Here is a 72,089-nt window from a genome sequence, read left to right as displayed (position 1 = left end):
GTGCAGAAATTATTTGGTTATGCAAGCCTGGCTGGTCCCCTTTAAGGCTGGTTGGATGTACAGCCAAATTCTCTGAAACGCCTTTGGAGACGGCTTATGGTAGAGAAATGAACATTCAATACACGAGCAACAGCTCTGGTTGACATTCCTGCTGTCAGCATGCCAATTGCACGCTCCCTCAAATCTTGCAACATCTGTGGCATTGTGCTGTGTGATAAAACTGCACATTTCAGAGTGGCCTTTTATTGTGGGCAGTTTAAGGCACACCCGTGCACTAATCATGGTGTCTAATCAGCATGTTGATATGGCACACCTGTGAAGTGGACTGGATTATCTCAGCAAAGGAAAAGTGCTCACGATCACAGATTTAGACAGATTTGTCAACAATATTTGAGAGAAATGGTGATATTGTGTATGTGGAAAAAGGTTGAGATCTTTGAGTTCATCTCATTAAAAATGGGAGCAAAACCAAAAGTGTTGCGTTTAAATTTTTGTTGAGTAGTTAATTACAAATGTTATTAGTAATGACCTGCTTTTGGCGGCCCCTGGCTGTCAAGGGACCATGGAACTGTCCTGACATTTCCCCTTTATACGGCACCTCTGGCCAATAACACTTACGATAAATAGATTGAAAAATGCATAATTAATCCATGCGGTCGCCATCAGTCCCGGATGAACAATATCGGAATCAGCAGCATAAAACCCTGATGGGAGCACCCTATCTGAAACCATAAAATACTTCCACGTGGATAGCCCCTTACTGTCATATATCAACTTATGTTTGTAGTATCTGGCACTATGAGACTCAATTAGATTCAAGATTCAAGAGTTTTATTGTCATATGCATAGTAAAACAGCAGTTATACTATGCAATGAAATTCTTATTCTGTTCATTCTCCCAAGAAAAGAAAGAAAACACAAGAAAATGAATAAGAACATAAGAAACATAAATACCAATAAATTAAGCAACAACAACAGACTAGACATTAATAAAGATAAATAATACAAATAAATAATACAAATAAATAAATAAATAAAAGTGCTATGAGTGTGTGCGTGTGTTGCGTGCGCCGTGTGAGTGCTTCGTTGAGAAGTCTGATGGCCTGTGGGTAAAAGCTGTTTGCCAGTCTTGTGGTCCTGGACTTCAAACTCCTGTAGCGTCTGCCTGACGGTAGGAGTGTGAATAATGAGTGTTGTGGATGTGTGCTGTCCTTGATGAGGTTGTGTGTTCTTCGTAGGACTCTAGATTTATAAATGTTTTGCAGTGAGGGGAGGGCTGCCCCAACAATGTTCTGTGAGGTCTTGATCACCGGCTGGAGTGCCTTCCTATCACGTGTTGTACAGTTACCGTACCAAACAGTGATGGAGGCTGTAAGGACACTTTCGATAGTGCTTCTGTTGAAGCAACTCAGGATTTTGGTGGGTATGCCAAATTTCCTCAGTCTTCTCAGGAAGTACAGTCTCCTTTGGGACTTCTTCATAATTTGTTGGGTGTTGTGAGACCAGGTGAGGTCCTCGCTGAAGTGTGTGCCAAGGAACTTGAAGGTTTTCACCCTCTCCACCTCAGTCTCATCAATAAACAGGGGTCTATGCGGCTCCTTTTCCCTTGTTCTTGGGTCGATGATCATCTCTTTAGTCTTATCTGTATTGAGAAGGAGATTGTTATCACGATACCAAGATATGAGGTCCGCCACCTCTCTTCTGTATGATGTTTCAACACCACCAGTGATCAGTCCAATGACTGTAGTGTCATCCGCAAATTTAATGATGCTGGTGTTGTTCTGGGAGGCCACGCAATCGTAGGTGAAGAGCATGTAGAGGAGCGGACTCAGCACACACCCCTGTGGGGTCCCAGTGCTCACAATTCTTGAACTGGATGTGCGATTGTGGACTCTGACTGACTGGGGCCTGCATGTTAGAAAGTTAAACACCCAGTTACAGAGGGAGGGTGACAGGCCAAGTGTGAGGAGCTTATTTGTGAGTTTGTGGGGGCTGACTGTATTAAAAGCATAGCTATAGTCTATAAATAGCATTCTGACATATGTGTCCTGGCCCTGTAGGTGAGAAAGGGCTGTGTGGATGGCAGTGTTGACTGCATCATCCGTGGGCCGGTTCTGGCGATATGCAAACTGTAGAGGGTCCACAGTTGCTGGGATGCTCTTTTTGATGTGGGTCATGACTATTCTTTCAAAGCACTTCATAACAATAGGAGTGAGTGCTATAGGGCGATAGTCATTCAAACAGGTCACGTTGCTCTTCTTGGGTACGGGCACTATGGTGGTGGACTTAAAGCAGGTCGGTACAGATGCTTGTGCAAGCGACGGGTTAAATATGTCAGCAAGCACATCAGCCAGCTCTGATGAGCAAACCCAAAGTGCACGTCCTGAGATGTTGTCTGGGCCTGTTGCTTTTCGTGGGTTTGTGTTGTTTATACATGTACTGTATAATTCCACACGTGTTCAAGGAACATATGAGGCACTGATGGCCAACGCTCCTCCAGCAGCCTGACTGGTTGGCGCCATGATTCCACAGACGTCGCGGCCTTTGGTCAACATCACAACATGTGTCTCGACCGGGTAAGGAAAGAACCCAACCTGGAGACAACAGGTTGACATGATGGTTTGTAAACCCTAGAAGTCTAACTGAACCAAGTCTGACTAATTGTCATCGTAAAAGTTTGCAAGATTAGAACGAGTCCCATACACAGGATTAAACCACTTGTCATTCAGTTTTATTACAAATTGACACAACACAAACACATTTTAATTGTCACTGATGTACCACTACTACTACTACTACTACTACTACTACTACTACGAATAAGTACAGATGTGGTCGTCAGGTTTAGCACTACAACCATTCCTCAGACGGAGGAAGCTGCTTAAGACAGTTTCACTGTTGAAGCTAATCCTGCTAAAGCCACTTCCTTGCGTCAGTTCAGCAAACGTATTAGTCTCCTTATGCACTGCGTGTACCTATGTAGGCTATATATATGTACACTTCCTGTATTCCATGTACATGTTATGCTCTGCTATCACATATCACATAAGAGCTGCAACTAACCATTATCCTTAGTCAACTAATCTGAAGCTTGTTGTTTCGATCGATGTGAAGCAAAGGCAAAATTAGCTAGCGGTAGCAAAAAACACCCGTCAAAGCTGATGTGCGCGGATATCTTGTTTTACCTAAAACACAAAGATAACAGCTAGGCTTTCAAGGATGACGAAGGAAATCCAATGATACTCACATGTATTTACATTTTCAAATAAAAAAACAATTTGTGAAAAACCAAAACACTTGTTTTTTGGATAATGGACAAACTGTTGCAGCTCTACACATACAGGTATTTATTAGTTACTATCAACTTTAGCCTCGTTTACAGAATTGGCGCCATCCCTCAGGTCAACAAACATGGCGGTGTGTGAGAGAGAGGATGCTTACAGTGATTACACGTAAGATTTGAGTGACGTGTCAATAGTTTCCAAGGAGGAAGAAATATTTGGAGAAACAGAACTTTGAGAACATGGACTTAAGCCTGAAGAATGTAAATGACTCTGGAGTTCCTTATCCTTCAATGATTCTTTTAAATTGGCTTCTTAATGAGTGTAAAGGGGTCTTTATAGCTCCCCACTGTGGACATATGGCTGTGAAAAGATGTTTATATCACATGTATAATGCTTTGCAGTCTTGTCGCTATCATGGATTAGTGTTTAGAAGACATTATGTAAACAAGACATGACTTACTCTGTTCTATAGCAATTTTGACGTAGTGGTCATTCTTCCTTGTTTTGATGATTTTTTCCTGCGTACAGGCGGAATAGCAACCTTTTTCAAAATGCGTACTTTCAAGCCAAATGCTTCTCGTCAAGGTGTTCCTACAAAGCAGCCATGATCACTGCAAAGAACAGAACTGGAGGTGGGCGTCCATCTGTCTCCGGTTCTCTGCACTTGCTTCGTCCATTGTTGTCTTAAAGCTTCCCCTCTTGGAAAAGAAAAGAAACTTAGAGTATGACTGGGATGCCATGAACATCCAGAGGCAACACGGCAGTTTGGCATGACCTGGAGAAGCGTTTGTTTACTCCGCTTTAGCTGAGAGGCGCCCCCCCCCCCATGACGTCACTTCTGGAAATGAGGCCGAACAGCGAGAGCTAGCTCGTCATGGGTGGCGCCGTCAATTATAAATGTCATTTTTGCTAGTTTACCTTTGGCTTTGAAAAACGGAACAATATGGAACACAATTCCAAACACTACATAACATATTTAGCAACGCTGATCAATCATGTCAGGACCCGATGCATGGGGTGTGAAAGTTGTACTGTATGTTCACATGCTGTTACGTGTGAAAAGTTTTCTTATCGGATCCACTTTTCCCACAAACTGAGCATCTAAAAGGTTTTTTCCCCAGCATGCGTGCTCATGTGGGATTCCATGTTCGACTTTCGAGCAAACTCTCGACCACAAACTGAGCAACAAAACGATCTTTGCCGCGTGTGTGTTTTCGTGTGTTTCCCCATATTAGTTTTGTCAGAGAATCTTTTGCCACACACTGAACAACTGTAGGGTTTCTCTCCTGTGTGCGTTCTCATGTGTGACAGCATTGACTCCTTTCGAGAGAATCGTTCGCCACAAACTGAGCAACTAAAAGGTTTTTCTCCAGTGTGTGTTCTCATGTGGAAAATCACTTGCACCTTTTGAGAGAATCTTTTATCGCAAACTGAGCAACTAAAGGGTTTTTCTCCCGTGTGCGTTCGCATGTGTCGCGTCAAATGGCTCTTTTGTGTAAAGTTTTTCGAACAAAGTGAGCATGTAAAATGTTCTCCTGTGTGTGTTCTCATATGTCCAGTCAAGGTGCTCCTTTTACCATAGCTTTTATCACAAACGGAGCAGCTCAGCTGTTTTTTACCCGTCTTCTTTTCCGGGAAAATCCTCCTATCGCCTTCGCAGTCTGTATTGCTGCTCAGAGGTTCTCGGGTGCGGCCCCTGTCTTCATCCTCAGGAGAGTGTGACGTTGTGTCGTCGTTCTCAGGTAGCGGAGCTAAGAGGTTGTCTGCTTGTGGTTTGTCTTCAATCTTCACAGAGACGACAGTCAGTGGCAACGTGGTGAGATCGGCCTCCTCCAACCCGAGAGGACGCTCTCCCTCCTGAGTGATCCAGAGTTCCTCCTCTTCCTCTTTCATGCGGGGGAGCAGGGAATCCCCCTGTGGCTGAGGGGGACGTTCTTGACGACCAATCATCCGCTGGTGGTCTGCGGGAAACAAACACACTTCAGCTCAGACGTGTCGTTTTCTTATTTTCCCCACAATTTCTTGATGCATCGTAGGTCTAGCTACATGCACAACATTTTTTGAAAGTTTCACTAATTATGCAAAAACAGTAATCAGTGGAAGGGGCCCTATTTCCAACTTTTCAGACGTAAATTGAATGAAAACTATGAACAGCGTGACTATTCTGCCGAGCGAAAGCCTAAAAAGAGTAACGCAGTGCACTTGAGCTCGCCATCACGCACAGGAAAGGTGACAGACAACCGGTTGTGCATTGTTCTGTGTGTGCTGGATGAGCAAACATGTATTTTTCATGACAATGTCATGCATTAAGAGCGTTTACATCTGAAAGATTTCATGGATACTGTGTGCTAAATGAGAGCTGGTCTTCTTACATGCTGCTGTGGCTGATTTGTGCATTTTATGAGCTATCAGACAATTTGCTCCTTGACTGGATGCACTATATGTGCAGTTAATGCAGTATAAGCAATGGCAGCAGATATGTTTGCATATAATAAGTGTCAATTCAAATGTAGCCGTGATATGACATGTACATCATTTGGTTAGCAGTCACGTGATTTTCACTAAATAAACAGCTGCCACTACAACTACAATGACATCAAAACATCAATAAAACGTCACACAAACTTCAGAATAAGTGTAGAGTAATCCCTTGTTGATGGCGCTCACTTGGTTCCAGACCGCCGTGGTAAGTGAATTTCCGTAAAGTTGGATTCCTTCTTTATAAATGAAATATTTTCACAGTTATGGCATAGAAAACCTGTTTGCCACCTTCTAAATATGCTATTTTAACACGATTAGAGCCCTCTAGACAGTAAATAACACCCCTATAGTCACCTTTACACTCCTATTACCCAATATAGTAGACATAATAGGAGAAAATAAGACATAGAAAGTCTGTTTATCACCTTCTAAATACGTTTTTTTTTTAACATGATTACAGCCTTCTAGACATGGAATAACACCCCAACAGTCACCTTGACACTCCTATTACCCAATATAGTAGACATAATCATTTAAGACAGTTCACCCTGTAGGAGTAAACGTGTATCACCGCCTTATCGTGGTGGAGGGGTTTGAGTGATCCTAGGAGCTATGATGTGTGGGGCTATATGCCCCTAGTAGGGTCTACCAAGGCAAACAGAGTGATTCAGAAGACCCTAAAACAAACACAACAGGGACCTCACGAAGAAGTCACACGGGATCTCCCCCTCGTGGACCCACCACCTGCGGGGGCAAGCATAAGGGTCCGGTGCAAAGTATTTTGGTGAGGGCTTCCGGGCACGCCCAGCTGGGAGAAGGCCCAGGGGCAGACCTAGGACACGTCGGAGGGATTCTGTCTCACAGCTGGCCTGGGAACGCCTCGGTGTCCTCTGGGTGGGACTGGAAGAGGTGGCCGGGGACCGGGAAGTCTAGACTTCCCTAATGAGACTACTGTCCCTGCGACCCGGACCTGGATAAGCGGAGGAAAATGGATGGATGGAGCTTGTAGGGGAACAGAATGGGTGGTGGACAGGAAGTGACGTTGGGGGTCCAGAGTTGAGTTTTAGCTTGTTGTGGGCTACGTCTACAACAGTATGTTATGATTATGATTCATCCATTCATCTTCTATGCCGTTTATCCTCAGTAGGGTCGCGGGGGTGTGCTGGAGCCTATCCCAGCTGACTTTGGGTAGACGCTGGACTGGTGGCCCTCCAATGGCAGGGCACATACAGTATAGACAAACAAGCGTTCACGCTCACATCCATACTGTACCCGTGGGCAATGTAGAGTCTCCAGTTAACCTAACATGCATGTTTTTGGAATGTGGGAGGCAGCCGGAGTACCCACTCAGCGAGAAAACCCACGCACCCACGGGGAGAACATGCAAACCCCAACATGCTAACCACTAGGCCACCGTACGGCCCTTATTATTACGATGTTATTATTGTGTATAATTATTGTATTATTATTGTTGTGCTCTGATAATAAACGCTGCGTGCGTGCGACACCGTGTTGCTTTTTACCGCCAGCTCACGCAACACGCTGTGCAACTTTTGAGTGAAATCAGGATGGAGGCTCCCGGCTCACCTTTACCGTCAATACGCACGTTCAACAGCAGCAGGACACGTCAGGCCTTCAAAGTAAGACGCCGCATCCTGTCTAATTGTACCAACAAAACAAGGGTGTCAAAAAATACATTCCAATTGGCTGACACTCCATTAGAAAAGTTAGCCAAGCTACTTAACTGGTGGGCTAACCTGTCCAACGATGTGTTGCCCCAAAGCAGCGTGCATGGCTGCACTGACACACAATGTCAACTTTTTCCCGCGTTATTTCGCCGTGCTTTTGTCAATATTCAGACAAAAGCCGAACACTTAACGCAGCTGTGTAAGAACCTCCCTTTGACTTGACCAAATTACACTGACCATGATACCATTCATAAAAGCAATAAGACGCTGTCTATAGACGCCGTTCATCGGCCGCCATCTTGGACGATACACTCACGGTGCTGTGTGATGTCTCACCGGCTCCTTGTATTGGCGACACAAAGTACTTTAAATAGTGAAGCAGAGAGTCAGTGAGCGTACCTTCGACGCGTAACATAATATGCGTCTTGTACACAGCTTCCAGTTGTTGTCGACGCAGCTCGTTCTCCTCTCTCGTTCGAGAAAGTTCCTCCTCGTACGACGCGAGCGTTCTTTCAAACAGCGCCAATATTTCGTCGGCCGCCGCCATCAGACGCTCCTTCACCATCTCTCTCAACATTTTGATGGGGTCTTGTAGCGAGCAAACGACTCGAAAACGTCGCGCTTCGAGCTCTCGTCCGTGCGGCGGTGGTGCTCAAGTACAGCGATGTGTCGTTCACGAACGAATCGGCTCCGAGGGCCTGCTCGCGTCGCTGGAAGCCGATAGTTTTGTTCCCCCTCGTCTTTCTGTTAAATATCATTGCGAATATCATTGGTCAAGATGTATGGCGGCGTCTCTGGGTCCACACTGAGCAGGGGGAGGGGCGAGGTTAAACACGCTGCGGCGCTCTTAGAGCCGATTCGTTGGTGAGAAATTTGCATGAAGAGTTTTGACCTGTTTTGACTTGTCGATTGAGATGGCTCCTTGTTTTGGTGTTTTATTTTAATATACATTGTAATTTTTTTGTAGCTGCTATATTGATGTTTAAATAATAAACATTTGATATAATGTATTTTTTACATTAGTAATTAATTTTCTACATTTGATAATACATTCAAATCTGAGGAGCCACTTGGGAGCCGAAAGAGCCAGGTCTTTTTAGTGAGCCGAGCCAAAAGAACAGGCTCTCTAAAAAGAGCCGAAATTTCCATCACCACAAACGTCCGACTTGCTACTCTTCTTCTACGGAGGTTTTCTGGAAACACAGGCGTCCGTGATGTCCGTGACGTCACACCGCTGCCACCTTGCGGCCGCGTTGGAGACTGCGCAGGATGAAAGAAGACGAGCAAAATCGTCTTGACTGCAAAGAAGGTGCCCAACACAAACATGGAACACAATAATAAAATAAAATACATTATAAAGAAACTATTATTAAAAACGAAACAAAGAATGACAAAAAATGGGCTATTGTATACTTAAAAAAATAATAGAAAACCTAGTTTTTGCATGTTTAATGTGAGTGGCGAGTTGTCCCACTTTACACTGTACACCAGCGTGGTGCCCGCGGGCACCAGGTAGCCCCCCAAGACCACATGAGTTGCCCGCAAGCCTGCCACGGTCACATTGACACAAGCCCCCAAATAGCTGTTCTTGGCTATGCCTGCTGCTGACTAGCAGCTCCTAAACCAAATTTTAGCTCCCAGTTCAAAGCAAAAAAATCAGCCTTCTCCCTCTCGACAAAAAAATCAGCCGAGCGACGGCCGAGGTACCACTGTATAAATGACAATAAACACCTGCCGTTCTCCAGTACCTTCTGGCAGGTGACAAGTCGGACATGCATTGTATTGTATTGTATTGTATGTACTTTATTTATCCCACAGCGGGGAAATTTACTTGTTACAGCAGCAAGACAAGTAAAGAGAACAGTGTAAAGAAAGCATAGTGTCTACAACATGGTTCAGGTGGTGCAGGTGTTGTAGAGCCTGACAGCGGTCGGTATGAAGGACCTGCGGAACCTCTCCTTCTTACACCGTGGGTGTAACAGTCTGGTGCTGAAGGAGCTGCTCAGGGAAACAACAGTGTCATGTAGCGGGTGAGAGGTGTTGTTCATGATGGATGTCAGCTTAGCCAACATCCTTCTCTCCCCCACTTCCTCCACAGAGTCCAGAGGACCGTCCAGGACAGAGCTAGCTCGCCTGATCAGTCTATTGATCCTGCTCCTGTCCCTGTCCGTGCTGCCCCCTCTCCAGCAGCCCACAGCATAGAAGATGGCTGAGGCCACCACAGAGTCATAAAAGGTCCGTAAAAGAGTCCTGCACACACCAAAGGACCTCAGTCTCCTCAGCAGATGAAGGCGACTCTGGCCCTTCTTGTAGAGGGCGTGGGTGTTGACGGACCAGTCCAGCTTGTTGTTAAGGTGAACACCCAGGAATTTGTAGCTGTCTACCAACTCTATGTCCGCTCCCTGGATGTTCACCGGTGTGAAGTGAGATGTTTTCCTCTGGAAGTTAATGATCATCTCCTTTGTCTTGCTGGTGTTGAGCTGCAGCTGGTTAAGCTCACTCCAGCTGACAAAGTCCCTGATGACCGTCCTGTATTCCAGATCATTCCCCTCTGAAACACAACCAACGATGGCTGTGTCGTCGGAGAACTTCTGGATGTGACACTGTGTGGAGTTGTGTGTGAAGTCCGAGGTGTAGAGGGTGAAGAGGAAAGGGGAGAGCACCGTACCCTGAGGGGCACCTGTGCTGCAGAGTACCATGTCAGACACACAGTGACGGAGCCTCACATACTGTGGTCTGTTGGTGAGGTAGTCTATAACCCATGCAGTCAGGTGTTGGTCTACTCCCACACTCTCCATCTTCACTCTGAGTAGTGCCGGCTGGATGGTGTTGAAGGCACTGGAGAAGTCAAAAAACATGACCCTCACAGCGCTCCCGCTGTCCTCCAGGTGTAGCAGTGATCTGTGCAGCAGGTAGATCACTGCGTCGTCCACTCCGATCCGAGGCCGGTAAGCAAACTGCAGGGGGTCCAGCTGAGTGCCCACCAGGGGTCGCAGGTGCTGCAGGATAATCCTCTCCATGGTCTTCATCAGGTGAGAGGTCAAGGCAACAGGCCTAAAGTGGTTAGGCTCCTTGGGACGTGGTGTCTTTGGGACCGGGACCGGGATCGGGAATGCGCACACCAATCGCACGTCAAAAAAACAAGGATCCGCAGGAGGTCAAATCGAGGCAACTGGACTCTTGACTGGTCCGAGCGGGGGCGGACTTCCCATTAGACCAAGACAAGCATTGCCTAGGGCCCCCGTGCGAAGCAATCAAACTTGTTGGCGTGGAATTACCTCAGTGTATCGGACAAGACACAAAAGGCGAGTGGAAAAAAGCAGAACAAAAATGGCGTTCATCAACTCTCACAGAACGCAGTAGCTCTAGATGCAGCTATGTGACGCCTTTCAGCACAAAGATGAGTATTAAAGCGGTCAACTACATTAAATGTTGCTTAATGACAGTCACTCATTCACCAGCAGGATTTGAAGTATACTTTATTGATTTCAAAGGCAATTACAACATCCAGTAGCACATATTGGAATAACGTGTGAAATGCTGTATCACGGCACGGCGCCCCAGCAGCCACCGCAGCGCAGCAACCACAAGCCCCCGTGGCGGCACGCGGGCCATCTGCAGTACCGGCACCGCCCCCCGGAGACTGCCGAATCCCCCCCCAAGGGCACAGTGGCGCCCGCGGCACGTGTTAGTCCAGGGGAAGCACCGCAAGTCGCACCCCCCGGCGCAAGCGCCGGCATCAACAGACCCCAACGCGCCACCCCAGGGTAACGCAGGCGAACCAGACAAAGGCATCCCATAAGCCAGGCCACCCCGGGAGAGCCACCACGCCGCGACGGCCATCGGACAGGTCCACAGCCACACCCCGACCCTGGCAGGCAGGCACTGCGGAACAGGCACGAGGCAACCCAATCCAGCCCGTCCCACCCGTTTATGTGATAAGGTGTGATTGTGTCTATTATGCAATTAAAAAAAAAAAATAATAAAATAAAATAAAAGAGGACAGCTATGAAGAGCTGTTCTCTGTGTCCCTGAGGGGTGTATCTGTATGCATGTATATGATAGGGGTGTATGTGGATGATAGCTAATGATGCAATTAAAATCGGGGGACAGCTGCCGCTCAGTGGGCCTCTCACCTGACCAGCCCCACCAAACCCTAAGTGTCTACTGTGCTATTAAAATTGGGGGGCAACAGGTCAGTGGCATGGCAGGGGCAAAGGAGCCCCTGCAAGGCAACTCCCCCCCAACCACGTAGGCCACCCCCCAAAGTCGTATATGTATGTGAGGTGGTGCAGTGGAACAGGAAGGACGGGGGCCCCACATGCCCACACCCCAACGCCGCCCAAACCGCCAAACACCACGGACCAGCCACACACCCCAAGGCAGACCCGACCGCCACCAGAACAGCGGGAACCGTGCCCACGCGGCCCCCGCATACCACAACGGCCGCCAAGGGAGCAACACTACGGTGACCACAAGAGAACCGGACCCCACATAGAGCGGCGCATGGCCACACCCACGAAGCACGCGAGCCAGAGGGGCCAAGAAGGGACAGAGAAGCAAGCACCGCACGACCGGGCCCATGAGAGGAGCGACCCCCCCACCCGGCCCCCAAGCAAACGCCCCAGCCCGCCCCACCCCCCACCACGCCGCAGACCGGCCACCACCCCACCCCCCGCCCATCCACCAACATGCCAAGGGAGAAACCCCGGAGGGAGGAAGACAACCACCAGCCAGGAAGCAGAGACTAGCCAGACACCAGCAAGTAGCTGGGACCGGCCGGCCCCCACACCCTACATCGGACGCCTCCACGCGGCAGCCGAGTCGGAGGGCCCAGGGCAGATCCCGCCCCACCCCCAGAGGCAAAAGAGGCCGAGGGAGAGCCAGTCCTCACACACTCATCGTAGTCATCTATTCTATGGTCTGAGCAGTGTGTACAGATGTTAGAGTCAGTTAAGCCCATTCTAAACATTCTATGTCCTGTGTAGTGTACTCTATGAAGGATTTTAAACTGAATCAGCTGTAGGTTGGGATTATTGATTAACCGAGAAGCATTGAGACATACCTGCTTCCAGAATTCAGGGTCACAGCTTGTAGATAAATCTGAGCTCCATTTGGAGATTGGAACGCCGATTGTGTTGTCGTTTTTTGAAAGTAGAACATATAATTTAGATAATGTTTTAGGGGCAGATATTTTTAAAAATTGGTCAATAGTGGTATTGCTTTCCTATGATATAATCCTGAAACTTGCTTTAATTAGAGATTTAATTTGTATGTATTCAAGAAATTTGTTATGATTTATTCCATACTGTGTAACAAGGTCGTTAAATGAGATAAAGTTGTTTCCTAGAATTATATTTTTCATACAACTTATTCCTTTTTCGTGCCATGTTGGGAAATGTAATGGTTTCTTTTTAAGCAAGATGTCAGGATTATTCCAGACGGGAGTGTATTGGCAAGGAGTGAGCGAGAATTTTGTTATTTTTAGAAATTCCCACCAAGCTGTCAGAGTAGTGCTTATATTTATACTTTTAAAACAATTATTTTTCCGGAGGATTTGGCTAATGAAGGGCAGATTACAAATTGGTATTTCATGGCTAAGTGATTGTTCGATGTCTAGCCATAAATAATCCAATGGGTTAGGTTTGATCCATTTTAAGATATACTGTAACCTGTTTGCAAGGAAGTAGTTGGGGAAGTTTGGGAGTTCTAAGTCCCCATATTCTTTAGATTTTTGTAATATTTTGAGACTTATTCATGCTGGCTTATTTTTACAAAGAAATTTATTTATATATGAATCTAATGACTTGAACCAAATTATAGATGGTTTGGTGGGGATCATGGAAAACAGACAAGTAACCTTTGGTAAGATCATCATTTTCACGGTGGATACTCTGCCTGTAAGTGAGATGGGGAAGGTTCTCCAACGCGCAAGATCATCCTCTATTGACTTCAATAGTGGAGTATAATTCAAGCGGATCAGGTCTGACAGGTTGGAGGAAATGTTAATACCCAAATACTTAATGTTCCCTGAACACAGTGGTATAGAGGGGGTGCTCTGGAAACCAAAGTTAATGGGCAGTACTGTGGATTTAGGCCAGTTAATGGAGTAATCTGAGAAGGTGCTATAACTGTTAATGAGTGAGATAGATTCGTGAAGTGAAGCATGTGAATTATCTAGGAAGAGTAATACATCATCAGCATAAAGGCTTATCTTATGATGAACATTTGTGGTGTGGATCCCTTTAATATTTATATGTTGTTGAATTGCAGCTGCAAGAGGTTCGATAAAGATAGCAAATAGTGAAGGAGAGAGGGGACACCCTTGCCTAGTACCTCTTTGTAAAGTAAATTCTGGAGAGATGTGATTGTTGGTCCGAACAGAGGCCTTTGGGGTGTTATCTAGTATTTTAATCCATGTTCTAAATGAATCTCCAAAGCCCAATTTTTGTAGTGTTGCAAAGAGAAATTTCCAGTTTACTCTGTCAAATTTGCATATTATTTTAAGATCTGCATTAATCAGTGAAATTGGACAATAATTGGAAGGTAGTGTTGGGTCCTTATCCGGTTTCACGAGAACCACGCTGAAAACCCACAGCATTTCCGTGTGTGGAATTTAAATTATGGAACGGATTGAGTAAGGAACTCAAACAATGTACAGAGATGAGCAAATTTTTTTTTTAATAGGAAAAAAAAAAGGTTTTTTTTTATACATATTTATTTTATGTATATATATATGTATATATACTGTATAGTATATATAAATATGTGTGTGTATACATATATATATATATATATATATACAAACATTTTTTTGTCTTGCTGTTATTTATTATGTATTATTATTCTGATTATCACAGAAAACATGACATGGAATGCAGGAAGTGAACAACAGGTGCTGTACTACATGTAGAATGGATGGGGGGTAGGATTAAATAAGCTTTGCTTCTTCCTACTCCTTTTGGGCATGTGGAACTGTGAAAGAATGATTCATGAGATGTATTCCATTGCAACCTTCATGTTCAAATAAACTAAACCAAACCTAACCAAACCAATCTTTGACCCCAAACGAAACAACTGAAAGGTTTTCCATTGTGTGTGTTCTCATGTGTAATTCCAAATCTGTCTTTGCAGCAAATGTTTTACCACAAACTGAGCAACTAACATATTTTTCTCCCGTGTGTGTGTTCTCATGTGTGTTGTCACACTTGACTTGTGACAGTAACTTTGAACACAAACCGGACAACCAAAAGGTTTTTCTCCTGTGTGTGTCCGCATGTGTTGCACCAATTTATACCTGTAAGGAAAGCTTTTAGCACAAACTGAGCAGGTAACAGGTTTTTTACCTGTCTTCTTTTTAGAGCATTCAAAGTGTTTGTTGTCAGCGTGAGTCCTCATATCACCTTCCAAGTCTGTATCGCTGCTCAAAGATCTTCATCCTCAGAAGAGCATGACATTGTGTCACTATAGTGAAGCTAGGAGGTTGTCTTTTTGTTTCTGCTCTTCATCTTGAATCTTCACAGGGACACCACTTTGTGGCAACTTAGGGAGATCATGCTCCTTCGCCCCGAGAAGATGTTCTCCCTCCTGAGTGGTCCAAAGTTTATCGTGTTCCTCTTTAAAGTGCGAGGGCTGTGGATCCCCTTTCTTCAAAGTGGAGTTCCCCTCTTGTGACTGAGGGTGGCAGTCTTCTTCACAACCCATCAGCTGCTGGACATCTGAAGGACACAACCAACGTAAGGACTCAGGTGGTTTGTCTTCATGGTCTTCAGTCTTCACAGAGACACGAGTCAGTGGCAACTTGGTGAGACCATCCTCCTCTCGCCCTAAAAGATGCTCTCTCTCCTGAGTGATGCAGAGTTCATCCTCTTCCTCTTTTACATGGGGGGAGTGGAGCTCCATCCATGCAGCTGAGTGGGATGTACTTCTTGACAACCAATCAGCTGCCGGACGTCTGCAGGACACAAACCACGCAAACACCCTTTAGCTCAGACATGACCCTTGAGTTGTTTTGCCTGGAACTCGTAAGACACTTTCTTCTATGTATTGTATGTGTGTGTAGTGTTTCATGGACATTAATGGGGTCTCTCGACCGAAAGATGGATCGCTGTTTATATGACTTCGCAGAGACTGGGAGATAAAAAAATGTATCAAATTTGTTTATGTACATTCAGACACTATAAAACTAACCTAATGTTTTCAGTGCCAAAAACCTGGTGGACATAAAACAGTCACAAGTGTGATGGTGAATAAATAAATAAATGTCTATATTTGTCGTTAAACTATGGAAAAGAATGTGCCATTTGCATTTTCATCGCTAAGTAGCTTCACCAGAAGGTAGAAGGGTGTCATGAGTTGGTGTGCTGCTCTGCTGCCATCTAATGTTTTTTTGTCGCAGCGCACCTGCCCAATAGGGGAGGATCTCAGACACATCTATGTTGGACTATTTAAGCTCTGCTTCTATGTTCAGTCATTGCCGGATTGTCTCGTGTTTTTGCCTTGTATACCTTTCCATGTTTCTGGCCTCGCCTAAGTTTTGTAAGTACAGTAGTACCTCGCATAACGTAAACCTCCTTTTACGTAAATTCCACTGAACGTAAAGAATTTATGTAAAGTTTTTGCATCGTATTACGGAAGAAATTCCATATACACTAAGTCCCCTAGTAACGAACATCCGACGTGCGAACATTTGGAGATACGAACACAAGCCGACTGGTCTATAGTTTCATGTGTTTTGCCTTATAAGTCCATATTTATACTGCTACATGCTTGACCGGCAAACCCATATTTATGCTGATGTATGTGCCAAGGAACCATCAAGTTCCTTGGCACATACATCAGCGAGGACCTCACCTGGTCTCACAACACCCAACAAATCATCAAGAAGTCCCAAAGGAGACTGTAATTCCTGAGGAGACTGAAGAAATTTGGCATGTCCCCCAAAATCCTGAGTTGCTTCTACAGATGCACTATGGAAAGTGTCCTTACCGCCTCCATCACTGTTTGGTACGGTAACTGTACAACACGTGATAGGAAGGCACTCCAGCGGGTGATCAAGACCTCACAGAACATTGTTGGGGCAGCCCTCCCCTCACTGCAAGACATTTATAAAACTAGAGTCCTACGAAGAACACACAACCTCATCAAGGACAGCACACATCCACAACACTCATTATTCACACTCCTACCGTCAGGCAGACGCTACAGGAGTTTGAAGTCCAGGACCACAAGGCTGGCGAACAGCTTTTACCCACAGGCCATCAGGCTTCTCAACGAAGCACTCACACATGCCACAGGCAACACACGCACACACTCATAGCACTTTATTTATTTATTTATTTGTATTGTCTCTTCTGTTGTTGTTGCTTAATTTATTGGTATTTATGTTTCTTCTGTTCTTATTCATTTTCTTGTGTTTTTTTCTTTCTTTCTTTTTTGGGAGAATGAACAGAAAAAGAATTTCATTGCATAGCAGAACCACCTGTTTTACTGTGCATATGACAATAAAACTCTTGAATCTTGAATACTGTACATGCTTGACCAGCAGAGGGCACTGTGGCACTGCTAATGGGACCAACAGATACAGGAAGACGAGGAAGAGGAGAGTTTTATGAAACAACCCGGACAGAGCGTGTGATTAAAGTTTATGAAGAGTTAATAGGTCTGCTTAATTCTACACCACCCACAGAACACTACCTCTTTTAGAAGAGTCTAACGCCGACGACCATTTGTCCTTTTTTTTCCAATAACTCCTCCTCCTCCTCCACAACAACGTATGCTCGACCACTCCTCTTCAAAGGTAAATAACATTTATCATTACGTATTATTATATCATTTTTATTATTGTTTTTTTCATTAATTATCCTCGTTTAATATTACTACTGCATCCAAACTCATATTCTACTCATAAACTCATACCACCTGAACCATGTTGTAGACACTATGCTTTCTTTACACTGTTCTCTTTACTTGTCTTGCTTGCTTGCTGCTGTAACAAGTAAATTTCCCCGCTGTGGGATAAATAAAGTACATACATACATACATACATACAGGTATTTACATACATACACATATACTGTATATGTATACACGTACATGTAGCACCTATATCATTGGTAATATTACCTTTTCCCCGACTTAAGAACAATTTGACTTAAGAACGGTCGTCTGGAACCAATTGCGTTCGTTAGTTGGGGACTTAGTGTAAAACGTCAAGTTGGTGCAAGTTTTTTTTTTTCAATCAACTTTATTAATGCCTCAAGTTCAGACTAACACTTGGTGAAGTCTTCTGACGTTTCACACTCTCATTGGCTGATTTACGGGGCACCGACTCCGCTCTCATCTCATTGGCTGATTATCGGGGCACCGCCTACGCTCTCATCTCATTGGCTGAAGCAAGTACGTGAGTTTGTGTGAGAGACAGCTTGTCCCTTCAACCTCCCTTCCTCTTCGTAGTTCCCCTTAAACTAACGTAAACAATTAAGTTAAGTTCCAAATTAAAATTTTGCACACAGCATTATTGTGTAGTGCGTGTGCATTTGTCTGTGAGACCAGCTGACTCTTAGACTCTTTGAGTCGCGTTTCGACTCAGGCTAGTCCTCCTCCTCCTCCTCCTCCTTCCTGCCTCCACTTGTGCTCCTGATCAAGATATCTCGTGAACGGTAAGATTGTTTTTGTTTTTCAGTTTTATTCATTTTCAGTAATCTTATTTATTACCTTATTTTATATATATATTTATATATATATATATTTTATATTGTTACTCTACTATGTTTATGCTAAAGTTTTCTTATATTTTCCCACCATATTTGGTGGACTTTGAATATTTTGAAGTACCAAAGGGGTGAGTTTGGGAAGATCTTGGAACGGATTAAGCTATTCACATGTATTTTACGCTTCATATAACGTAAAAACCCTATAACGTAAAGGTTCTCGGAACAAATTATTTACGTTGTAGGGGCGTTTACTGTACCTCAAGTTCAGTTTCTGTCTGCTTTTTTGCAACAGTGTATTTTTGTTCTCTTCACGTTTTTGCTCCTGCGTATTTTTCCGTGGCAGTGATTTTTTTGTTATCGTGTTCTCCTAGTTTTTCAGCATCTACCTTCATTATATTTTTGTGCTTTTCTGTTTTCCTGCCTGTTAGTTGTGCAGCGCCTTTAGTTACTGTAGTTTACTGTGGTGGCCGTGCCAGGGGTTTATGTTTTGGACTGTTATATTTATATTTTTGTAATAAAACTTTGTATTTCTACACTGGTGTCTTCTCTGCATCTTGGAATCCAGTTATCGGCTGTGTGCGTATCCGTGACAAAGGGTAGTCTGTCGCGGCCAGCCTGGTTGTTGAGGCGGCGGTGCCAGTGTCCTCCACATCGTTGCTGGTGTGGATGAAGATGATACTGTTCTAAGTTTCTAAGTTTGTATCTCGTAGCCTGACGGGGAAACGACTTGCCATATTTGTGAGTGAATTCTTTGACGGGGAATCGACTTGAAATGTACGCCCGTGGCCATATAAGAAGAGTGCTTTTGCTTTTAACAGTCTTTTAATTCCCTAACCAACCATCCCAAACATATTTTGCTTTGTAACATAACAACAAATAACAAAAAATGCAATTATTACAAGTTTGCTTTGGGAACTGTCTTTTACCCTATGAGCTGTGACCCTTGCCTTTTATACAAGCGGTTGTTTTGCTCTTCCTTTTTCATTTGTCTTTCACATTCTTTGTTCTACTCTGACTTGGGGGGTATTGTGAGATGCGAGTTTAGTGGGTTAGCGAGCTGTTTTGAGTGGAAAGCCGGACTTGCGTGTTCAGCAAAGGCAGCCCTCTTTTAAAGAAGTTGTATCGCCATGGTAACTCAGGCTAAGCTCATAGCCTGGTAGGGACCAGGTTATTTCCAGGTTTCAGTTTAAAATTGGCTATGAAATTGCCACTGTTTCACTGTTTAATTAATTCAGAGATGGCGTCACCCTTTTTTGAGAACCTATGTGTCAGGATTAGCATACTGCTCTGCTGCCCTCTATTGTTCTTTTGTTGCAGCACATCCTCTTCACCTGCTGGGGCCCTAATTGAGGCACCTTCAGCTCATCTGGCACTCTTCTTAGGCCTCAAGCAGACTTCCATTCGGTGCCAGATTGTTGCCAACCTTGCCAACTCAGGCTCCTCGCTGCAGTGCTCCTCAGCTCTAGTTGTGCTACCTTAAACTTGCTATTGCTAATCCTGTCATCTCCCTGCCCATCTATCTACCGGCAGCGTGAGTGTTTTTCTGTTTTTCTGTCTCGCCTCCTTATCCGCCAGCGTGCACTCCATTCACCAGCATTTGGAGGGTGTACCTCCTCCGGGGCTCTCCCAAGGCACAGGACGAGATCCCAGCCTGCTAGCGGCCAACTCGCCGCTGCCACCGGACACACCTCCTGCGCCGTGCCGCGATCCCAGCATACCTCCATCACCACGGTACTCAGGGGAGTCTCGGTCTTGTGAACAATTTTTGCACAAATGCTCGCTAGTGTTCGACCAACAGCCTGGCACATACGCCACCGACCAGTCGAGAGTAGCTTACACCATGAGCTTACTCACCGACAAGGCGGCCCCATGGTCGATAGCCGATAGCAAGGCTCAGCCGGCCGTGCGCTCCTCCTTTTCTCTTTTTTTATCTGAGATGCGGAAGGTCTTTGACCACCCCGTAAAAGGCATTGAGGCTGGGAGTCGGCTTCTCGACCTCAAACAGAGGAACAGGTCGGTAGCAGCTTTTTCTATCGACTTCCGCGTGTTGGCCGCCGAGAGCGGCTATGATGTTACGGCACTCTGCGGAATCTTCCGCAAAGCGCTCCACCTACGCGTTAAGGATGATCTCACCGCAAGGGACAACACTTCCAGCCTGGATCAGCTCATCAATCTCGTGGTCCAACTGGACAACTGTTTGAGGGAACGGGACCGCGAGCACCAGGAGGAGCGGTATCAAGGAGGACCACGCCGCATCAGGACACACCAGGCCGGAGAGGATCGGTATGTCGATAAGACGAAGCAGGAATCCTCAGCTACATCCACAGAGGAACCCATGCAGCTTGGTGGACGACGCCTCTCCTCTGCAGAGTGACCCCATCGCCGACGTCTACACCTCTGCCTCTAGGGGGGATGATCACCGTCTGCCACGGTGTCCCGACAGACCATCGCATCGATCCAAGTCTCCACCAGACACGGACAGGTCGGCGGAGCCGATATCACCCAGGGATCGACCCTCAGGGAGGAATCGATCCAGCTCACCGGTTTGTGAGTATATGAGCGTGGGATTAATTAAGAAGGCTTCACCGCCGAACTTGTTAAGACTTCAGCTACCTGGAACTCTTAAGGGAGGGGGTAAACAGGTCTCTATCATGGCTTCAGTGGACTCGGGGGCTGACATTAGCTTTCTGGACTGTAATTTTGACTCCCTGGACCTTCAACTGTCTGGTAATCATCATGAGTCTATTCGATTTAACATTATTTCGTCGTAGTCTGCTCCGGTGGTTCTGGGCTTAACCTGGTTGCGCTTACATAATCCAACTTTTGACTGGAGTCACAATAAGATTGTTACCTCGGGTAGCAATTGCTACGCCGGCTGTCTTTGCTCGGCTACACCCTGGAGTCCCTTACCTAAACCTCAGGCCGAACTTATAGACCTGTCAGGAGTTCCCGAGGTTTACCATGACCTCCAGGCAGCCTTAAGGAAGGACTCCGCCCACAGTTTGCCTCCTCACCGTCAGGAAGTAATTTGATACTATAGTCATTGGGGCCTATGACTGTAGTATCAAATTACTTCCTGACGCACCTCTTCCTAGCGCTAAGCTGTACAATGTTTCTGGACCCGAACAAGAGGCCCTTAGAAATTACATCACTGCGTCGCTAGCTGTGGGTCTCATCCGCCCGTCCTCGTCTCCCCTGGGGGCGGGTTTTTTTTTCCTCGCTAAGAAGGACGGGTCTTTCCGTCCTTGTATCGACTACTGAGCCCTTATTGACATAACTATCAAAAATAAGTATCCCTTGCCTCTCGTGGACTCGGCGTTCTTCTCTCTAAATGCCGCCAGTTACTTCACTAAGCTAGACTTGCGCAGTGCCTAACACCGGGTACGCATACTGGAGGGGGATGAGTGGAAAACGGCGTTCAACACCCCGTTAGGCCATTATGAATACCTCGTCATGCCATTTGGCCTCACAAACGCTCCCGCCGTATTTCAATGCCTCATGAACGATGTGCTTAGGGACATGATTGGTCAATTTTGCTTTATATATTTGGACAACATACTCATTTTTTCTCATTCTCTTCAGGAACACATTCAACACGTTCGCCAAGTTCTCCAACGCCTCCTCGAAAACCGCCTATTCATCAAAGCCAAAAAATGCGAATTCCACTCCACCTCCGTCAGCTTCTTGGGGTTCATAGTGGAGAAGGACAAGCTCCTAGCCGATCCCGCCAAAGTACAGGCGGTGGTCGATTGGCCTTCTCCTACAACAAGGAAGCACTTGCAGAGGTTCCTAGGGTTTGCTAACTTCTAACGTAGGTACATCCGCGACTTCAGTGTCAAGGCGGAACCTCTGACTAGGCTTACATCGGTGAAGGTACCGTTCGTGTGGACCCCGGAAGCGGAGAGGGCGTTCGTTAAACTTAAAACACTATTCACATCCGCACCAGTATTAACCCATCATGATCCTTCTCTACAGTTCATAGTGGAGGTAGATGCGTCAGATGCAGGAGTGGGCGCCGTCCTCTCCCAGAGATCCCCAGTCGACCAGAGGCTGCACCCGTGTGCATTCTTCTTGCGTCGCCTCACACTAGCCAAACGCAATTATGACGTGGGGAATCGAGAGCTGCTGGACATCGTGCTGGCGCTGCAGGAGTGGAGGCATTGGCTGGAGGGCACGACCAAGCCATTCGTGGTCTTCACTGACCACAAGAACTTGTCTTACATACTTTCCGCACAGAAACTTAACCCCCCGACAAGCACGCTGGTCACTGTTCCTCACTAGATTCACCTTCTCCATAACCTACAGGCCCGGATCTCGGAGTACCAAGCCAGACGCCCTCTCAAGGATCTTCTGCCCGGCGGAGTCCGACAAGAGGACTGAGTCCATCGTACCTGTGGCCAGGGTGTTGGGGGCGGTCCAGTGGGAGGTGGAGAGACGCATTACCAAGGCAACGGCTGGCACGGAAGCACCCAAGGGGTGTCCACAAGGACTAGACTTTTTGTGCCATCTAACCTTCGATCTGAAGTTTTGCAGTGGGCCCATGCAACCAAGGTGTCCTGCCACCCAGGAGCCCAACACACTCTATTCCTGGTGGCTCAGAGGTTCTGGTGGCCATTCATGTCCGCGAGTGTCAAGGAGTACGTTGCAGCCTGCTCTGTCTGTGCTCGGAACAAGTCCTCCCACCAACCTCCAGTGGGTCTGCTCCAGCCACTCCCGGTGCCATCACGACCCTGGTCCCACATCGCCTTGGACTTCGTTACGGGGTTACCTCCCTCTTCTGGTAACACCGTCATCCTAAACATCGTTGAGCGGTTCTCAAAAATGATCCACCTTGTCGCCCTACCTAAGCTGCCCTCCTCCCTTGAGACTGCCCGTCTCCTCGTCAGGCATGTGTGTTCCGCCTCCATGGCATCCCAGTGGACATCGTATCCGACAGGGGACCCCAGTTTTCCTCCCGTGTTTGGAGGAGCTTCTGCAGGGCTCTGGGGGCCAGTGTCAGTCTTACATCAGGGTACCACCCACAGTCCAATGGCCAGACAGAGCGGGCAAACCAAGACATGGAGGCAGCACTTCGTTGCATGTGCCACCGGCATCCCTCCTCCTGGTCGGCGCATCTCGCCTGGGTCGGGTAGGCCCACAACTCCCTTGTCAGCGCGGCCACAGGTATGTATGTCCCCCTTCAAGTCTGCCTTCGGCTACCAGCCGCCACTGTTTCCCTCCCAAGAGGCTGAGGTCGCCATTCCTGCAGTTCACCAGCACCTCCGGCGGGCTCACCGCATCTGGCGAGAGACCCGGACTGCCCTTTCCCGCACAGCGGAGCACAACAAACAGATGGCAGACAGACACCGCATCCCGTCACCCGCTTACCGTCCAGGCTAGGAGGTCTGGCTATCATCCCGGGACATACCTCTGGCTGGGACATCCAGAAAGATGGCTCCAAGATTCGTGGGACCATATGTAGTGGACTCGATCATTAACAAGTCCTCCGTCAGGCTGGAGCTCCCTCTATCATTGAGGATTCATCCCGTCTTCCACGTGTCTCATCTCAAGCCAGTAATCACCAGCCAGCTGTGTCCTCCGGCCGAGGCTTCTCCTCCGCCTCCGCCCAGCTTATACGGTGAGAGCCATCTTGGATGCGAGAAAGAGAGGGGGGGTGCAGCACCTGGTGGACTGGGAGGGATATGGACCCGAGGAGCGCTCCTGGGTGGCCCGGTCCTGCATCCTTGACCCGTCCCTCATCCGAGAATTCCACTCATCCCACCCCAAAAAGCCAGGTATGCCGTCAGGGGATGCATTATGAGAGGGGGGGGGATACTGTCAGGATTAGCATGCTGCTCTGCTGCCCTCTATTGTTCTTTTGTTGCAGCACATCCTCTTCACCTCCTGGGGCCCTAATTGATGCACCTGCAGCTCATCTGGCACCCTTCTTAGGCCTAAAGCAGACATCCATTCGGTGCCAGATTCTTGCCAACCGTGCCAGCTCAGGCTCCTCGCTGCAGTGCTCCTCAGCTCTAGTTGTGCTACCTTAAACTGGCTATTGCTAATCCTGTCATCTCCCTGCCCGTCTATCTACCGGCAGCGTGAGTGTTTTTCTGTTTAGCATTTTGCCTGCTTGGTTTTCAGCAGTGTCTTTTTGTTCTTGGACTTTAGCATTTTACTCTGCCTGGTTTTCGGCAGCTTTCTTAGTTTAGTTATCTATTTTTCCCCGTGTGCATTCCGGGTGATTTTGTATTTTTTTACTTTTGCTATTTATTACTCCTGCCTTGTAATAAATAGTCCTTTGTACCACATCCTGCTCTCGCGTCTTGGGATCCGAGTTCCGGCTGACGCTGAACCCTAACACTATGAGGTTCCTGATGAGACATGGACAAAAACAAAATAGCAAAGAGCGTTCGCTGATGATATCATCCATCAATAAGCGAGACAGATTTTCAGCCAAGGGAATACGCTAGCTATGCACACTCGAGCACCAAAAATAAAATGCAATGTGAAATATTAATAATTAGTGTTAGCAGATGTGTCACAGGAGTCCTTGCGTGACTACTCAGCCCGCTAGTCTTTTCATATTACAATGTTTGCTGGAGGAATAAATGCTCTGAGGCACCAATCAACTGCATTAAAACACAGTTTTATTAAAAGGAAACAACTTTAAAAGTCGCCACGAATTACGTCACATGCAAAACACTCATCTCGTCGTCACAACGAGATGCAGCAGATTAAAATATTTCATGAAACTATAAAATCAAAAACGAAAGATGTTGGTCAACTATATTTATTTTTTTTTTAAATGTGTAAGTGTTAACATGTCAAAGTTGTGCAATGTTGAGCGTTGATAAATGAAAAGACTAGTAGGGTATAGTTTTTATAGTAATCAGTGTGAACTTGCGCATTCACACTCTGCATGCTGGCATGCCAGCAGTCCCAGCGGCGACAGTGTTGCTTTCAGAAGTCATGATTTTTTGGGACCTCCTCATAACGCTCCATAATAATTACGTGCTAATTTTAAGTAAAATACACTGGCTGGTATCGTTTCACTTTTCAGCGGAACTAGAATAATATGATGTCAAACGGCCCTTTCATTTGAACGCACACTTAGCACAAAGCAAGTTGATAACCACGGTTGCGGGACCAATTATGTCTGATTGTGGTTGTTAGGTTTTGTCGAGTTGCAGCTTGAGCACAAAGCCTGGGTTTGTGGAGCCACTTTTGCTCCCTTGAACTCCGCTGCCTTCGTCAAGCTAAAAATCAAGGTGGCTCTTGTTTACTTGCTCAGCAAGGTCGCCTAAGTTCTCACCGTCTCTCTTTCGGGGAGTAAAAAAAGCGTTGTTGGAAATGTCAACTCGCTCAATGTTATCTGTGGTTTGGGCTTTTTCTCCGTTGATGATTTGCTGGGAGTAGGTGGATCTGATTCTCTCCCACTTTCTCTTTGACTGAACGTCGCCATCTTAGCATAGCAGTGGTCCATCACGTCTTCAATTTTCACTTCAAGTGCTGCAACCTCAACTTCCGTTTCGTGGTCTTTGGGAAAAAAAACAAATTGTTGAGTTATTTGTTGCTATAGTTGACGTAAATCTATATACACTAGGTCCCCAACTTACGAACATCCGACTTGCAAACATTCGCGGATACGAACACAAGCCGACTGGTCTATATTTTATTTTATTTTGCCTTCTAGTCGCTCCATCAGTATTTATACTGCTACATGCTTGACCAGTAGAGGGCACTGTGACACTGCTAATGGCACCAACAGAGGCTGGGCAGAGAAAGCTAAATGGAAAGCTAAATTGTAGCTGTATGATACAACTCGGACAGAGCGTGTGATTAAAGTTTATGAAGAGTTAATAGGCCTGCTTAATTCTACACCACCCACAGAACACTACCTCTTTTAGAAGAGTCTAACGACGACGACGATTTGTCCTTTTTCAATAACTCCTCCTCCTTCTCCTCCACAACGATGTATGCTTGACCACTCCTCTTCAAAGGTAAATAACATTTATCATTACGTTTTATTATATCACTTTTATTGTTTTTTCATTAATTATCCTGGTTTAATATTACTACTGCATCCAAACTCATATTTACATACATACGCGTACACTGTATATGTATACATGTACATGTAGTACCTATATCATTGGTAATATTACCTTTTCCCCGACTTAAGAACAATTCGACTTAAGAACGGTCGTCTGGAACCAATTGTGTTCGTAAGTTGGGGACCTAGTGTAATTCTTTTGTCGAGCTCGGGAACCACTCAACCAGCTTTCTTCTTCTTCGGTTTTACGACGGTTGGTATCACTCTGGTGCATCACCGTCCCCTTCCAGTGAAGCGTTTTGGCTGCATTCACGGACTTATAGTGCCATAGAAACATATACTTCCTTCCCCAGAATAATTATATAGCTGCCTACTCTCACGCAATATATTCTAAATTTTTTTATTTAAACCTTCCTCAATAAATTATCTTAAACCGTATACTCTATATGCCCCCAAAGTAATTGTATAATATCACTGACTAAAAAATAGTGATGTTAAAAATAAATGACAGGGCGTAACAATAAAAATAAGGTTAAGCCTTTTCACAAGACGGAGTTACAGATTGGGTAAATAATTTGTGTATTTTTGGTCATGATCAGTTTTAAGGATTTCATACAATTTAAAGTAGTTTTTAAAAGCAAGTATGTTTGGTGGGGTTTTTAAATATTTAGATTTATGGACATAGAATTTTGCTAGACATGATATCGTATTACATGACAGTCTTTAGCTCTTTAAGTTGCCTCGGTTTTTCCATAGACATAGATAGACTCTACATCGAGTGGGTTTGTCCACTGCTGCGATAGGTCAACGTGGCAGGCATATTGGATGTGTTGTAAATGAATACAAGTAAAATTACTTACTTTCATAAAGTGCCTTTCTTCAAATAAATTTAAGTTAATTCTTCTCATTTAAACATTCACACACGCACTAATATACTTGGGAAACACTTAGGCACCAAACATTTGAGAAGATCAAATACAGTGTTTTTTGTGCCTCAGTCAACTCGACTCCTTTGAGGTGCCGAAAGGACAAAAACGTCTACTGGACCATTCCGTCATTAAGCCCCGCCCCCTCACCGGAACCCACCACAGTCACAAATTTCGGTTATGGGTTATCCTCACTGATCTTTATTGCAGTACATTTAGCGAGTGGATATTGCTGTTACAGTTATTACCTTATATCTCCACACAATAAGTTAGATATGGTAATACCAGAGAACCGTGAACAGTATGGAGTGATTTTTGATCAAGAACAAATTTTGCTTTATTAAATATTGAAGTATTTAGTCAAAAAAAGGCTGCCCTCAAAGCATAGTCTCTTCTCTTCCTCCTCCCTCTTTGCAAAACTAGGTAAAAGTGATGTTAAATGTTCATGTTGTCTATTCATTTTTCTATATTAGCATTTTTGTCTGCATGTAAGACTATAATTATTGCCTATATAATGTGTTTTGGTTAAAATCTTTGGGTAGGGACTCAATGGATTTACATTATTTTCTATGGGAAAACTTGCCTTGTTTAGAGTCCGTTTTAGTTGTTGGGATCTTAGTTCAAACAGGAGCTAAGCGCTCCTCAGACATAAAACAGAGTGGAAAATATTCCATTTCTAAGGCCCCCTGTTGAGGTGACCTGTAGTCACCTTGTTATGATCACCTGCTGCTGTGCCTTGTTGTGCTCTCTCTCTCTCTCCCCTACAGTTGGGTGTGTGGCAGGAGCGGGGACAACTGGACACACCTGCACCTAATCAGGCAGCCTTCTACTGAGGAGCTCATAAATTAAGTCCCCTGCTGGAGAAACTGGTTGGAGAGAAAACCTGCAGTGTCTCGGCCCTCCATGGCGTTGTCATGTTAAGTTTGACACCCCTGACTTAGGAGCAGGAGCAGCTGTGAGATGCCGGTTCCTTACCGTACACTCCTGCCAGCTCGCTCATCGCTCACAAGCCTCTCCTGCACTTCCCGAGCCGGCGTCTCCACATCTGCGTTACTCCAGTTGTCCCTATCCTCGGTACGAGTTAGACCTTTTGCATTTGGGGCCTTTTTTCTTTGGAGAGCCACCTTTAGTTCTCTTTTTGTGGCTACCTCTGTTTATCTTTGTCATTGCCGACATTAAAGACTGTCAATCGCTGCTTCTGCGGTCCACCACACGCACACCGTAACACACCTTGCAATAACACAGGATGGGTAGGTGAGATTGCCCTGGCCCAGCGTCTTGCTTTCGGAATGTTCCCCCCAAACACAACACCCAGGCAACGAAGGCTGTAACAACCCATCACAATGAAGTGTCATCGTAGCACTATGTGTACAGTGTGTACTTTATTAACTGGCATATGAACAATCCTATGTGTAAGCAATGTAAGCGTGTATCATATAGCACATTTCAGTAGCATATGGTGGATGTCCTAGTCAGTCGGCCTTCACTAATTGAGAGCCCATTTCAAGGGAAAATTAAGATCAGGCCCCCGTGTCGCCTGCAAAACAGCAATGATGGCCCGTCGTTGTTATTCTCCCCGCCGAGGTGGCTCGCCACAAGTTGATAATGGCCCCGATATATACAGTATATTCTGAGATGTTTTATTGTTGTGCTTTTAAGGTCGACAAGTCAGAAGTAGGTCAAGTGACAAGACAACTGACAAGACATTCTTTGTCCAGTCAGGATTTCATGGGGAGTCAAGCTGCGTTCACTGTATATAGTACACCTCATTCAGAACAGGACTAGTGGTAAAGAATCTACCCATTTGATTTTGTTTTCATCACAGACTTTTGCAAGTTGTTTTTTTTAATCGTTTTATTTGCATTTCAGACGCCCAATTCACTATTTCATTGTTTCTTTTTCAGATTTGTCCTCGTCTGAGGTCAGATAATGTAGTGTGGCTCTCTGCAAAAAATTGCCTAAACTGCCACTGTCACAACTCCGCTTGTCGGTCACAATTTTAGTCGTCATTGTAAAATAAGAATTAGAAAAGCACTAAATCAGTTTCAGGACAATAAAACAAAACCCCCAGTAAAACAAAACTACACATTTCAGAGTGGCCTTTTATTGTGGGTAGTCTAAAGCACACGTGTACACTAATCATGGTGTCTAATCAGCATGTTGATATGGCACACCTGTGAGGTGGAATGGATTATCTTAGCAAAGGAAAAGTGCTCACAATCACAGATTTGTCAACAATATTTGAGAGTAATGGTTTTAGATCTTTGAGTTCATCTCATAAAAAATGGGAGCAAAAACAAAAGTGTTGCGTTTATATTTTTGTTGAGTGTACATAAGTCAAACCACCTCACAGTGGGCAAGGAAAATAAATCTTTTCCTGTGTCCTCATTGGGGATCCCGGAGGCTTATCTCACTTATATTATGTGCTGTATTGTGGCCAGTGCCCTCTACCCTTGACGGAGTTGGTAGCTCCCCCGCCAGTACCTCTAAGGCCTCTCTGTCTCTCTATTAAGGTAGGAGGGGGTTTGCCGAATCTTTTACCTTACTATGTGGAAGTCCTCCTTCCACACTGCACAAGCATGTTGCAGTGCTTATCTAAAACAGAGGGGAAAATATTCCATTCCTAACAAGTCAGAGCTTCCAGGTGGGTCCTTCTCCAGTCTCTGGAAGATGACGGATTCAGTGACAAAAATTGTAAAAAAAAAAGAACAGGAAACATTTCAACATTCAAACACACATGTAAGACAGGAAATATGCCTTTCAATTACATTTTCACGGCAAAAATAACAAGATTCAAATGTGTTTTGGTGTCACAAAGATTTCAGTTCAATTAGGATAACCCTTTGAAGCTGCAGCATCTTGTTTTCAACACCGATGAAGAAAATATAAATGTACATATGATTTGTTATGAGCACTTTAAGCTAGTACCCTTAGTAGGCGAAATGAGGAATGGACAGGCTGGCTGCGTCTCTCAAGACTGTGTTTTAGTAATATAAGTGAATGAGTCGTTTAAATGGGTGATAAATAAAGCTGTATAACAGATAGAAAATATATTTTATTTAATTCATGTGATTATATTTGAAAGAATGTTATGTGAATTAGTTGGAAAACTAAAGCAAAATGTAATATTTTCTTTTCTTCCGTAGTTTTCACGGTGCTTCGATGCAAGGACTGAACAAGAAGAATAAAGGCACCTATATGAAACTCATTGTTTGCAAAGAAAAAAACAACAACAGTATATTATAAAAAAAAACTTTAACATGACAAATACTGAAAATGTTGGCAAGAGGAATCAATCCCAGTACACCAGGGGTCTCAAACTCAATTTGCCTGGGGGCCGCTGGAGGCAGAGTCTGGGTGAGGCTGGGCCGCATCTGGATTTCAACAAGAAAAGCTCTGATAAAAACATTCCAATGTTTTCAAATATCTTTAGTTTTTAACACAAAATAAGATGAAAAAAAATAATTAAGAATAAAAAAAAAATCAACCAACCAGTTACTGATTGGATGATTTATTTTCTTATTCTTAATTAATTATAATTATAATTAATTCTAAATTAACTACAGTATAACTTTGTACATTACTTCATTTTTAACCATTTTATCACTGTATTGTGATAAAAGGGTTCAAAAAATGAAACAATCTACAAAGTTCTAGTGATAAAAGGGATGGACGACAGTATGTAAAGGAGATTAATGATAGATTATGGGAAGAAGGAATATGAATATGAAATATGAATGAAGAAAAGCGGAAACAAGGGGGATAGGAGGAGGGGGGGCAGGAAGCGCCAAAGACATCCATGAAGTAATGTACTGTAAAGGTGTGTCAAAATAAAAGCCATCTTTGTGTAATTATACATAAAAGGAAAAATTAAAAGTGCACTGTTACATAGGTCAGAGTTTGGGAGAAGAACAAACACAGCAGCTCGCTGAGCGCGATCGGCCATGATTGAGATCGCTACAGACAGACTGTGATCCAGCTTCTTTGCTTCATTTCTGAGCAAAGATCGGCAGAGAAGCGGCGGCGCCGAGCGGAGTCAGCGGCTTCACGGCTTCTCCTCTGCCCAGCTGAGTGGAGGAATGAATGAATGAGCGAGCGAACGAGTCAAGGTGTTGAGGCGTTGGACTTACTGCCCGACTGAGGTCCCGCCCTCGAGAGCCATATACCTCACTGTGATTGGTTCGTTCAGCAGCGGTCTCGCCCGCGAGGGCCATATACTTCACCGTGATTGGTTCGTTCAGCTCCGCACACTACAAGTGCCATTCATATCAAACTTGCGGGCCACACGAATATTAATCTTTCATATTAAGACGGGGGCCGCAATATCCTCCCGGGGGTCGCGAGTCTGAGACCCCTGCACTACACCAAGTAGAAGTGACTATCTCAGGCTGAACATCACTTTTTATACCATTTGAAGTAGGCATGGCATGGAAAGCACCCAAATTAGCATGTGACATTCTGTTTAGATTGGTCGAATTACATAACACATTAGTATCACATTGCTTCTTCAACATATACCTACAAATAAATACAATAACAAGTCTCATTGTCCCAAAAAAGCACACAATAAAGTCATTGTCTCCATAATCTTATGTTTGCTTCACAGTCAGTGTTGTTAAGTTAGAAGAGATCTTGTGACTTACACTCCGTGTGCATGTACAGCACAATGATAGAACATTGTCACAACACAAACACAAGTGCATGGCCATTGATGAATACTTGTGTCGAAGATAAAGACACGTTGTCCTCAACCAATCAAGGCTGTGTCGCTGCTGTTCCTACCAGCACACTAACTCATGAGGGTATCATACGTACAATAAGCAGCTCATCACTTCCAAGGTGACTTCTCACATGTGACATAACGTTTCTATGGTTTAACAATCTTTTAGCAGAAACTGGACAGAAAAATGGTTATTCTCCATTGTGTGTCCGCATGTGAACTGCAACGCTTTTTTTACAGGAATAACTTTTACTACAAACTGAGCACCTAAAGGGTTTTTCTCGAGTGTGGGTTCTCATGTGTCTTTGCATCACTTCTTTCAGAAAGAATCGTTTACCACAAACTGAACAACTAAAGGCTTTTTCCCCTGTGTGTTTCAGCATGTGGTAAGTCAAACTGTATTTGGCAGAATAACTTTCACCACAAACTGAGCAAGAAAAAGGATTTTGTCCTGTGTGCCTTCTCATGTGTGATACCACACTGCACTTATGAGGAAATTGTTTACCACAAATTAAACAACTAAAGGGTTTTTCTCCTGTGTGTACCCGCATGTGTTGAATCAAATTTCTCTTAAAAGTAAAGTTTTTTGCACAAACAGTGCAACTAAAGGGTTTTTCTCCGGTGTGCGTCAGCATGTGTTGAGTGAGACTGTTCTTCAGAGTAAAGCTTTTATCACAAACTGAGCAACAAAAAGGTTTTTCTTCTATGTGTGTCAGCATGTGTTGGGTCAAACGGCTCTTGGAAATTAAGCTTTTGGCACAAACTGAGCAACAAAAAGGTTTTTCTCCTGTGTGTGTCAGCATGTGTTGAGTCAAACGGCTCTTGACAGAAAAGCTTTCAGTGCAAACTGAGCAACCAAATGGTTTTCCTCCTGTGTGCGTCAGCATATGTTGAATAGAATTCCTCTTACTAGAAAAGCTTTTATTACAAATTGCGCAACTAAAAGGTTTTTCTGCCGTGTGCGTCAGCATGTGTTGCGTCAAAAGGCCCTTATAAGAAAAGGTTTTAGAACAAACTGAACAACCAAAAGATTTTTCTCCCGTGTGCGTCAACATGTGTCTAGTCAAACTGCTTGTATAAGAAAAGCCTTTATCACAAAGTAAACAAGCAAAAGGTTTTTCTTCTTTGTGCGTCAGCATATGTCGAGTCAAATCTCTCTTATAGATAAAGCTTTTACCACAAACTGAGCAACTGCAGAGTTTTTCTCCTGTGTGTGACAGCATGTGTTGAGTCAAATCACTTTTACGAGAAAAGCTTTTTGCACAAACTGAGCAACTAAAAGGTTTTTCTCCTGTGTGCGTCAGCATGTGTTGAATGGAACTTCTCTTATTAGTAAAGCTTTTATGACAAACTGAACAACCAAACGGTTTTTCTCCTGTGTGCGTCCGCATGTGTTGAATCAAATCACGCTTACGGGAAAAGCTTTTAGCGCAAACTGAGCAACTAAAAGGTTTTTCTCCTGTGTGGGTCAGCATGTGTTGAGTCAAACTGCTTGGACGAGAAAAGCTTCTAGCACAAAATGAACAACTAATAGTTTTTTCTCCTGTGTGCGTTCTCATGTGTCGAGTTAAATCTCTTCTATAAATAAAGCTTTTAGCGCAAACTGAGCAACTACAGGGTTTTTCTCCTATGTGTGTCAACATGTGTTGAGTCAAATCACTCTTACGAGATAAGGTTTTAGCACAAACTGAGCAACTAAAAGGTTTTTCTCCTGTGTGCGTCAGCATGTGTTGAACAGAACTGCTCTTACTTGAAAAGCTTTTGTGACAAACAGAGCAACCGAAAGGTTTTTCTCCTGTGTGCGTCCGCATGTGTTGAGTCAAACTGCTTGTACGAGAAAAGGTTTTAGCACAAACAGAGCAGGTCACAAGCTTCTTCCCTGTCCTCCTCTCCCTGTGTTTGTTGTCAGTGTGAGTCCTCATATTACTGTTCAAAGGTTCTTGGGTGTCATCCGTGTCTTCATCCTCAGGAGAGTGTGATGTTGTGTCGTCACTACCTGATTGTGGAGCTAAGAGGTTGTCTGCTTGTGATCCTCCACAGTGGTCTCCATCAGCTTCTGTTGTCATGTGTTGTGGTGAGCTGCTGCTTTGACGCTCCACCCCTCTGTTCTCCTCACTTGGACTGTGATGAAGCTGTGAGGACTCCGGTGGTTTCTCTTCAATCTTCACAGTCAGTGACAACTTGGTGAGATCAGCCATGTCTGCAGGACAAAACCCAAGTGACGACTCAGGTGGTTTGTCTTCATGGTCTTCAGTCTTCACAGAGACATCAGTCAGTGACAACTTGGTGAGGTCAGCCTCTTCCTGGCCGAGAAGACGTTCTCCATCAAGAGTGATCCAGAGTTCCACAACTTCCCCTTTAACATGGGGGGGCTGTGGATCCTCCTCCTTCAAAATGGAGCACCCCTGCAACTGAGGGGAACGCTGTTCGTGACGACCAATCACCTGATGGACATCAGCAGGACAAAACCAACGTGAGGACTCAGGTAGTTTGTCTTCCTGGTCTTCAGTCTTCACTGAGACAACAGTCAGTGGCAACTTGGTGGGATCAGCCTCCTCCAGCCCGAGAGGACACTCTCCCTCCTGAGTGGTCCAGAGTTCCTCTTCTTTCTCTTTAACTTGGGGGGACTGTGAATCATCCTGTTTCAAAGTGTAGCTCTCCCCCTGCAGGTGAGTGGGACGTTCTTCTTCTTCTTCTTCACCAGCAATCAGTTTCCAGATGTCTGCAGGACACAAACACACTTTCAGACCTGCAAACCCTGAAGAAATGTTATCAGCACAATAATCCCTCGTTTTTCGCAATTAATTGGTTCCAGACCCGCAAGTGAATTTTCTGCTAAGTACGAATCCTTATTTATAAATGGAATATTTTTGTAGTTAGATCAGACAAAACCTGTGTATGTCCTTCTAAATACTTTTTTTTAACATAAGAGCCCTATACAAAATGAAATAACACCCCTATAGTCACCATTACCCAATATAGCACTCTTAAGACTAAATAAGCCATTTAATAAATAAAAAAGATTTGTGCTCCTGTGTGTTCCTGTAAATGTGTTCCCTAGCGGAGTTGAGTGGTGAGCAACAGGAGGTCAAGTCGGGGGTTCAGAGCTATGGCGTGGGTCACGGCTGCACAGTAACCTGTGATTTTATTAGGGAATATTGTGCCTGTTGCGAGGTAAATAATAAAAGCCTGTTGTTCTGGCAATCAAGTGTGGTGCTTGTGTGTCTCACCGAAGAATACAGTAGCAATACCGCCTTTGATGAGGGTGTCTTGTGTTGAAAGGCTGAAACAGCCACTGATTCAAAGGTACACTACTGATGATGTGTCCCAAAATTTCCATCCTTCCATGGCAGAGATAAAGTTGCCACGGCACTGTCAACATCCACGCCTCATGTGATTACCATCTATTGGCACAAAGGACTTTTTTCCCTCAAATCCTGTGTATTTATGAACTTAGTATCTGGATTAGTCCAGTGACTGCTGTGAAAGGACAGCTGACAACATAGGAAAGACTTTGTGACGGCTTGGAGAGACAGCTGACAGGAGGAAATAGACCCCACAAAGGCTGTCATGGGCTAGCTCCCTATGACGGCAATTTCCAACGCTGTCTCAGTTTATTTATATAACCGCCAATTGCTACGAAAAGTCAACAAAGGAACATACTCCTTGACGACATGGCTTCAGACACAGGAACAACTATGACTGAGCAACAACACGGCACATGAGGCAACTATAAGAACAGCAGGACACTCGCTTCAGGTGTGCACTTGTGGCTGGGCGGAGATGAGAACATTCAGGAGGTTGAGGACCCACCAAGGAAAGGGTGCTTGAGGGAGCAGAGACAAGGGCCTCGCATTGACCAGTACATCCTACGAAGCAACCAGTTAAATCAGTCGATTGAAGCACAGCGACGGGACAAAAACTAAAGTTCGCAGAGCATCAGCACCCTTGTCACCAAGAAAGATAGTACAAGCACAAGAATGCCGGTGGTGGAGGAACCCTCCAAGCCACAGAAACCTACTAAAGAGGATAAGATCAAAGGGCGCAGACCAAGTGTGAGGTGACCCAAAGCTGTTGGAAAGAGTGAGTGGGAAACCGTCAACAATGATCTGACAAAAATCCTGGAACAACAAGGGGGAACAGCAGAGAAAAAGTTGGACAAGATAGGAGACACAATATACCAGCATGGAGAAGAACTCTTTGGAGTGAACATAGGGAAAAGCCAATAAAGTAACACAGACACCAGTCAAATCCAACCTCTGATGCAGCCAGAGATAGTCCACACTACTCCAGAGAGACATCAAATCTCAGTTGGCAACCTTACGAAGAGCAGAGAACTTGAGAAAACTGCGAAAGAAGAAAGAACACGGTTCTATAAAAATCCTTTTAAATTTGTAAAGGATCTCTTCGCTAAGGAAAAAAGCGCCACTTCAGCTATCTGTTGGTGGTCCATCCCATGCAGGGGTTTTTCCTCCCATTATGCTTCCTCCAACTCCTTTTCCAGTTTCCACTGCCTGAGACATTCACTAAGTGCTTCATCTCTTGGGGCCATCTTCCTGATGTATTCGTGGAGATTGGATGTTTCGCCTTGGATAGTGGTCCTGATTCTCACTAATCTTCGGCCTCCCACTTTGCGCTTAGCGTATAACCTCTGGATACTGGATTTGGGGTGGAACCATCTGTGCATGGTGAGCAGCTTCCGTGTTTTAACATCTGTGGTCTGAACTTCCTTTGGCTATCTTATTATCCCAGCAGGGTATCTGATCACTGGCAGGGCATAGCTGTTAATTGCCTGGATCTTGTTCTTGCCATTGAGCTGACTTCTCAGGACTTGCCTTACACTTGTAATATATACATATACATATATAATATATACACAGTATGTGTATATTGAGAATCATTTTGAGTTGCTACAATGACATTTTAGCCAAATGGACCAGTCTGCTGCCATTTTTGGGGTGTCTTTGATTTCCCCCTCTATAGGGTGATCACTTTCATTTCTATCAAATGATGTGGCATCATTTTGTTACTAATACATCACCCACTTATTATCAGGAAAGATATTCAAGATCATTTTTCCCCCAGTTTAGATGTGTTTTCGAAGTGTTCCTTTAATTTTTTTGAGCAGTGTATATAAAAATATATATTCTTTTTTTACTCTATTTTCCCCATTCCCACGAGCCACGGGCTACAGATGGCTCTGTCAGTGACATTGATCTGCTATCGCTCTATTTTATATCTCAACCCAACCGGTCGAGACAGAAGGGCGCCCCATAGAGCCGGGGTTCTGTTCAAGGTTTCTTGCCTGAGGGAGTTTTTGCTTGCCTCCGTCACCAAGTGCTTGGCAATGTGGGGTTTCAGTTGGTTCTGTTTTCATTTATGGATGTGACATTCATGTGTAAAGTGCCATTAGATAACTGCTGTTGTCATGTGGCTATCTAAATAAGTTTAAGTTTATTTGCTGCCTCAGTAAATACATGCGGACCGGGTCTTATCATTGGCTGGAGAGTGTACGTTGTTTTATGTGTTGTTACCACTTGTTGTCACCTGTCACGCACTGAGTTGCATTGCAAAATTGTACAGAATAAATTATGATGTGTGTATTTTATTTATTTTTAGAGGTCAGGTTGGACTTTATTTATACACTGGATGGATTTGCTTTGTGCTGTGAACACAGCTGTGTGCCATTCCAATCTCTCACCAATCTTGTGTATTGTCTCTTCTCGTGAGCTGGGTGTCTCGTGTCATCCCTACTTACAACACTCATTTTTATTGCATAACTCGGAGGAGAAAGCAAAGGTGGCCTGTATGAACGCAGAAAATATTAGATACTAATACTAATAATATTCCGCAAGCCGACCTATCACAGTCTATTAAAGTCTGCGTACACATTATTTGTAAAGAACAAATCCTAAGTAACTGCATATATGACAGCTCAGAAAGCACTAATTAGTCACAGTACCACTTAAAACCAAGTCTCATTTAGCACACAGTATAAAGGAAATCTTCAATATTAAATAGTCTTAATGTTCAACACCATCATCAAATTACTTATTTGTTCATATAACGCACACAGAACAATGAAAAACTCCACGTTGGTGCAGTATAAAGTACTGTACTTCGGTAAAGTTAGAAAGAGATTGGCGTTGGCATTCGAAGTTATCGGAAAAATAACTCCAAAATGAAACATCATGAAAAGACAAACGATGCCTCTTTCTAACCACTGTAAAGTAGATTTTCAGCTACAAAATTTGTGCTTTGAGCAGGAAATGGAACATTGTGTCACTCTGGCTTGAACTCTGCTGCCTTCGTCAAGCTAACAATCATGGCGGCCCTTTGTTTACCTTGCTCAGCAAGGTCGGCTAGCATTTCATCAACACTCTTTTCAGGGTTTAAGATAGCCTTCATAAAGACATTGTTGGAAACTTGAAGTCGCTCACCATTATCTGCACTTTTCTCCGTTGATGATTTGCTGGGAGTTGGTGGCGCTGATTCTCTTCCACCTTCTCTTTGACTGGACGTCGCCATCTTAGCATAGCAGTGGTTCATCTTCTATCACGTCTTCAATCTTCACTCCACACGCAAATTCCGTTTCGTAGGATTTAGGAAAAAGAAATGATTGAGGTATTCGTTGCTACATTTTCTGTGAATCTATAGAAGTACTTCGTAATATAAAACTTCTGTCGGGAGCTCCGTTAAGCCACTGCCGCTCAACCCGTCACCTTTTTCTTCTTCTGTTGTTTATCGGCGCCGTTGGCAAGCAACGTTTGCTGTGCATACGTCACCTCCTGAAGTGGAGTGTAGCTTCTTCTTCTTCTTCTTTTAGTTTAATGGCGGGTTGCAACCATGACTTTAAAAGGTGCATACCGCCACCTACTGTACCAGAGTATTTAACATGGGCCATATACAGTATCTTACTTTATGATAACTTAGATAATGAGGAGACTACTTATACTACTACTAATAATAATCTTAATAATAATACTTATAATAAAATATTCTACTAATTATCTATATTCTATTTTATCATCCTGTGTCCTTCAAATATTCTATCACTGCCCTCTGTATATCTCTTACCCCCTCCCCACCTGTTCCTAAGATACCCTCAATGCTCCATTCCCTTCCTATCTTCTTAATTCTTTTCCTTAACGTTACACGTTCTTGCAGTGTAGTAATATGTGTTCTACGTTCTCTATTCTTTTGCACTCCATACATACTTTTGATTTACATTTCCCTATCAAAAACATCTTGTCATTTAACCCGGTGTGATTGAATCCCATCCTAGTTAACACTATTTCCTCTTTTCTGTTTTTCCTCTTCACCCCTTGATAGATTTTTGTACTTTATAATACTTTCTCCCGCTACTACCATCGCCCCACCTATTTTGCCATTTCTCCATCATTGGTTTTTTGATTATTGCCTTTACTTCACCTTTACCAGCAGGTATATTTATAATTTCATTCCTTCTAATTCCCATTTTAGCCATTTTATCTGCCACCTCATTCCCCTCCACCCCTACATGTGCAGGCACCCAGCAGAACCTCATTTCTATTTTTAACATACGTAATTGAAATAGGCTTTGATGTATTTCTAATAATAAATCCTCTCGACTTGATTCCATATTATTAATACTATATAATGCTGCCAGAGAGTCCACACAACATACCACTCTATCTGCTTTTATTTCCTCTATCCATTGCAAACCTATAATGATTGCCATCATTTCTGCTGTATAAACCGAGAGCTGGTCTGGTAATCTTTTAATGATGCTACAGTTCATTGTGGAGTGTAGCTTGAGGCGTTAAAGCATTTTACATTGTCAGCATTTTCAGCCTTCAGGTTAATTGCAAGGTCAAAAAAGAATATTACCACAGCAATTGAGGAATTACTAAAAAAATAAACGTATATTACATCGTAGACCAAGAGTCTCAAACAAATGTTATTTCATTATGAAAATATGAACTAATGCAACCCGCCCTGTTTCGCACCGGGGCGCGGACACAGGATCTTCGTAATGGGAGGCGAGGGCGCTGACCTCGCGACTAAAAACCCGGACTGTCGGTCGCGTGTTCAGCACAGCTCTTGAGGCAGAGGGAGTGAGATTTACCAACGTACACTCGCACAGCCTCACAGGCTGGCATCCGTTACACTAAAAAGGAGGAAATTGTGAGTCAGTGAGTTGGTTTAGCCTTAACTGCTAGTTGAGTGATGGTGGATGATTGGGGGTGTGTACTCGGTCGTATTTTTAATATGTGGGCTCAAACAGACGGCAAGATATTCTCCACATACAAGTTCTCCTTTATTCTTCACATGTCACACACTATATCCAACTGGTTCCCCTTCCAGTAACATCCGGTCTTCAAAATAAAGGCACACCAGCAAACATAAGGTTACACCACATCCCCCCTTAAAAAAAAAACAACACACACACACACAAGAAACTGCCGCTAACCCAAGTATTCTTATACCTGTTAACCTTCACACAACCCACGATAAACTTTTCACACATTTCTCACCCCTTCTTACAAAGAAAAAAAGAACTCTTGTTTTTTTTCTTTATTTACAAGTCCAAGTCTCTTGGGTTTTACCACCACTCTACCGAAGCTAGTTTTCATGGGAACTGGTGTTGGGGTGTTTTCTGACTGCTCTGGAGAATCCAGGCATTCCTGTGGTTGAAGAGAGAACCCCTCTGGTGAAGATGAAGGGCAGGAAACCTTTCTCTCATCCCTGTCTGGCATTGGAACAAGATGACACCTGTTTCTCCTTATAGTACCTTTAGGACTCTTCACCAGATAAGATCGCGGTGTGGTATGAGCTGATGCTACAGATCCTTCACTCTTAGTGTCGACAATCCACACTGGCTGTCCTGGACTGAGTTCTTGTAGATCTCTCACGCGATATCTCCTGTTGAATATTCGAGTGTCCTTAACTTCCTCTCCCTATCTTTTTGTACCACAATAGCACCGTCAGGCAACTCGGGGCGAAATAGAGAAGGGTGTTGAGAGACCTGAGTTCGAAGCCTTTGGCCCATAAGTAACTGGGCAGGGCTGCAGCCATTAGACAATGGAGTAGCTCTGTAGGATAACAAAGCAAGATATGGGTCACTAGCTTTCTTTAGCAAGCGTTTCACAGTTTGAACATGACACTCTGCTTCACCATTGCTCTGGGAAAATCGTGGGCTGCTAGTAATGTGTTGGAACCCATATGTTTTGGAAAAATCAGCAAACTGCTGACTTACAAATTGTGGCCCATTATCTGTATAGAATAATTCTGGGATGCCGTGCCTAGAAAAAATAGATTTTAGGTGCACAATCACATCCTCTGAGCGTGTGGGTGTTAATTTGGCAATCTCCACAAATTTGGAGTAGTAGTCTACTACTAGTAAGTAGTTAGAATTATGTAGCGTAAATAAATCTGCCGCTAGTTTTTGACACGGTCTCTCTGGAAGCTCACTGGGTAACAGTGGCTCAACCGGGTTGGCTCGTTCTTTAATGCATGTTGTACAATTTGTTACCATCTCACTTATTTGGCTGCTCAGGCCTTGCCACCACACCGCTTCTCTTGCTCACTCTTTACATTTCGTCATCCCTTGGTGTCCCTCATGAATGGCTGCCAAGACAGAGGTGCGCTTTGCTGTGGGAATAACAAGTCTGTAGCCTTTTAGTAGCAAACCATCATGCACAGTCAACATTGCTCTCTCTGACCAGTATGCTTTTACTGTACCTGAAAGTCTCCCATAATCTGGCCACTCAATTTGGCAATATGACATGACTTCAGAACAAACAACATCCTCTTTTAGTTGCTCTCTCAACTGTGTCATGTACCTGTCACTAGCTGGCATATTGCTTACTAGCTCTTCAATATATATGTTTGTCTCTTTCATTAAGTCTTTGTCTAGATCTGAGTGTGAGGGTACTGGTGCACGTGACAGAGTGTCTGCTGTGTGTAGTGCTTTACATCGTGTATGTGAGATGTCATAGCTGTACCGCATAAGCCTGAGACTAAATCTCTGTATTCTTGGGGGTAACTCTGTTAAAGCTTGTTGTCCCCACAGGCTAACTAATGGCTTGTGATCAGTCTCAAGTAAAAAATGTCTACCAATCAGGAAGTCTCTGAATCGTTCGCATCCCCATGTCAGTGCCAGTGCTTCTTTTTCCACTTGTGCATGCCGTTGTTCTGTGTCCGTCAACGAACGAGATGCATAAGCCACCGGCTTCCACTCTTCTCTCTCTTTTTGTAGGAGAACAGCACCGAGTCCGTACGATGACGCGTCCGCCGACAGTTTCAGCTCTTTGTTGGGGTCATAAAGCATCAGCACCGGGGTTGTGGTGAGGTCATCCTTGAGTTGGTCGAATGCTGCCTGTTGTGCGCAACTCCAGATCCACTGATTCTTTTTTGAAAGCAGGTCTCTCACACCAGCAAACATAAGGTTACACCACATACTCAAGGGCGTATTTAGTCATTTGGGGGCCCAAGGCAAACCTAGTCATTAGGGCCCTCCGCATCCTATTTTTTAATTTTTTTTTTTTTTTTTTTTTACAAAATGTGAATACAGTCAAACCTGTCTATAGCGGCCACTAAAGGGAAACGGCAAACGTGGCTGCTATAGGCTGGTGGCCGTTATAGACAGGTTGACGGCCATTTTGAATTTGTGCGCGCACATATTAACATGTCTGTGATTAGAAGCTTGTTGTGTTTACAGATACATATCATTATACTGTTACATGTTGACCAGTAGAGGGCACTGTGGGACTGTGGATAAAAGTTGTAAAGAACTACTAGGTTAATAAACCGATGTTAATAAAGCGATTAAAGTGCATCGGCAATGCGAGTCTCTCCTTCCCCACAACAAGGGGCATTACAGTATTGACCAGTGCACATTGTCTCACACCAGGAAATAAACGGTGTCACTGTCTGCAACAAGCTCCAAAGAAGACGGCTTTTTTTATGTCGAACAACTGACAGTTTGTGTGGATCTTGTGAATGATTGTGACTGAGCTACGACTCAATAATTAAAGTCTACACATACACATGCCCAAGGTCTCATAAATCCCCACTGCCGGTTACAATGGAGAATAATCTGAAATTTACGAGAATACATTTGGAAATTTACCAGAAGAAACTCTGAATATTATGGAACAAAGTCGTACATTTACGAGAAAAAAATGTTATGTTACAGGCATACTGCAACATGTTGCAGTATTTACCTAAAACAGAGTAGAAAATATTCCATTCCTAAGGCCCCCTATTGAGGTGACCTTTACTACACAGGATGGGTAGGTGAGATTGCCCAGGTCCAGCGTCTTGCTTTCGGAATGCTCCCCCTAAACACAACTCCCAGGCAACGAAGCATGTAACAACCCACCACAATGAAGTGTCATCGTAGCACTATGTGTACAGTGTGTACTTTATTAACTAGCATATAAGCAATCCTATGTGTAAGCAATTTAAGCATGTATCATATAGCACATTTCAGTCACATATGGTGGATGTCCTAGTGACTGTCGGCTTTCACTAACTGACAGCCCATTTCTACCCGTTATTTCCCCTATATGTGTAAAATAAACACCCTGTACTATCTAGGCTACATTAAGCATTAGCATAATGTTAGCATAGCGTGACAGTGTGGCTCTCTGCAAAAAAGTGTGCCACAGTCACAACTCTGCTAATCTGTCAGGATTTTAGCCGTCATTGTACAGTCAGAGTCAAGAAAGTACTGCGTGTATGTAAATCAGTTTCAGGACAATAAGTACATTGGTCACAAACACGAGCAAGAGGTATCGCGTCCCGTGCCACCAACAGGCTAACACTGAGGAGCTACCAGGCACGACTGTCCAAGACGTAAGCCCCTCTGGGCGTTCAGGGGGGGAACATTCAGTGCGGTCGTGGGTGGCCTTGCTGTCAGAGAGGTATTCACCAGGCTTCCACCTCAAGAAAGTGGGGAAATCTTGGGTAGTACTTCCTCTCTTCAAGAACAGTCCCTGACAATGTCCTCTTTTTTTTTGAATGCTCACTCCCAATGATTGTGTGCATCCAATTTGGCTACCTCACCGTGTGCCCCTAAGATTTAGCACTGTCAACCCACTATAAAAAACAGAATTATTCTCCGCTACTAGTGATCCTAGTTTCTAGCGATCAACACTCTAAGAGTGTAAAACAGCTACATAAGTCAAACCACCTCACAGTTATCAAGGACAATAACAAATCTTTCCCTGTGTACTTATCGGGGACCCTTGAGGCTTATCTCACCTATATTATATGCTGTATTGTGGCCAGTGCCCTCTGCCCTTGAAGGAGCGGTTAGCTCAGCCGCCAGTAACTCAAAGACCTATCGCTCTATTAACCAAGGAAGGGAATCGCCTGATCCGGCAGTGCCGACAAATTGGGTTTCACCCTTCCAGTTCTTGGCTCTAGCCGCCTCACCAAAAGAATATCAATATGGCTGAAGCTACAATGGTGTAAAATAGTGTTTGCCCCTTAAGTGTTTGGCACACTTAAATGTTTCAGATCATCCAACAAATTTAAATATCAGTCAATGACAACACAACTATGTTCCCTGCGATTGGCTGGCGACCAGTCCAGGGTGTAACCCACCTCTTGCCTAAAGTCTGCTGGGATAGGCATACTCCAGGGTGGTGAGGATAAGCGGCAGAGAAAATGGATGGATAGATGGACAACACAACTGAACACAAAATGCTGTTTTTAAATGAAACTTTGTATTATTAAGAGAGAAAAAATCCACACCTACCTGTGTGAAAAAGTGATTGCTCCATAAACCTAATAATTGATTAGGCCACCCTTAGCAACAACAATTGCAATCAAGCATTTGCAATAACTTGCAGTGAGTCTCTTACAGCGCTGTGGAGGAATTTTGGCACACTCATCTTTGTAGAATTGTTGTAATTCAGCCACATGGGAGGCTTTTTGAGCATGAACTGCCTTTTTAAGGTCATGCTACAGCATCTTAATAGGATTCAGGTCAGGATTTTAACTAGGCCACTCCAAAGTCTTCATTTTGTTTTTCTTCAGCCATTCAGAGGTGGACTTGCTGGTGTGTTTTGGATCATTGTCCTGCTGTAGAACCCAAATTGGTTTCAGCTTGAGGTCACCAACAGATGGCCGGACATTCTCCTTCAGGATTTTTTGGTAGACAGCAGAATTCATGGTTCCATTTATCACAGCAGGTCCTCTTGGTCCGGAAGCAGCAAAACAGCCCCAGACCATCACACTACCTCCATCATATTTTACTGTTGGTATGATGTTTTTTTTCTGAAATTGTTGTGATGGGACATACACCTTCCAAAAAGTAACATTTTTGTCTCGCCAGACCACAGAGAATTTTGCCAAAGCCCTTGGGGATCATCAAGATGTTTTCTGGCAAAACTGAGACAAGCCTTAATTTTTTGTTCAGCAGTGGTTTTCGTCTTGGAACTCTGTCATTCAGGCCGTTTTTGCCCAGTGTCTTTCTTATGGTGGAGTCATGAACACTGACCTTAACTGTGGCAACTGAGGCCTTTTTCACACCACTGTTTGAATCCGCTAGAATCTTGCTCTCTAAAGTATCCTTTTTGTCAAAGGTGGGCTACTATCCCTTTAAGTTTTATATTTCGGCTACCAAAAGTAAGTAGAACACTTATTCATTTCCCCCAACTATGGAAGTCTGTGCTTGCACGCATTCCACAAACATTTCAAGTAAATTTCAACACACACATCATATTTAGCTGATATTCCAGAGCCAGAAACACCCTTTCACAGTGCAACATTATTAAAAATACCAGTCATTCAAAAATATATATTTTTTCCCTTAATATGTGGAAGTCCTCCTTGCAGGCTGTGGACGGCGGAGTCCAGTCCAGTGCAAAAACAGCTGAAAATAATCCAGGTCACACCACCAGTTGTTCAGTTTCTCCCTTTTAGCAAGACAGGAACCACACAGCTGTGAAATAAGCCTCTAAGTCCAAAGTTATACAATTTATTTTCACAAGAGTACAAGCAATCGCAATGCCAGTGTGGAGAGAGCGATTAGCTGCCACAAAGCTGTCCAACAAAGTCCAATCGATCTCTGAAGAGGAACTCTGTTCCTCCTTCTTTTATGACTTCTGTCAAAGAGGTGGTTCAATGGGTGTAAACTTCCCTTGTTTATTTGCTGGGATATTAGTTTAAACTGGTCCCAGACTTGGTTGGCTAGTTAGTCGCTCCTCAGACAGACAGAAAGGTGTGTTTGTTTCAAGTGAACGGCCTTGCGATTGGGTCTCATGTCTTGTGGTAGATAAGCACAAACATGTTGCGGTGTTTATGTAAAACAGAGGGGAAAATATTCCATTCTTAACATGTCAATGACAGCTTCTGCATGGATCCTTCTCCAGTCTCTGGAAGACGACTGGGTTCAGTGACGAAAATTGTAAAAAAAATTAACTTTAAATAGTTCAACATTCAAGCACACATTGAACACAGGAAATATGCCTTTCGATGACATTTTTCACGGTGAAAAAAAAACACGATTAAAATGTATTTTGGTGTGACAAATATTTCAATTTCAATTCATTCAGGATAGCCCATTGAGATACAGCATCTCTACAAACATATATAATACACAATACATTTGTTATGAGCACTTTAAGCTAGCACCCTTGGAAGGCAAAATGAGGAATGGAAAGGCTGGCCGTGTCTCTCAGTGTGTGTGTGTGTGTGTGTGTGTGTGTGTGTGTGTGTGTGTGTGTGTGTGTGTTCATAATATGTCAAGAGAATGAGTCGTTTAAATGAGTGATAAATGAAGCTGTATAACAGACTGAAAATGTATTTTATTTAAATATATATATATGTATATATACACACACACACACACACACACACACACACACATATACATATATATACAGTATATATATATATATATACAGCATATATATATATATATATATATGTATATACTGTATACATATACATAAATATACATATATATATACATCCATCCATTTTCTGCGACAGGCGGGGTACATATATATATATATATATATATATATATATATATATATATATGTATTTATATATGTATATATACTGTACATATATACATATATATATATATATATATATACATATGTATATATATGTACCCCGCCTGTCACACGAAGTCAGCTGGGATAGGCTCCAGCATGCTCCTGTGACCCTAATTTGGAGAAGCGGTATAGAAAATGGATGGATATATATATATATATATATATATATATATATATATAGAGAGAGAGAGAGAGAGAGAGAGAGAGAGAGAGAGAGAGAAACTTGACAATGACCAATACTGCAAAACTCATCCATCCATCCATCCATCCATCTTCTACCACTTATCCAAGATCGGGTCGCGGGGGCAACAGCCTAAGCAGGGAGGCCCAGATCTTCCTCTCCCCGGCCACTTCGTCCAGCTCCTCCCGGCGGATCCCGAGGCGTTCCCAGGCCAGTTGGGAAACATAGTCTCTCCAACGTGTCCTGGGTCTTCCCCGAGGCCTTCTACCGGTCGGACTTGCCCTGAACACCTCCCCAGGGAGGCGTCCGGGAGGCATCCTGACCAGATGTCCAAGCCACCTCATCTGGCTCCTCTCAATGCGGAGGAGCAGCAGTTCTACTCCGAGTCTCTCCTGGATGACAGTGCTTCTCACCCTATCTCTAAGGGAGAGCCCAGCCACCCTACAGAGAAAACTCATTTCGGCCGCTTGTACCCGCGATCTTGTCCTTTCGGTCATTACCCAAAGCTCATGACCATAGGTGAGGGTAGGAACGTAGATCGACCAGTAAATTGAGAGCTTTGCCTTTTGGCTTAGCTCTCTCTTCACCACAACAGACCGATGTAGAGTCTGCATCACTGCACATGCCGCACCAATTTGCTTATCGATCTCGCGTTCCGTCCTTCCCTCACTCATGAATAAGACCCCAAGGTACCTAAACTCCTCCACTTGGGGCAGGATCTCATCCCCGACCTGGAGATGGCATTCCACCCTTTTCTGGGCGAGAACCATGGACTCGGACTTGGAGGTGCTGATTCTCGTCCCGGCCGCTTCGCACTCGGCTGTGAACCGATCCAGTGAAAGTTGAAGTTCACGGCTTGATGAAGCCAGCAGGACCACATCATCTGCAAAAAGCAGAGACTCATTCCTGCAGCCACCAAACCGGAACCCCTCAACGCCCTGGCTGCGCCTAGAAATTCTGTCCATAAAAATAATGAACAGAATTGGTGACAAAGGGCAGCCCTGGCGGAGTCCAACCCTCACTGGAAACGGGTCCGACTTACTGCCGGCAATGCGAACCAAACTCTGACACCGGTCATACAGGGAACGAACAGCTTGAATTAGCTGGTCCGATACCCCATACTCCCGGAGAACTCCCCACAAAATTCCTCGAGGAACACGGTCGAATGCCTTCTCCAAGTCCACAAAACACATGTAGACTGGTTGGGCGAACTCCCATGCACCCTCAAGGACCCTGCTGAGAGCGTAGAGCTGGTCCACAGTTCCACGACCAGGACGAAAACCACACTGCTCCTCCTGAATCCGAGATTCAACTATCCGGCGGATCCTCCTCTGCAGAACCCCTGAATAGACCTTACCAGGGAGGCTGAGGAGTGTGATTCCACGATAGTTGGAACACACCCTCCGGTCCCCCTTCTTAAAAAGGGGAACCACCACCCCGGTCTGCCAATCCAGAGGCACTGCCCCCGATGTCCACGCGATGCTGCAGAGTCGTGTCAACCAAGACATGCCTACAGCATCCATGGCCTTAAGGAACTCCAGGCGGATCTCATCCACCCCTGGGGCCCTGCCACCGAGGAGCTTTTTGACAACCTCAGCAACCTCAGCCCCAGAGATAGGAGAGCCCACCGTGGAGTCCCCAGGCTCTGCTTCCTCATAGGAAGACGTGTTGGTGGGATTGAGGAGGTCTTCCAAGTATTCTTTCCACCGATCCACAACATCCCGAGTTGAGGTCAGCAGCACACCATCCCCACCATACACTGTGTTGACTGTGAACTGCTTCCCCCTCCTGAGACGCCGAATGGTGGTCCAGAATCTCTTCGAAGCCGTCCGGAAGTTGTTCTCCATGGCTTCTCCGAACTCCTCCCATGTCCGAGTTTTTGCCTCAGCGACTGCCAGAGCCGCAGACCGCTTGGCCTCCCGATACCTGTCAGCTGCTTCCGGAGTCCCATGAGCCAAAAAGGCCCGATAGGACTCCTTCTTCATCTTGACGGCATCCCTCACCACTGGTGTCCACCAACGGGTTCTGGGATTACCGCCACAACAGGCACCAACCACCTTACGGCCACAGCTCCGATCAGCTGCCTCGACAATAGAGGCACGGAACATGGCCCATTCAGACTCAATGTCCGCCACCTTCCTCGGAACATGGTCGAAGCTCTCCCGGAGGTGGGAGTTGAAACTCCTTCTGACAGGGGACTCTGCCAGTCGTTCCCAGCAGACCCTCACAATGCGTTTGGGCCTGCCAGGTCTGACCGGCATCCTCCCCCACCATCGGAGCCAACTTACCACCAGGTGGTGATCAGTTGACAGCTCCGCCCCTCTCTTCACCCAAGTGTCCAAAACATATGGCCGCAAGTCCGATGATACAACCACAAACTCAATCATGGAAGTGCGGCTTAGGGTGTCCTGGTGCCAAGTGCACATGTGGACACCCTTATGCTTGAACATTGTGTTTGTTATCGACAATCCGTGACGAGCACAGAAGTCCAATAACAAAGCACCGCTCGGGTTCAGATCAGGGGGCCGTTCCTCCCAATCACGCCTCTCCAGGTCTCACTGTCGCTGCCAACGTGAGCATTGAAGTCCCCCAGCAGAACAAGGGAATTGCCTGAGGGAGCACTCTCCAGTACTTCCTCTAGAGACTCCAAAAAAGGTGGGTATTCTGAACTGCTGTTTGGCGCATAAGCACAAACAACAGTCAGGACCCGTCCCCCCACTCGAAGGCGGAGGGAAACTACCCTCTCGTTCACCGGGTTAAACTCCAACATGCCGGCCACAAGCCGGGGCGCAACAAGAATTGCCACCCCTGCCCGTCGCCTCTCACTTCTGGCAACACCAGAGTGGAACAAGGTCCAACCCCTCTCAAGAGGACTGGTTCCAGAGCCCTTGCTGTGCGTTGAGGTGAGTCCGACTATATCTAGCCGGAACTTCTCAACCTCATGCACCAGCTCAGGCTCTTTCCCTACCAGAGAAGTGACATTCCATGTCCCTAGAGCTACAGTAGTTTCTGTAGCTGAGGATTGGACCGCCAAGGTCCCCGCCTTCGGCTGCCACCCAGCTCACTCTGCACCTGACCCCTTTGGCCCCTCCCATGAGTGGTGAGCTCATTGGAGGGGGGACCCATGTTGTCTCTTCGGGCTGTGCCCGGCCGGGCCCCATGGGCGTAGGCCCAGCCACCAGACGCTCGCCATCGTGCCCCTCCTCCAGGCCTGGCTCCAGAGGGGAGCCCCGGTGACCCGCGTCCGGACAAGGGAAAACGTGGTCCAATGTTTTTTGTCATCATAGAGGTCTATTGAGCTACTTTTTGTCTGGTCCCTCACCTAGGACCTGTTTGTCGTGGGTGACCCTACCAGGGGCATAGAAACCCCTGACAACTTAGCTCCTAGGATCATCGGGACACGCAAACTCCTCCACCACGATAAGGTGGTAGATCAGGGAGGAGACCATAGTCATTGTCTCCATAATCTTATGTTTACTTCACAGTCAGTGTTGTTAAATTAGAAGAAATCTCGTGACTTCCAGTCTTTGTGCATATACAGCACAATTATAGAACATTGTCACAACACAAATACAATTTCATGTTCATTGATGGACACTTGTGTAGTATAAAAAACGGAACATACAAAAAAACAGCATGTTGTCCTCGACCAATAAAGGCTGTGTCGCTGCTGTTATTAGCAGCACACTAACTCATAAGAGAGACTCTGGTATCATAAACGAAGCAGAACATCACTTTCTATGTGACGTTACACTTCTATGATTTGACAATCTTTTAGCACAAATTGGACAGGAAAATGCTTATTCTCTGTTGTGTGTCCGCATGTGAACTGCCACACTTTTCTTACAAGAATAACTTTTACTACAAACTGAGCAACTAAAGGACTTTTCTCCAGTGTGCGTTCTCATGTGTGATTGCATCGATCCTTTCTGAACGAATCGTTTACCACAAACTAAACAACTAAAGGCTTTTTCCCCTGTGTGTTTTAGCGTGTGGTAAGTCAAACTGTATTTGGCAGAATAACTTTCACCACAAACTGAGCAAGAAAAAGGTTTTTGTCCTGTGTGCCTTCTCATGTGTGATACCACACTGCACTTATGAAGGAATTGTCTACCACAAACCGAGCAACTAAAGGGTTTTTCTCCTGTGTGTGTCCGCATGTGTTGAATCAAATCTTTCGTCAAAGTAAAGTTTTTTGCGCAGACAGTGCAACTATAGGTTTTTTCTCCTGTGTGTGTCATCATGTGTTGAGTCAAACAGCTCTTCAGAGTAAAGCTTTTATCACAAACTGAGCAACAAAAAGGTTTTTCTCCTGTGTGCGTCAGCATGTGTTGGGTCAAAGTGCTCTTGGAAATAAAGCTTTTTGCACAAACTAAGCAATTAAGTGTTTTTTCCCCATGTGTGTCAGCATGTGTTGAGTCAAACGGCTCTTGATAGAAAACCTTTCGGTACAAACTGAGCAATCAAAAGGTTTTTCTCCTGTGTGCGTCAGCATATGTTGAATAGAATTCCTCTTAGTGGAAAAGCTTTTATCACAAACTGAACAACTAAAAGGTTTTTCTCCTGTGTGCGTCAACATGTGTTGAGTCAAAAGTCCCTTATAAGAAAAGCTTTTAGAACAAACTGAGCAACCAAAAGGTTTTTCTTTCGTGTGCGTTATCATGTGTCGAGTCAAATTTCTCTTATAAATAAAGCTTTTAGCGCAAATTGAGCAACCAAAAGGTTTTTCTTCTGTGTGGGTCAGCATGTGTTGAGACAAATCATTCTTACGAGACAAGCGTTCAGCACAAACTGAGCAACCAAAAGGTTTTTCTCCTGTGTGCGTCAGCATGTGTTGAGTCAAAATGCTTGTACAAGCAAAGCTTTTAGCACAAACTGATCAACTGAAGGTTTTTTTTCCTCTGTGTGTCCGCATGTGTTGAGTCAAATCTGTCTTAGAAATACAGCTTCTTTCACAAACAGAGCAACTCAAGGGTTTTTCTCCTGTGTGTGTCTGTATGTGTTGAGTCAAACTGCTCTTCAAAGAAAAGCTTTTAACACAAATTGAGGTCAAAAGTTTCTTTCTCGTCTTCTTTTCAGAGCATTCAGATTGTTTGTTGTCAGTGTGAGTCCTCATATCACTTTTACAGTTTGTGTCACTGCTCAAAGGTTCTTGGGTGTCATCCCTGTCTTCATCCTCAGGAGAGTGTGACGTTGTGTCGTCACTATCTGATAGTGGAGCTAAGAGGTTGTCTGCTTGTGATCCTCCACAGTGGTCTCCATCAGCTTCTGTTGTCATGTGTTGTGGTGATCTGCTGCTTTGATGCTCCACCCCCTTGCTCTCCTCACTTGGATTGTGATGAAGCTGTGAGGACTCCAGTGGTTTGTCTTCAATCTTCACAGTCAGTGGCAAGTTGGTGAGATGAGCCTCTTCCTGCCTGAGAAGATGTTCTCCATCTTGAGTCATCCAGAGTTCCACAACATCCTCTTTAACATGGGGGGGCGGTGGATCCTCCTGCTTCAAAGTGGAGGTCAACTGCAGCTGAGGAGGACATTCTTCTTGATGACCAATCAACTGCTGGATGTCTGCAGGACAAAACCCAAGTGACGACTCAGGTGGTTTGTCTTCTTGGTCGTCAGTCTTCACAGAGACAGTCAGTGGCAACTTGGTGCGATCACCCTCCTCCAGCCCTAGAGGACACTCACCCTCCTGAGTGGTCCAGAGCTCTTCCTGTTGAATGTGAGGAGGCTGTGGATCCTCCTGCTTCAAAGTGGAGCTCCCCCCCTGCTGATGAGTGGGACGTTCTTCTTCACGAGCAATCGGTTTCTGGATGTCTGCAGGACAAACACACTTTCAGACCTGCCAACATTGAAGAAATGTTATGAGTACAATAATTCCTAAAGTAGGATTCTTTATTTATAAATGGAATATTATCGTAGTTAGATCATTCACCCTCTAAATACTGTTTTTAACATTATTAAAGCCCTCTAGGCATGAAATAACACCCCTATAGTCATATAGTCGTTCCATTACCTAATATAGTGGACATAAGAGTTAATAAGCCATTTAACACAGAAATGAGATTTGTGCTTGTGTGTGTTGCTATAAATGTGTTCTCTAGCAGAGTTGAGTGGTAGGCAGACAGGAAGTGATGTCGGGGGTTCAGAGCTATGGCGTGGGTTACGGTCCCAATAGTAACACGTGTTTTTATTAGGGATAACAGTGCCTACAGTGCAACAGTGTTGTGAGATAATTCAAACTGGCAATAAAAGCCTGTTTGTTATGGCGATCAGGTGTGATCTCACTGAACATTGCAGTAACACTACTGACACCGTGTGATCAGTGTAAAATATACTGGCTGGGATTGCTTCATTTTTGCTGGAAGTTGAAAAATATGATGTCAAACGTCCCCTTTTATGTGAACGCACACTGAGCACAAAGCCGAGAACCGAACTTGACAAAGTAAGTTGATAACCATCGTTGCAGTACCGTTCTGTTAGTCTGTTTGGGATATTTAGGCTTTGTTGAGCTGCATCTTGAGCACAAAGCCTGGGTTTGTTGAACCACTTTCGCAGAATACCCCCTTTGTCTACTTGCCTTTGTCTATTTATGTCAGGGCTGTCCAGGGGAGACTCTTTGATATTCATAATATAAAATATAAAAGAAGGAAGATGGAGAACACCACCCCTCTTTTCTACCCACTTTAAACGCCTACTGTCACAGCCAAGCTGGGGCAGAGTGGGGCAGGTCATCATTGTCTCTTTTCTCCCTTAGAGTAAGCCAGTAACAATCACAATTACTCCCAAGCCATGTTTATTTTTTCCCCCAAATTCACCTTTGATATATTATTAAATATATAATATTTTATGACATTATATTTTTTTTTATATCATGTGTCTTCTTTTACAACTACACACATAGGCTACTAATTTAAAAGAGTGAGGGTTTTAGAGGGATAGATATTTCCTGGCAGGTTTGTCTTCTGGTGAATTTATTTATAGCAAGGGGTGACAATGGATATATGATATATGACATATTGCGTGAGATTATGCAAAGAGATTATGCAAAGGTGCACACCAGCACAGAGCTAACATTATTAAACCTGACCCGTGTGCATTTACACAGAGCATTAACATTTGGGCACAAGGACGAGGCGAAAGGAAGGATAGAAAATACACGTCTGTCTGTGCAGCGTCGGATAAAGTCATACACATAAGTCTTGATCTGCGTCACACATGGTGTGTTCAAGGATCGCCGAACAAAGTGGCTGCAATGCTCGAACAAGACACATTTGTGAAAAAATAAATAACTTGCATGTGCCAAATTGGGGGCTTTCTAACATTGGGGCTCCAGACTGCCACATGCTTGGCCTTTTGGTGCGACTGACCCTTAAAATAAGAGAAATGTCAACATTATCTTGTTAAAATGGTTCAGCTTTGAAATAGACAGAAGTGTTGGTGTCTTGAGTACAATGTGATGTTCAGGGGCAAAAAAAAGAAATTTAGCAAATATTTGCTTAGGATGTGTTGATCAGTTTATCGACACCTTTTTATAGTGCGTTTCGGTGCTTCTGTCTCAGCTTTGTACCAGACTGAAAATTTTATAAAATAATTTTGTGTTGCTTTAAACCCTATAAAATGAGAAGAGCAAGTACATAGAGTGTCAATCATGACAGAAGATACTCTCTCCTGCACAGTTGGAACTAAATTAGGATTACCCTGTCATAAGACAGGCTTTGTACGCAAAAAAAAAAAAGGTTTACATGTTATTTCAACTTTGTCCAAAGGAGATGTAGACTTGTTGGTCTGGAGGAGTGGAGTATCTGAAGGTGACCTAACTTCCAATCCAGATGTAACAGTGTGCCCTCATCACCTTGAAGTTTATTTACAAATACATGAAAATGACCAGAGACAATGCTGTGATTCTTTTTTCAGTCACCGTTCACCTGCAACATACTGACTAGGTGAAAACCTCAGAACTGAACCAGCCATTCACTCTTGTCACTTGTCTTAAGTCTATATTTGCCATTTAGTTTCAAGGGAATTGTCAGTGTCATCATAGTGTTATGCCTTCATCCAAGGCTAAAGCTTGAGTTCAAGCTGCAAAATGAGGTAAATTGAACAGTTTGAGTGTTACATAATTTCAGTGGCATTGTCAGGGTACAATGAACGAAGTACATACTGTACTAATACATCAGGGAAAAACGCTCTCCTAAGTTTTTGATATAACATCCTAGAGGTACCAAAGAACATAGTATGTAAATCTAGAAAAAAATCGGTTCAGGGAGACCTGAGATTTCGGGGCCTAAAAATGACCCCCCCAAATTTTCAAAAATCATAAATAACTTTGTAAGTATTGGCAATATTGTAAATCTGCAGATTTGAATTCTGCATGAAAAACTATCCCAAGGAGCAAAGTTTAGTTAACCTAGCACTAATAGTATGGGAGAAAATAGGGATGATATCTAAAGACAAATGGGCGTGGCCGCATGGTTGCTACTGGCAATGCAAAAGATCCCATCCTGAATTACTCCTTTGATAATTGGAGTTTTGAAAAAAAACTGATTGATTCTTGGTTTGTATGGTATAGAGACTATTTTATAGGAATAAGATCGAAATCTGAAGGGGTGTGGTTCCACCCATTGGTTGAATTGACATGGAATGGCCCAGTTGGAATAATAAAGGAAAATAAAGGAAAAAAACAGTTGGGTTGGTTGGTCCTCCCAACAAGGTGTCCCTTACTTATTTTTCCAGAAGTTGGCAACATTACAAGTTAATTTGTCTATTTTATTTGATAATTATAGAATATTTTTGTTGCTGACAAACTTGTGTGCCACACTTCAGCCCCCGTAGTTAACAGTAACGCGTGAATGAGCTCGTTTGACAACTCAAATTAATAACTCCTCAAGAGAAAGAAAGGCGACAGACACCAAAGAAGAAGAAAAGGGGGCGGTATTGGAGTTATAATGTATATGAAGCCACTAGCAGATGTCAGCTCATTTGCATATACAATTCTGTGTAGAATGCGCTGTTTACGTTTGAGGAGGTGTAATGTTTTGTCGGAGTTTGGGAAAAGTACATTTTTTGGATGCAGCAAAAAGGTTTGCTGCACAATGAGGTGTTATACTTCAGAAATCATGGCAGCTGAAAGACAAGTTCCACCGTTTTGTATTATTGATTTCATTGTCTTTGTCAAACTTTTTCATGTCACAAAATGACGATGCGCAAAAGGGCGGAAATTGACATCAGATGGTGTTTTATATGCAACAGGCACAAAGAAAGTATTCCGCACTGTTTCCTGTGTTTATTCAATATGTTTGCAATATATTTTCAAAATTAAAAAACACCACAGCAGACATGGAAAAAAAGCTGTCTGTAATTTTAAGTCATAATATTAGGAGAAAAAAGTAGTATTCTAATAAGAATAAATTTTATGAGCATAAACCCGTAATATTATGAGGGGAAAAATGGCATTTTAGTAGTGCAGAGTTGAAATATTAAAGAAAAGATATGTTTAAAAAAGTTGTAGTATGTGAAACAAACAAAATAAAATAAAGTTCAAATTTTTGGAAAATTAGGTTGGGAAAAAAGTTATACGTCCAAATGTGATGTGAATAAAGTCATAATGTTACAAAAAGAAAATTTCTGAAGATTATTGAAGAAGAAAATGGGAAAATAATTTTAAAAACCCCATTTTAAAAAATGGGGAAAAAGACCAAAATTCATACTAATAATACACTTTATCACCTATATCACAAAGTTGATTGATGGGAGTTGGTGGAGCTGATTCTCTTCCGCCTTCTCTTTGACTGGACGTCGCCATCTTAGCATAGCAGTGGTTCATCTTTTATCACGTCTTCAATCTTCACTTCCGATAGCACTCTAATGCGCCGCACTCAACTTCCATTTTACAGGCTTTAGAAAAAAAGAAACTGTTGAGGTAGTTGTTACGGTGGCCGAGAAGTGCATAACACATTAGTGAAAAGCATACCAGTTTACAATTACACCAGCCGGGAAAGGAACGCACTAAATCCCTGAATTATAGGAAGTGATAATGTTTGGAGTTGCTTCTGGTGGTTCTTCTTCTTCTTCTTCTTCTTCTTCTTAACCCTGTGCCCTTAAGATATCCCATTAGAGCCTGACTACATTCTTTAGTATTGTCACCCTTTCCTAACATTCTCTTTAAATTCTCGCCCCTACCTAAGTGTGTCCCTCAAAGCATTCCTCTGTGGTATTTCCGCCATCAAAACATGCTGCACATTCTCTGGTACCCTCCACACACCTCACATTTGTCTGTTGTTGCTTTATCTACTAAATACAGTGTTGCTCTTAAACCAGTGCGCCCCAACCTAAGCCGTGAATACACCACCTCCACCACCTCCTCTCTCCGACATTTTTCTCTCCGTTATTTTGACCAGTAAACCAGAGATAATTTCATTCGCCTTAAACTCAAAGGCAACTCTCCCGCTTCAACTAACAATGCATTTGTAGGACTTGCTTTAACTGCTCCAGTACTAATCGTTTGGCTCTGTACTGTATTGTATCAATTTTCTTCAGGGTAGTGTTAGCTGCAGCTCCATACATTAAAACACCCATAGTCTGTACTTGCTATGAAGAGCTGGTCTCTGTGTCCCTGAGGGGTGTATCTGTGTGCAAGTATATGATAGGGGTGTATGTGGATCATAGCTAATGATGCAATTAAAATTGGGGGACAGCTGCTGCTCGGAGAGCCCCTCACCTGACCAGCCCCCACAAAGCCTAAGTGTCTACTGTGCGATTAAAATTGGGGGGCGACAGGTCAGTGGCACGGCAGGGGAAAAGGAGCCCCGCAAGGCAGCTCCCCTCCCCAACCATGCCTGACCGTAGGCCACCCGCCAAAGTCCTATATGTATGTGAGGTGGTGCAGTGGAACAGGAAGGACGGGGGCCCCATACCCCAAATGCCGCCCAAACCGAGCAGGGGGGACCAAGGACACATGACCGACCGGCCACCCACCACAGCCCAGGCTCGGGCGAGCCACAGGTCGCAGGACACACCACAGGCCCTACCCGGCCCGCCAGGATGCCCAGTCCAGCCCACCCAACCCCCCAGAGGTTATAACCTCAGTTCCCCCCAACACCGGAACCCCACCGGAGGTAGCGTCCACAGCGCCACCCCTAAACCGCCAAACACCACGGACCAGCCACACGCCCCAAGGCAGATCCGACCGCCACCAGAACAGCGGGACCGCGCCCACGCGCCCCCCGCATATCACCACAGCCGGCAAGGGAGCAGCACTATGACGACCACAAGAGCACCGGACTCCACATAGAGCGGAGCACAGCCACACCCACGAAGCACGCAAGCCAGAGGTGCCAGAGAGGGACAGAGAAGCAAGCAAAGCATGACAGGGCCCACGAGAGGAGCGACCCCCGCCCGGCGCCCAAGCAGATGCCCCCGCCCGCCCTGCCCCCCGCCACGCCGCAGACCGGCCACCACTCCACCCCCAGCCCATCCACTAACACGCCAAGGGAGAAACCCCGAAGGGAGGGAGACAACCGCCAGCCAGGAAGCAGAGACCAGCCAGACACCAGCAGGTAGCAGGGACCGCCCGCCATTCCCCCGCCATCCCCACCCCCAACCGCCCCACCCTGGAGCAAGCATCCCCCCGCCAATTCAGGCCAGTGCCACGCAGAAGAACACCACGCCGCCCACCCCAACGTGCACCCACACGCCCACCTGCCCGCGGCCCCCACACCCCCCGTCTACCAAGCCACGGCGGCCCTGTCCCTGAAGGGAGAAAGCAAGGGATCCCAGCACCACGCACCACCCACCCCTAGCCCAAACCGCACATCCGCGACCTCCACCTCAGTGCTCCCAGTCACCCGGGGGACAGCCACAGGCGCCAGAGGACAACAAGCAGCTCCCACCTGTCACACATACACCACACACATAAATCAGTAAAATAAAATAAAACAATAAAAAAAAGGGGCAACCCATAGCAGAGATAGCTCCGCAGGGGCAGCTGGGCTCAAGCACCCGCGCCCCACCAGGGGGAGAGGCGGTCCCCCACACCGGACGACCCCACACGGCAGCCGAGCAGGAGGGCCCAGGGCAGACCCCGCACCACCCCCAGAGGCAAAGGAGGCGAGGGAGAGCCAGCGCCACCAGCCGCACACGGGCCCCCCTAGCAGCAGTAGGATGCAGCACCCCGCCCACCCACCACCCCGGAGGTCAACCAACGGCGCCCCCTGGACGGAACCCCGCCCCATCACACGACCCGGACCCCTCCCCACCCGCACCCACCAGCCCACCCAGGCAGGCAGCCCAGCAAAGAAGACCCGGGACACCAAGCCCGCCCTCGCCCGCCCCCGAGGTACTAGGGCCACCCAGCGTCCAGGACCACACCCCAAGCCAGATGAATGAGACCCCCAGGGGCAGAGACAGATGCCCTCACCCCCCCGAGAGTCAGGTCAGGGAATTAATTATTGGTGCCCATATAGACTGAAATTCTTTGTTCTTTAGAGTCAGCAGACATTCTCTCCATAGCTATATGATCAAACAAAAGATTTTTATAAAGAGCTATGTGCAGTTTCTTCCTTGATTTCTAATTGATGAGAATGGTTTTCTTGGCGATGCTTAATGTAGTGATGAGAAGTTGTGTTTGGTTTGTTTCTACATTTTCTACAATTGTGGAGAGATCGCCCAGCAGGCATAGTAAAGGGGAGGTAGGAATGGAGAACCCAAGTGCCAAAGATAGGTCCTCACACACTCAGTGCCAAAAATTGTTAATGGGAGCACAGGTCCACATGGAGTGTAAGTAGTCATCTATTCTATTGTCTGAGCAGTGTGTACAGATGTTAGAGTCAGTTAAGCCCATTCTAAACATTCTATGTCCTGTGTAGTGTACTCTATGAAGGATTTTAAACTGAATCAGCTGTAGGTTGGGATTATTGATTAACCGGGAAGTACCTCTTTGTAAAGTAAATTCTGGAGAGATGTGATTGTTGGTCCGAACAAAGGCCTTCGGGGTCCTATGTCGATCTGCAAGCCTGCGGTTGCGAGATGCTGTACGAGATAGAGCTGCTCTGGTCTCACGCCAAATTCGGTGGGCCCGGCGGATGTACTGATGGACAGAAGGAACCACTACTTCTCTTTCTTGAGCCGGAAACAAGGGTGGTTGGTATCCGAAAGCGGTCTTAAATGGAGACATGTCTGTGGCTGAGCAGACGAGTGAGTTGTGGGCGTCCTCGACCCACGGGAGGTGGACAGACCATGATGCTGGATGGCGATGACAGACGCACCTGAGGGTGGCCTCCAAGTCCTGGTTGGCCCGCTCAGTCTGGCCGTTAGTCTGGGGTGGTATCCCGAGGACAAACTCACGGATGCTCCCAATGTCTTACAAAAGGATCTCCATACTTTAGATGCAAATTGTGGACCACGGTCCGACACTAGGCCCATGGCGATGCCGTGAAGGCGGAAGACGTGCTTGACCATCATACGAGCTGTTTCAATGGAGGATGGCAACCTGGAGAGGGCAATAAAATGTGCCATTTTAGAAAATCTGTCCACAATATTTAATATGACCGTGTGTCCTCGGGACACCGGCAAGCCTGTGATGAAGTCCAGTGCTATGTGAGACCAAGGGCGGGAAGGAACTGGAAGGGGTTGGAGAAGTCCTGCTGGTAGTTAATGGGAAGACTTGCTTCTGGAGAAGACTGAGCAGGCGGCGACGAAGGCTTTGACGTCCAACAACATGGAGGACCACCAAAATCTCTGTGCCAGGATGAATCTAGTGCGTCCGACTCCTGGATGACAAGCAAACTTTGAGTTATGTCCCCATTGAAGCACTTCTGACCTGAGAGTGTCTGGTACAAATAGCTTGTCCTAAGGACATCCATCAGGGATTGTGGAGTTGGCCTCCGAAACTTTCCTCTCCACCTCCCACTGGAGAGCCCCCAACACCCAAGCCACAGGCACAATAGTGTCCGGCGTTTTGTCCGCTTCTGCCGGGCCGTAGATCCTGGAGAGAGCATCAGGTTTGACGTTGTGGGACCCCGGCCTGTAGGTGATAGTAAAATTGAATCTGGTTAAGAACAAAGACCAGCGTGCTTGGCGTGAATTGAGTCTGTGAGCTGATCTGATTCTTTTGGTTGGTGAGAACGGTGAATGGACTGGCTGCGCCCTCCAGCCAATGCCTCCACTCCCTCAGCGCAAGAATGATGGCCAGCAGCTCTCTATTCCACACGTTGTAGTTTCCCTCTGCTTTGGTAAGGCGGCGCGAGAAGAATGCACATGGGTGGAGCCTCTGGTCGACCGGGGATCTCTGGGATAGGACCGCTCACACTCCTGTATCCGAGGCGTCAACCTCGACAAAAAATTGTGCAGAGGGATCAGGATGCGACAGTACAGGGGCTGAAGTAAATAGTTGTTTACAGAAAGCACTTTCGGCCTCAGTGGACCATGCAAATGGTTTATTTATTGATGTTAGCCTTGTCAGAGGTTCGGCAATAGAACTAAAGTTCCAAATAAATCTTCTATAGAAATTGGCGAACACCCCGAACCTCTGCAAAGGCTTTCTTGCTGTGTGAGATGGCCGATCGACCACCGCCTGGATCTTAGCGGGAAAAGGGAAACAGAATTGGCATGGAAATCACATTTCTCTGCCTTGACGTACAGTCTATTTTCCAATAAACGTAGAAGCACCTGTCGGACTTGTCGTATATGGTCCTGTAGATCGTGAGAGAAAATCAAGATATCATCTAAGTAAACAAAGCAATTCTCATTAATAAGGTCACTTATTATTATAGAACATCATTGATAAGATTTTGGAAAACAGCTGGAGCGTTGGTTAATCCGGATGGCATCACAAGGTATTAGAAATGCCCGAAGGGCGTATTAAAGGCTGTCTTCCACTCATCCCCATCCCTGATACGCACCAAATGATATGCACACTTAAAATCGAGTTTAGTGAAGAATTTGGCGTCATGTAATGTGGAGAAAGCCGAATCCATAAGTGGTAACGGATAGCTGTTACATACAGTGATATCATTGAGCCCTCGATAGTCAATGCAAGGACGGAGAGTCTTATCTTTTTTTTCGACGAAAAAGATCCCCGCCCCCACGGGTGACGTAGACGGACGGATGAGACCTGCTGTCTCCCTCGAGCAGTTCGCAGTCACGCTCCCTCAAGCGATTATCCAATCGAATAGTGAGATTGATAAGTTCGTCCAGTGTCTTGGGAGTTTCACGTACAGCTAGTTCATCTTTAAATCGTGGTTGTAAAGCTTTGCGTAAAATACCGCGTAATGCGGTGTCATCATACCCGCGCTTGGCGGCCAAAACCCGGAAGCTCACTGAAAAAGCGGCTATGGAGCGTCCCCTTTGCCTCATATCCAATAAACGATCCCCTGCTTCACTTCCCCTCACCGGGTGATCAAAAACTTTTCGTATCTCAGACAAAAAGTAGGGGTAAGAAAGGCGCGCGGCGGGTTTAGCTTTACTTATGGCCACAGCCCATGCAGCAGCTTGGTCAGTCAATAGGTTCATAATGAATGCTACTTTAGATTCAAGATTCAAGATTCAAGAGAGTTTTATTGTCATGTGCATAGTAAAACAGGCAGTTATACTATGCAATGAAAATCTTATTCTGTTCATTCTCCCAAGAAAAGAAAGAAAACACAAGAAAGAATAAGAAGAACATAAGAAACATAAACATATATACCAATAAATTAAGCAGCAACAAAAAGAAGAGACATTAATACAAATAAATATACAAATAAATAAGTAATAAATAAATAAAGTGCTATGAGTGTGTGTTGCGTGCGGCGTGTGTGAGTGCTTCGTTGAGAAGCCTGATGGCCTGTGGGTAAAAGCTGTTTGCCAGCCTTGTGGTCCTGGACTTCAAACTCCTGTAGCGTCTGCCTGACGGTAGGAGTGTGAATAATGAGTGTTGTGGATGTGTGCTGTCCTTGATGAGGTTGTGTGTTCTGCGTAGGACTCTAGTTTTATAAATGTCTTGCAGTGAGGGGAGGGCTGCCCCAACAATGTTCTGTGAGGTCTTGATCACCCGCTGGAGTGCCTTCCTATCACGTGTTGTACAGTTACCGTACCAAACAGTGATGGAGGCGGTAAGGACACTTTCGATAGTGCATCTGTAGAAGCAACTCAGGATTGTGGTGGGCATGCCAAATTTCCTCAGTCTTCTCAGGAAGTACAGTCTCCTTTGGGACTTCTTCAGAATTTTTTGGGTGTTGTGAGACCAGGTGAGGTCCTCGCTGATGTGTGTGCCAAGGAACTTGAAGGTTTTCACCCTCTCCACCTCAGTCTCATCAATAAACAGGGGTCTATGCGGCTCCTTTTCCCTTGTTCTTGGGTCGATGATCATCTCTTTAGTCTTATCTGTATTGAGAAGGAGATTGTTATCACGACACCAAGGTATGAGGTCCGCCACCTCTCTTCTGTATGATGTTCCAACACCACCAACACCACAAGACGAAGGACCCTTCCCGACCCTTTCAGCGGCAAAAGGTACAAAGAGGCCACATTACTTGCTAGCTGCTGCAAATGGCTGTTCTGATAAGGAAGATTACCAGCACAAAAAAAGCCTCTGCTGCCATTGCCCGTACAGGTGAGAAAGTTTCAACACCTAATTGAAGATACCATACCACATTTATTTGCTGAGAAATTTGCATAATGTCCCTCACCTTTGGGTGCAAAGTACAAGATTGGATATTTATTTATTTGAATTTTTGGCTATAATGTTACTGAATCGATTTCAAGTTACTGAATCATTTCGGATCGTACCATTCTAACTGAACCAAAATCGTTCTTGAATCCTCTGTACTTCCCTGCCTTCTCCTGGGTGTGTTCTCTCGCTTGCAGGAGCCCTTTCTCCGGCTGGAGGTGGGACTACTGGGCTCACCTGCACCTGATGAGCACCAACCCCTCTTAAACTGATGGACTGCCCCGAGGAGATGCTGGATTATTCCTCTTGGTTTGCGCCACACATATGGACATCTTTATTCTAGCTCTTTGGACTTTAGCCACTGTTGTTATTCCTCACAAGCTTAACTTATTCTCTCCTCCTGAGGACTGAGCCTTTCCCATCGTCTCCCAGAGGGTGCGTCCAGTGCTCCTGGCTCTCCAGTTTGGTTACCTCCTCTACACTAACCTAGCCTTGTCATCTATGGTGCTTTTTCTGTTGCCTTCATCCACGCACCATCGCTTTTTGTTGTTACTCCCTTAAGATTGCATTAAAAAACTCACTTACCTGCACACCTGCCTCTTCATCTGGGGTCCAGCTCTGGTCCTCACGTAACAGAATCGTTACACCCCTACAATTAACCATCGATTGTAGCTCGTTGCAGCTCTATCCTACATTATACATAAGTGGCAGGTAGTATATGTAAGTTCCTTACTGGCTGAAATGCAGCACTAATTGTTCCAGCTTGCATTTAAACAATGTCAGCTCACTGCTTTTGTCTCATCTACTTGTCTTTGTCTATTTATGTCAATGCTGTCCAGGGGAGCCCCTTTGACATTCATATTTTTTCAAAGGCTTTAATAAAACAATATACTGTACATATTTTTAAAGTCAAATAATTGTGTTTGAAAGTAGTAATTCGCAAAAACATTTTAGCCTTTTCTAGTTACGTGATGTCTTTTTGCTGTATTTTTAAATATTTGGTGTTTTTTTTGTTTATTTCTGCAGTGTGTCACAAGCCTACGTAGGAGGCAAGCCACGGTCCACAGATAACCCCTGCAAAACACTTTGGACACCTGTACACCCAGGAGAAGGAGGAGTGTTTCCACGTTAGGAGTCAGCAACCCTTCAGCCTCCTTCTTGTGGATCCCGTCGCTGTTTTTTAACACCTCAGTGAAAATGCGCAATGTCCAATAAAAACACAATCTATTGTTAAACGCATCATCGGGAGTAGAAGGAACGTTTGTGTGGGGAACGTTTGAGCGGACGACGTAAACATGTAGAAACAGCCTTGCACAATCTGAACCACTGGCGCAAGTTGGCAAAAAAAACTTGAAAACTCATCTCTCACATAGCGTGAATGGAAGCTGACTGGGTTGGCTTAGTTTAGCAGAGCATGCTAGTGCTTCTGTGTGTGTGCGACTCAGGCTGTATGAGTGTGTTTGACCGCTTGTTCGCATAAACGAGCGTTTTAGGATGCCCGATGACATGCAAATTCTGTGCAATTTCTGAGTGAAACACGGACGGGAGGCATATTTACTCTTGCACCCAGCTGGTCTTAACCGTCAATAGACATTCTAAACAACATGCGCAACACACTTGAATTACAAGGCCAGTTACTTATGTAGATGACACTTGATAGATGGATTTGTATCGATAGCTGTAGCCTGACTGCACTACTGTACAGTATATGGGCACAGTCCTACTTCTGTAAACTTTATAAGTTGCCAACATTTATTTTTCTGACACCCTGTTTTCATTTCAATTAGTTGGTGGGTGTTTTTGCAAACCTTTACTTGTAATGTTAGTCATAATTTCATTTCATGAGATTATTTGCTTGAAGAGAATGATATTTGAGTGATGGACAGTTGACCTTACTAAAGTCTACTTGTTGTACATTGTGGGGTTTTTTTAGACATTGAGGTCCATTGTCCAGTGATTAATAAAAAAAATGTGCATAAAGCCAACGTATTATCCAATCTCATATTGATGATTGATTTGGTTTTGTACATATATTCATAACGTCTATATTTCCTGTGTTCTGTGTATCCTTGTAGACCAGGGGTCTCAAACTCAATTTACCCGGGGGCCGCTGGAGATAGGGTCTGGTTGTGGCTGGGCTGCATGAAGTATTGGGAATAGGGCTGGGAATCTCAGGGTACCCCACAATACTGTATGATACGCGATGCACGGCTCCCGATAATGATAATATCTCGATACAGTGATAGGGTGAAACAAAAAAATAAATACATTTCATAGTTTGTATTTTGCTGCATTCAGCCGGGATAGGCTCCAGCTCACTCGTGACCCTAATGAAGACAAGCGATACAATAGGGGTGGAATTTTAGCAGCATATCTTAACCAGACTACAAGCAGCAATGGTACAAGAAGAATGAGGATATTTTAGCAACATTAAGTGTAAACAGGATTTTAGTTTAGGTGTCTGAAAAACAGTAAAGCTATTTTAAACTCATTGAGAAAACACAACATTGCATGTCTCTCAAGTAGATCAATGCTATAAAGTAGAATCATATCAAAAAGAAATATTTTTCATAGCATTTACACTACTCCTCCATGTCTAGTTGCGGGCCGCAAAATATGACTCGGCGGGCCACAAACGGCCCGCGGGCCGCGAATTTGACTCCCCTGTTGTAGAACGTCGTCATGCGAAGCCCCTCACTGACAAAGAGCGGGCATTTATTCTGGCACTCAGTCCTGTACACGTCCTCGCCTCTGTGATACAAAACACATTCCAGTTTCTCACACCTCCACAAATGAGCTCCAGATCTTTGTTAAAGCGATAGTTTGGATTTTTTGACATGAAGTTGTATGACATCCCCATCAGTGGTGGACTATGTCAACAGTGACTTACCCCCCATTTGGTCCTATGAGTCCAGTTCTGGTCGGATTTCCATGACAAGGAAAGTAGTTCTGCTTAGTTGCTGGGTTATTTAAGTAAAGAGTTTGGCTTCTTAAAACAATATGCATTCAAAAGAGTAATACATTTGTGTATTCCTCCTCAAAAAAATCAAACCTCACAAATCGCTCGGCATTATATTTGTCTCCCGCCTGCGCACTGTCGCCTCGTGTGACTGTGACGAAGACGCTCACATCTCCTTCCGCTGTGGAATGCATGTACACAAGATGGCCGTGGCGCTCCGGCGCGGATGGAGAACACATACACACAAATGGAGAGGCGAAAGTGCGCAGGGACCCGGTGGGAGACAAATATAACGCCGAGCGATTTGTGAGGTCTGATTTTTTTGAGGAGGCATTTTGAGTGGGCGGGGGTCCATCATGATCTGGGGTGCTTTTTCATTCAGTGGAACAGTGGAGCTTCAAGTGGTGCAGGGTCGTCAAACTACAGGCAGATGTTGCAGCGGGCATCCCTCATGACTGAGGGCCCTCGTCTGTGTGGTAACAGCTGGGTTCTTCAACAGGACAACGCTGCAGTTCACAATGCTCACTTGACCAAGGACTTCTTCAGGGAGAATAACATCACTCTTTTGGACCATCCTGCATGTTCCCTCCATTTAAATCCCATGAAGAACATTTGGGGATGGATGGCAAGGGAAGCTTATAAAAATGGCCGTCAGTTCCAGACAGTTGATGTCCTTGGTGAAGCCATCTTCACCACTTGGAGCAATGTTCCCACTAGCCTCCTGGAAACACTCGCATCAAGCATGCCCAAACCCATTTTTGAAGTGATGAACAAGAACGGTGGAGCTACTCATTACTGAGTCCTACTGAGAACATTTTTTGTTCTGGTTGGGTGAGTTTTTTGTTATTTTTTGAGCGATGGTCCTAAACTTTTGATTAGCTGATAAACAGCCTATTTCATTTTTTTTTGTTGTTGTTGTTATTACAACCTCCATTTTTTTGTCTCACTCCCCCTTCTTGTTTTTGCATATTGTAGCTCTACTTAAAACCTCATTAACATCCAAATGTGCAAAATGCAAATTCGAGCAATTTTTCATCTGGTTCTACGATTTCGATCAGGAGCATACTTAAGTTACAGTACATGGCCCATGTCACATTCTCCGGTACAGTAGGTGGCGGTATGCATCTTTGAAGTCATGGTTGCAACACGCCATTGAACCAAAAGACGGAGAAGAGAAAGGCGGAACTCTGAAGTTAGCAACGTTTCAAGGCAGAGGCGAGACAAAGGGTGAAGGCAACGACTTGTAATCGAGTTAAAAACGCTGAAAATGTTGAAAGAGTTGGTGAACGAGCGACTAAAGGCGGCGGCTGATGAAATATTGGCGCTGTTTGAAAGAACAATAGCGTCGTACGAGGAGGAACTTTCTCGAACAAGAAAGGAGAACGAGCGACAACGACAACAACTGGAAGCTGCCTATAAGACTCAAATGGTGCTCCACATTGAAGGTATTTTCTCTGTCCTTCTCTTTTTAAAGTATAATCTACTAGTAAGCGCTCTGTATGGGGGAACATGTCCAAAAATGTCTTTCATCGTAATGTAGGCAGAAATGGACGGGCGCCATGTTGATTTAACAACCAGGGGCGCCGTAAAAGGGGGGACAAGTTAGGACAATTCCAAGGGCCCAGGTAAACAATTTTGCTGTCTGGTTGTGATTTTTTTTTTTACATAGTCAGAAAACGATAAAAAAAACAATATCTTGTATTTGGTGGTAACAGTTAAATATCCACAATGACCAAAAGTAAACGTCCATATTGACTGACCACGCCCCCACAGCTACATGAAATGGTTTGGTCCAGTACTACCTTCCCAGTGCTTGGAAGCTGCAGTTGTGGCAGAGTGGAGTGAAACTATGTCTGGGGGTGAAAAAGGAAAGAGAGAAAGGTGAGAGAAGAAAGGCAAATGAAAAGGGTCTCAAAATGTGACCCGTTTTTTGGTAGCCTAGCCTGTCTGTGTGTTGAGAAAATTAGCCTGTTAGCTGAATATACACAATGAAATAAGCTAGAAGAGTGTTAGCATGTTGTTAGCCTGCATCTCACTCCTTTTTAACCAACATTTAATCAGCACAGATAAATGTTCTGCATGTATTATTAAATCAGTTGTCCCTCCCCCATTTACACGATTAAACAGCATATGAGTTAGCAGCAGCCCCGTATCCCCATAACACTCATTATTTTTCCACATACTGATTCAATTTCATCTTTATTTTCCTGTTGGCAGATTTAAATATACAATGTATAAGTACGTCTTTCATAAATGTTCCAACATTTTAGAATTTTACACTTAAAACAACATTAAATTAGAGCAAAAAGGAATAATGTAACCAGAAAAGTCTGATACGAATAACTAAGAATTATGCAAGTATTTGTATTTTTTTTCTGAGCCTTTTTATAAAAACTACAGGCAGAGCCAATCATGAAACCCACGACCACAAATAAAATGCGGTCCTGTGGGAAACTGCTTTCACATGTCATTCCTTTCTCATTTCTAATTTTGCACTGGTGATTTTATTCTTTCTTTTTTCGTATCATATAGCCAATAACAGGGGTGCAGCCAGAAATTCTGAGCCCCATGGAGGAAAAATCTCTTTCTCCTCCCCCTTTTTAAAATGAATTAATGACACATCTTTATTATGAATTACCTATTTTTGCAGCCCTCTGGCAATTAGGAGACCTTGGAATTGTCTGAACTTTTACCCCTTTTTCGGCACCCCTGGCCAATAGCACCCATCATAAATAAATTTGAAAAAAATATAATTAATCCATGTGATCGTAATCCATGTAATCGTTTGTGCATCAGTGTTAGCCGATTTCACCCCTGGATGATTGTATCGGAATCTGCATCATAAAACTCTGATCGCAGCATCCCTGGTTTTCATTATTTATGAGCAAATCGAATTGTGATTTAATTGATTTAGAAGCTGATGAATGAAAATGAGATTGATTTAGGAGATTGGCTATGAATCCCTGACCTAGTCATCACAGTTTCCCATCCTTGGACGATGGATGGCATGTCTGAGTGACTGAGTACACGTGAAAAGTGTAGACGTCCAGGAGAAACATCACAAATTAAAGTGTGTTTGTGTTGTTTGTGTCCTGCAGACATACAGCAGTTGGTTGGTCTTCAAGAAGAACGTGCCCCTCAGCAGCAGGGGTTGATCTCTTCTTTGAAGCAGGAGGATCCCCAGCCCCGCCACGTTAAGGAGGAAGAGGAGCAACTCTGCACCACTCAGGAGGGAGAGTATCTTCTCGGGCCGAAGGAGGCTGATCTCACGTTGTCACTGACTGGTGTCTCTGTGAAGACTGAAGACCATGAAGACAAACCACCTGCGTACTCACAGCTTCATCACAGTCCAAGTGAGGAGAACAGAGTGGAGAATCCTCCAAGCAGCAGCAGCTCACCACAACACATGACAACAGCAGCTGATGGAGACCACTGTGGAGGATCACAAGCAGACAACCTCTTAGCTCCACTATCAGATAGTGATGACGTAACATCACACTCTCTTGAAGATGAAAACAGAGACTACAACCAAGCCTCTCTGAGCAGTGATACAGACTGTGAAGGTGATATGACGACTCACACTGACAACAAACACGCTGAATGCTCTAAAAAGAAGACTGGTAAACGTTTCACCTGCTCAGTTTGTGCTAAATTATTTTCCTACAAGAGCCTTTTGGCTCAACACATGAGAACACACACTGGAGAAAAACCTTTTAGGTGCTCAGTTTGTAGTCAAGGATTCTCCCATAAGTCAAATATGGCCACACACATGACAGCCCACACTGGAGAAAAACCTTTTAGGTGCTCAGTTTGTAGTCAAGGATTCTCCCACAAGTCAAAAATGATAGCACACATGAGAACACACACTGGAGAAAAACCTTTTAGATGCTCCATTTGTAGTCAAGGGTTCTCCCTGAAGTCAAATATGGCAGCACACATGAGAACACACACTGGAGAAAAACCTTTTAGATGCTCAGTTTGTTGTCAAGGATTCTCCCATAAGTCAAATATGGCAGCGCACATGAGAACACACACTGGAGAAAAGCCTTTTAGATGCTCAGTTTGTAGTCAGGGATTCTCACAGAAGTCAAAAATGGCAGTACACATGAGAACACACACTGGAGAAAAGCCTTTTAATTGTTTGGTTTGCGAGAGTAAATTCGCTCATAGGTCCACTTTAATGCAACACATGAGAACGCACACTGGAGAAAAACCTTTTAGATGCTCAGTTTGTAGTCAAAGATTCTCCCAGGAGTCAAGTAGGACAGCACACATGAGAAAACACATTGGAGAAAAACCCTTCAGCTCTTCAGTTTGTGGTAAAAGATTTAGTGGAAAGTCAGTCATGGTAAATCACATGAGAATGCACAGTGGAGAAAAAGCATGTCAAGGTGGGTTGGAGTCAGCCTCAGATATGAAGAAGATCAATGACTTCTCATTATAAAAAATTATGGACACACTGTACTTTAAAAACTAAATACTATAAAAAAGTGCTGTACCACCTGAAGATTTTTTTCTCAGGAATAAAAACTATTGTATTTTACCCGACCTGCTGACAGTACTTATTGGACTTACATTTGTCTCATTCAGGTGGCGGTCGAGAGCGGGCGTCTGGGTGACCTGCAGCAACAAATGATAGGCCAATTGCCTTAACTTCTCATCTCGGGATTTTTTTTGTTTGTTTCTATCTTGAATCCAGGAATTTAATATTGACCTTTCAAAGTGGTTTTAGAAGAGGAAGCTCAACAATGGATCGAATGTCCAATAATCAAATTACAGCATGACATAAGGAATGCGCAAGCCAACAAAGAAACTGTTGCGACCGTCTTCTTTGATGTGGAAAAAGCCTGTGCTACGGCGAGATGGTGTACTAATTAAGATTTGGAGGCTTGGAATAGAAGGAAATATGTATAAGTGGATAAAGGACTTCCTCAGCCACAGGGAAATTCAAGTGAGAACTAGAAAAGCACTCGGAGAGGGCAGACCCCTGCTAAGCACCATAGTTCTCCCCATATTGTGATTTATACCATAAATATTAGTCCTACATTTATTTGATCTACATATTTAGATTGCTAATGCTAACATGCTAGCAATGCTAACATGTTAACATTACCACGATAACACACAGCATAATATTGCTAAGTGCTTATGTGTGTCTCGCTATGAAAATGGCTCAGAATGCTACCATGCTAATGTTAACATGCGAGCAATGCCAGCCTGCTAACACCTAGCATGATAGTGGTTAGTGTTTCTATATGTGTCTACCCATGAAAATGACTAAAATTGCTGGTATGCCAACTCCTAGCATGATAGCGCAATGTACCGGGAAGGCTAAATGTCCCATGTGAGTTGAGAATTTTTACTTTGAAATGGTCTGAATGGGTTGAGAAGTGTGG

The 72,089-nt window shown here is 44.6% G+C and overlaps 3 protein-coding genes across 5 annotated transcripts in view; 1 reads left to right on the top strand and 2 right to left on the bottom strand.

The window, feature by feature from the left end:
* Positions 1 to 2,625: 2,625 nt before the first annotated feature.
* LOC129179237 (gastrula zinc finger protein XlCGF8.2DB-like) lies at positions 2,626 to 8,099 on the bottom strand. The gene is made up of 2 exons (XM_054772212.1): positions 7,853 to 8,099; positions 2,626 to 5,245 (listed from the first exon to the last, which is right to left on the bottom strand). Exons 1-2 carry the CDS (start codon positions 8,028 to 8,030, stop codon positions 4,386 to 4,388), a joined length of 1,038 nt encoding a protein of 345 aa, XP_054628187.1. The 5' UTR covers positions 8,031 to 8,099; the 3' UTR covers positions 2,626 to 4,385.
* Positions 8,100 to 29,200: 21,101 nt separating this feature from the next.
* LOC129179197 (oocyte zinc finger protein XlCOF6-like) lies at positions 29,201 to 38,585 on the bottom strand. Of its 2 annotated transcripts, XM_054772105.1 has the most exons (3): positions 38,290 to 38,585; positions 33,846 to 34,571; positions 29,201 to 30,503 (listed from the first exon to the last, which is right to left on the bottom strand). In XM_054772105.1, the coding sequence occupies exons 1-3, from the start codon at positions 38,396 to 38,398 to the stop codon at positions 30,451 to 30,453; spliced, it is 888 nt and encodes a 295-aa protein (XP_054628080.1). In that variant the 5' UTR covers positions 38,399 to 38,585; the 3' UTR covers positions 29,201 to 30,450. The 2 variants fall into 2 exon arrangements, with proteins under 2 accessions (XP_054628080.1, XP_054628079.1); XM_054772104.1 differs by having other exon boundaries at positions 29,201 to 34,571.
* A 29,288-nt stretch (positions 38,586 to 67,873) lies between these two features.
* Positions 67,874 to 72,089, top strand: part of LOC129179227 (zinc finger protein OZF-like) — a 6,407-nt gene continuing 2,191 nt past the window's right edge. The window contains exons 1-3 of one of the 2 annotated variants that reach the window (XM_054772190.1): positions 67,874 to 68,138; positions 69,792 to 70,256; positions 71,284 to 72,089. The exon at positions 71,284 to 72,089 is cut by the window's right edge and continues 2,191 nt beyond it. In XM_054772190.1, the coding sequence (XP_054628165.1) occupies positions 67,961 to 68,138; positions 69,792 to 70,256; positions 71,284 to 71,312 (672 nt within the window). In that variant the 5' untranslated portion in view covers positions 67,874 to 67,960 and the 3' untranslated portion in view covers positions 71,313 to 72,089. Of the gene's footprint in view, positions 68,139 to 69,791; positions 71,232 to 71,283 lie in introns of those variants that run through there. The other variant, XM_054772189.1, reaches the window with a different exon arrangement.

Source organism: Dunckerocampus dactyliophorus, chromosome 4, assembly GCF_027744805.1.
Source record: "Dunckerocampus dactyliophorus isolate RoL2022-P2 chromosome 4, RoL_Ddac_1.1, whole genome shotgun sequence".
Lineage (NCBI taxonomy): Eukaryota > Metazoa > Chordata > Actinopteri > Syngnathiformes > Syngnathidae > Dunckerocampus > Dunckerocampus dactyliophorus.
The sequence above is the reverse complement of the archived record's forward strand: the minus strand, read 5'-3'. Positions and strand labels throughout refer to the sequence as shown.

Bases quoted from the DNA above. Each gene is read 5' to 3' on its own strand.
- LOC129179237 (XM_054772212.1), bottom strand. From the start codon at position 8,030: ATGTTGAGAGAGATGGTGAAGGAGCGTCTGATGGCGGCGGCCGACGAA. The intron at 5,246-7,852 runs GTACGCTCACTG...TGTTTCCCGCAG, and splicing joins TATTATGTTACGCGTCGAAG to ACCACCAGCGGATGATTGGT.
- LOC129179197 (XM_054772104.1), bottom strand. From the start codon at position 38,398: ATGAACCACTGCTATGCTAAGATGGCGACGTCCAGTCAAAGAGAAGGT. The intron at 34,572-38,289 runs GTGAGCGACTTC...TGTGTCCTGCAG, and splicing joins GGAGAAAAGTGCAGATAATG to ACATCTGGAAACTGATTGCT.